Source organism: Olea europaea, chromosome 10 (genome assembly GCF_002742605.1).
Source record: "Olea europaea var. sylvestris chromosome 10, O_europaea_v1, whole genome shotgun sequence".
NCBI lineage: Eukaryota > Viridiplantae > Streptophyta > Magnoliopsida > Lamiales > Oleaceae > Olea > Olea europaea.
Window position 1 is genome coordinate 25,492,084 of NC_036246.1, and position 72,089 is coordinate 25,564,172.

Consider the following 72,089-nt stretch of genomic DNA (forward strand, 5'->3'; position numbering starts at 1 on the left):
TAGCTTTTGATAAAAATTAACGTACGAGTCGGAGCTAAGCAAGTATAATACCATAATTCACATTAGAAATTAAAAGTGCTATTAATCTAAACCTGGAAATTGATTACTTTCTTGAACCCGCAATAGTCATCAATGATTATTCGAATCTTCAGTAGTCTTTTTGGAAAATCAGGTCAACGCAAAATATTTGTCCCGCTCTAGATTCTAAATATAAGGAAGATTTTTGTTTTTAAACTAAACTATTTTTGTATAATCTCGGAATTAAATTAATCACATGAATTCACGTAACAATAAGTATTCAGAGTAATCAACACATTTGTCGCATAAAATTAAAAGCTTCAAGCACAACAAGAGATTTAAAGAATAAATATAAATCTTATCCGTTGAATTCTAATTTTTATTTAATATTACATACCAGTAAATGGGATAAGGATAAGCACAACGAAATTTAAACAATATTTCAATTCTCATCAAGGGTATATTTTGTGTTTGGACAGAAACTATGATAAGACTTATACCCTTAGTTAATCCTATGAAGAACAATTCTGATTAGCAATCCACAACTATTTAATTGTCTACTTTTCAATGAAAATTCACGGTTATGAATGAACGAATTATGGTTTCTCTTTCTTGTGCTAACAAGATAATAAATTGTGTTCTATATTTGTCAATCCTAATTACTTATTAATAGAAGTTCAAGTGAGCTTGGTCAATCACTCAAACTCAACCTGATATAGTGTTTAATTAATCTAACTAATTAAACTTGATCCATAAATTAATTAATCCAATTAATTCTCTTAGCCCATGAATAAGAAAACCAATTAATTTATTGTCTAACGTTTGTCAATTAATTAATTAGCATATTTCATAACTTTTAATTCTACTTTTGTGTGTGACCCATTAGGTTCTTAATCATTATACCTAACAATGTAAATTATTATTTTCATTCAATCAAAATCAATAAATTAAATTTTCTTTGGATTTATTATTAATTCACACTCGCCGTCCTTGATTGACATCTAACAATATGTAAGAGCAATATATATGATGAAAACATCACATGGTATGACAAAACTAAATTTATTTGTTTATCGTAAAACTGTAATCCATTCATCAATATGATTTGATCAATTACGAGATATAGATGTGTGTCAATCTCAATTATCACATCTTTCATCCAACTTTTAAGTTAATATTAGTAAAAAATTCTTTTTGACTTATGAACATACATTGGCGAAGGATTTCATTATCAACTCGATTGAATGAAATGTAGATTATAATCTCTTACTATTTAAGAGTAACAAATCATCTCTTGATCATTCACAACCTTTATATAATTCTTGACATACTTGAACAATGTCGTATTAGCGACTCTTGGTAAAGCAACATGCGATATCACCAAAGTATGACTGTCTTCATATAGCACACTATGATGATCTCAAGTTGACAGACCAATTCTACTATTGAACATTAGAAATTAACCATTGACGCTCACATAGTTATCCATGTTTAATCTCTTTGGCGAGCCTTCAATATTTTTTTCTTTAATAAAACATCAACATATTCGTTTAAATGTCACTACATTTTGACTTGTGAGATCAATTACTCACTTCAAAGGTAAGAAATACCACATATAATGGTCTAACCACAATAACGATATTCATGTTTAATTATTATCTATGATCACAGGTAATTCAAGATTCAGTCATATATAATTTGCCTCACAAATCATAGCTCTTTGTGATTAACAAGTTATTAAGACTTGAATCTTCGGATTCTATTAATTTAATAAATTAGAAAATTTATTCAATTAAATAATAAATCTTATCAAAATATAAAATGCATCTATTATATTAAAAGTATTTACAACATAAATCGATTGGACTTAGAACATAATACTTACAATAAGCACGAGCCATGAGAGGATAGAATGTTAAGAACAAGATGTTGGAGAAAGGGTGATCTGTGTTTAGATATTTATCAAAATAAATATAGCTTTAACATATATGTTTCAACTATAATCATAACCATAAGAATTCAATAGTAATATGAACATAGAATATAAGTAGAGAAGACTTAGAAAGAAAGCAAACGCTGGAAATCACGTCAAAGACGCTGTCTTAAAGTCGTGCTGCCTCCCCTTCATGCGAGTTCTTTCGGCACTATATGACTCCAAAATAAAACTCATGTGGCTCTTTTTCTATGGGTACGACCATAGGGAGATAAGTAAACGAATCTTTCATCTAGTTGCCAAAATATAAAAATATAGTATAAATTATATAGAATATTTTTCTTCTAAATTATTGTATTCTAATGCTCCTTTTCAATGAGATGTAACACCTTTCATAGGTGAAAATCAACCTTCACCATTAAGTCATTAAAATAGAGGTTATATAATGAATTATGATGTTTTAATTGTGTTAAAAGTGATTATTAAATAAATAAAACAGAAAATTAAATATGTTAAATATTGAAAGGTTAAAACTTAATTTTAAGTTACAACAATTCCCCACAAGTTTTAAGTTTTCAAAATAATTAAAACTATATAATAGTGGCAATATAATACTGTGTAATAGGTGTTTGTGTCTTTTAGACTTGAACCTCACTTAGTGATAACAATTTCTATTTAAGGGAGACATAATGGATTAAGATTTGAATTAGATCCCTTTAATCAAACTTCAATCTTCTCACACATAGTATCACTTTAGGCTCAGTTTATAGCAGGTAAGTTAATGGTCATGCCCTCAAATCTTGATTCTAGTAAGAGTCTCTGGGGAATAGCCCAATTCCATAGCCACGGCCTCATGGCAACTCTTACATAGGTAAGTCCTCCAAGGACGTGTGTGACTCACACCTTGCGAGAATTCTCACATCGGTACTCATTCAGGGTTAAACCCTTCCTAACATCACATTTTTATTAGCACAATCACTATAGGGATGAACACAAATAAAATAGTGATATTACAAGTCACGCAGTGCCGATTGTTTCTACCACATCGGACCTTATTCATGGGATTTCTAATCACAAATGTTGAATTACTATCGGAGATGACTCCCTTATGGGCTTAAACCCATCCACCTAGATGATTTATATATATGTCCATGGACTTCAATATATTTATGTCGCTCTTGGACAATGATTTGGTACCATAATATTTGCGAACTTTTATTTTTCGCTCTTGCACATCTGCAAAATCTTCTAAAATTTCCAAATTATCAATAACACATTTAATTATAATATGATAAATATACGAAATTTAGAACTTCTAGTAACATTTTTGCAGATGCATCCATTGAACTCTGGTATTCACTTGCAGATCTACAAATTTCATTTTTAATACTTACCAAAGTCAGTTTTTCCAACTAAAATAATAAAATATAAGATGTTTTATTTGGAACTCCCCCACATTTCAAAGATGTCTAACTCGAATTGAGTAAATATACGATCTTCAATATTACAATTTATCTCTTATACTAAAAAAATGCATTTCATAAGTCTAGCTAAATGAGATAGTGTTACTTTGTAGAGCTTCACATAAAATTTTAATTGTGGGTCAATTTCATTATAATTATGAATAATCATGGATGTTTAGCACATGTATACCCAAAACATTAATACCGTCTAACCTTTGAACTTATGAAATTATCATTTGAATTATAATATGGTTAACTGAGCCAAATATTTTGAAAATTCAATCATCCATTTAGCTATGAAAACATCATTGAGCTCAAAGGAAGTCTAGGGGAAGTCATTAAGACAGGCTCAAAACTATATCATAGCATTTCATACTTTCTACTTGGTTTCTGTGTCTTTATCCTTAATTTAAAATCGCTTATGTAACTTTAAAAAAATTCTTAATTGTTACTTTTGTGAAAACTAAAGTACTTCATTAAACAGACTTTTCCAACTCTTACATTAGGCACGAACCCAATTTAAACCATGACATTCTACTTGTGGAACTTCTATACCATATTCCAAAAGTAACGAAGTCCAATACGCCACAAGGACAGAAGTGTATAAAGGATATGCTAATATATAAGTTTTAACAGGCACCTTATTCTAGGTTTGATTCGACTTCAAGGCCAAAACATATCTCTTAGAAACTGCTCTTATACCAAGTTACCAGACCATGAACTTCATTATCTAGAACAAGATAATGTTCAAGCTTCCCAGAAACAATTCAACAAACAACTTTTACAAAATTAAGGCAATAAGATTTGTGCCTACCAGGTACATCCCCCTAAATGCCAGTAAGAATAGAGTGAATGACACAGATACAGTATATTGTGGTTTAGATGCAGTCATATATGATGGATTAAAATCATTGATTACGACAATATGAGGGCTTGTTTGGATTTCGATAAAATTTGATAGCTTGTTTGGATTTCAATAAAATTTTATTGAGGGTAGCATTATTAATACGATGGTTGTTATAATTTTCCCATTGCTATAATGTGGTTTAATGTTGACAACAACCTTCATAAAGAAATTCATATTTTCCTCTAAAATTATTGACAAAATTAATTTTCATGTTAAACTTTAAACTGATCACCAAATTATAGTGCACAGGTTGGCGGTTCATTGCTTCAAAATTAATGAAAATAAATTTTCATAACATATTATAACTAGCTTTTATTCGTAACATAAATTTCTCTTCTGACTTTCTATTATTTTGTTTTTTTCCTAGATTCACCCATCAGCCTCTTCTCCCCACTTCAAACATCCACCAATCTAAATGAATATGCTAGCTACACTTTTAATTACATACTAACAGTTTCTAGAATGAACAAAGTCGATTACTGCACCGACTTCACCACCTATAAATATAGGATTGAGTGTTGATATGATCTGGAAAAGTTTTATTTTGGTCCAATTTCTTATTCTTTGTAATTTAGATATTTTAGGACTCTATTTCCCATTTTAATAGATTTCTAGGTATTCTAGAATTCTATTCCATTTAAACTTTATTTTAGGTTTCAATATAAATAGGTTTATTTTTCTATATTGTAATACAAGATTTTGATAATGAAGTATTGAGATTTTCTCCTTTCAAACTTTATTCTTCAATGAACGGGTCGAACTTATCAAGGGATAAATTTCTTTGTGACGTTCAAAATTATCGGGTGCGATTTCATTATTGTGTAACTAAGAGGTCATTGGTTTAATATACCTTTGGTTGCTCAATTCACTATTTTGGAATTCAAATCCACAAATCCGGATGAGATTTCAAGATTGTGTGATTAAGAAGTCGTTCGTTTCATATACGTTCGGTTGCTTGGTTCACTTTTGCAAGTCAATTCCTAAACCTTGGTCGTATTTGGGTGTTCTTGGGATTCGGTGTCAATTCCTGTGGGTTCAATAGCGACCTTGCTAACCAGGTTCGCATCATTTGGTATCAGAGCTAAGGCACCAAGATCAAGGTGATATCCAATTTTTATTTTATTTTTGTTGAGTCCTTTTATTTTCCGCATTTTCTTTGTGTTATTGGTATTCTTGTAATTTTTAATTTTTGTCGAGTCTTTGATTTGTCGTCAAGTTTTCAAAAAAAAAAAAAATTTATTGTTCACATTCGTACAGTACCAGAAAAAAAAAATTTGAGTAAAAAAAAAGGGAAGAAAGAGTAAGAAAAAAGAGTTAAAAAAAAAAAGAGTAAGAAAAGTAGTAAAAAAAATGTCAAATTCACGTTAAAGTCAATTCCAAATATCGGAAAAGATGATACGGAGGTTTGAGATGATGATTGAGAATATGAAAAATAAGATAGATAGGATTGATTCGAAATTGGCTAAGTTGCATAGCGATCAACGTGATGAGATGCAAAATGTTAGGAGACAGGGGCCTACAATTAAAATGTGTGATGCACATGGATATGGTTGTGGTCTTAATGAGGTACGGGGATTGAGGAATAAATATGATAGGTTCGAAGGAAGAGATATGAGAGATCGGCGTGAATGGGAGTTTAGGGAGATGCCTAGAAAATATTATGGGGATTATTCAGTGGAGAAGAAAACATCTTTTGCTAAGTGTGCGGGTAGTACATCAAGTAAGAGTGTTGGGTTGGATTATAAACAGGAATTTTCCAAGATTCTCGAGATTCTTATGTCTCAAATTAATCATCCGAAGGAACGGAAGGAGCAAGAGAGTAAAAGATAAATTAGCGGAGTGGTTGATTGTGAGAAAAAAGAATATGAGCCACAAGAAAGTGAAAAGAAAATAGAAAGTGAAAGGGGCGAAGTGGTTAAAATAGAAGTGGAGTCATGGGATGAAAATGTAGTAGAGTCTTTGGAGATCGAAAAGGAGTTGGTAGTGAACTTGCATGAAGAAGAGGTTAAAATTGAGGAGGCGTTGGCGAACACTAACATTTCCCTCCCTATTTTAGATAAATTTGTTTTGCAGGTTCACGACGACTTGATTCCAAAGATTAATTCAATCAGAATCCCTTACAATCCGGGCATTAATTACCAAATGGTGGATACAATTCAACAACAACCACATCCTAGTTTGGACATCACTATATTACCCGAGATTGATTTTGTTATCCCTAAGGAGACGAAGGAATTTCAAAAGCAATGGAAGGAATTATTATGCAAGGAGTTGAGCTACAAAGTCGATATGTTGGGAAACATGCATCCAGTGGAAGTAATATTGTCAACATCACCTGAGCCGAGTAAAGCATGTAAAATGAACAGTGATTTATCAGTTGAAATTATCCTTGGAGCATCACAAAATGGCAAAAAGAAACCGTCAAGGCATACACACTTTGATCGGTGTAAGGGTGATTGGGTCTACATTCAAAAGAGGAGAGTTCGATGTCAAAAGAGGTCCAAATTGCATCCGAGAGGTGATGGGCCATTTCATGTGCTTGAGTTGATTGAAATAAAGGCTATAACTTGTATCAAGATTCGAGGACAAATCCTCTTGAAGAGGGAGACTCTGATGTGATCTGAAGAAATTTTATTTTAGTCCAATTTCTTATTTTGGTAATTTAGATATTTTAGGACTCTATTTCCGATTTTAATAGATTTCTAGCTATTCTACAATTTTTTAAAGTACACAACTCTCAAGCAAGCAAGCATGACATTGTGGTGATTGGCAGTCAATTAAAAGGTCAGGTCTCTTTGTTGCTAACAAAAGAAAAGGATGCTTTTCCGCAAAAGGCAGCAAAGAAAACCTACCAAGAACTTTCGACAACGATAATATAAATATGGAATCTTATAATATGATTTATGTAGCAGAACTGACCTTAATTTTTTTAATTGGTTTCTTGCACAACTCATTTTAGAAGGCCCTACAAAGAATCACAACAGTAAAAAGGCTAAAGAGAGAGCAGTCAATTATGAGGGCGACCAACAAGTTATCATCGACAATTCAATTCAACTGGCTGCCCAAGTAGGATATCTCAAGCTACTATAATTTAATATTTCCTTGAGTGATTGGTTCTTTGTTTCCTCTTTTAACTCAAATTGAGTTCTGATAAATTTGAGACTTAATAAACCATATATTAGAATAAATTGCATCCATACATTCAATTAACAAGAGGAAACCAACTAAACACAGTCCATGATCTGCAACAATTTTTGAAGTATGAAACTAAAATCTTAATTCTGTAAATTAAAATAACAACTTACCCAATTGACGACTGAAGAAGTTACAAACACAAATCACTTAACATGACTTTAGATTGTTGGAGAAATGGATGATTTGTGTGTGAATATTTATCATAATAAACATAACATTAACATATATGTTTCAACTATAATCATAACCATAAGAATTCAATAGTAGTATGAACATAGAATATAAGTAGAGAAGAGTTGGAAAGAAAGCAAGTATTCGAAGTCACGTCGAAGACGCTGTCCTAAAGTCGTGTTGCCTCTTCTTCGTGCGGGTTTTTTCGATACTACATGGCTCCAAAATAAAACCCATGTGACTCTCCTTCTATGGGCACGACCATAGGGAGATAAGTAAACGAGTCTCTCATTGAATTGCAAAATATAATAATATAGTATAAATTATATAGAATGTTTTTCTTATAAATTATTGTATTCTAATGCTCCTTTTCAATGAGATGTAATCACCTTTTACAGGTGAAAAACAACCCCCACAATTAAGTCATTAAAATAGATGTTATGTCATGAATTATGATGTTTTAATTGTGTTAAAAGTGATTATTAAATAAATAAAACAGAAAATTAAATATGTCAAATATTGAAAGATTAAAACTTAATTTTAAGTTACAACACAAGATACTCACGAAATTGAACTTAATTTAATTTTGAGACTCATCAATATCCATTTTCATATATATCCTCCAATTATTTTGGATATTCAATTTACTATCTAAAGTCTTTGTAATATCAGCTTCTTTGAAAGCGTCCTCGGCTAAATGCTTTCTAGGTGTTCTTTAAGTTACCAAAATTATGGTTTCATAAAAATAAGTGAAAGGTAAGTGGATAGTAGTTGTGAACCCTATAGAATGTATGAAAAATTAGTAGTGGATAAGTATGTAATATTTGTGAGTTCTTAAAAATGATTGGATAAAAAATGATCTTAGTATTTATAAATCGGTTATAAACATGAGCCAAACAGAGGCTTAGTGATTGATTTTGACGTTTAAGTTGTAAAGTGATTGTAATGAAACCCAAACCAGTGCCAAGTCACGATCAAATCAAATAGTTGTCGATTTGTCAACCAAGTCCTACAATGAATCATCTTCCCAATCGTAAATGTTTGATACACAATTGAATATAAAGGCCAAGCTTCGTAGAGCAACTCTTTTCCCAACACATAGCATAGCATGGAATCTTGATCCTCTCATTGAGCACCATTTCTTTTAGAAGGAAAGGTGTTCTCATCTATTGGATCAAGTCACAACCTAAGCTTTCTAGTATACTTATTATTGAGAGACTAAGCTCTATTTTAGATATTTGAGTCTCTTTCTTTAATTAGCTTAGACTAGTAAGAAGTTGTTCTCGAACCATGTTCCCTAGATCTATTCCTTGAATTGGTTTGCCATTTCCATGCCATCGATCACCTTTTCCACAAAGAAATCAATTCATTTCATTCCTTTACTCCAAAGTCCTTTTTTTCAAATAAAAAAGGAATAGGTATTGGGCTCATGAGCTGAAACGAAGAAAATGACGTTTAAATTTGTAAAAATCCTGGTAGATGCTGGGGATAAGGTGGGAAAGGGGAAAGGCGAGGTGGATTAGAACATTTTTCGTGGCCCTGCGCTATTGGTTTGCTCATTCCGGACGATTGTGAGAATAATAGGAGTTTGACTCATTTTTATAACTAATATTTTATTATTTAGAAAAGTTCCTCTCCGTCGAAGGATAAGAGAATTGCAGGAAGATGGGCTTAGGTGGCTCTTTTCAAATTGAAGAAAGAGGGTAAACTTATAAGTGCAAAGGGAGGGAGAATAAGATAAGGAGGCGAGCATAGGGATAGTTTATTAGATTATACTAACTAACATCACTTTTGAGCGTAATCACCTTTTTCTTTAAAAACACTACTCTAGAGGAAAAGGTTACAATATATATGTATGCTAAGAATATTATTAATAGAGACGAATCGAGAATTGAATTCTAGATCGGATTATAAAATTTCAAATCGAGCTACTACGTGGGAAAAATAATTTACACATAAAAAACTGGTTTTTTACCAAATAAACCATCCCTGATTATTAATAAAGCGGACATAGAAAGTATATGAGTTACAAAAGAAAATAGATCCTTGTTGTGGTGTTCCAGCAGGTGTCCCTTTTTGGTTACTACATCTCTTTAGTGTAGCTGAAGACCACGGAGTAGGCTAAGTATGAAATCCATAGGTTAGATGGGATAACTTTCTTCCATTTCATGTAAGTACTCGTGGGCAAGCTAGATGTGTAAGACTATTCTTTCAACGCATCCCATGAGCATGTAGCTAGAGAGAAGGAAGACATGGGGTATAATAGAGTAATTAGCACAAAACGTCTTTACCTTTCAATATTATTGTGCAAAACGTCTTTACTTTTCATTTTTTTGGCTTTTTTCACACCTATTTTCACCTTTCAAATGCAGAAAAGGTCATTTTCTCAATAAAAAAAAGTCAAATGTCAAAGATACCCTTCTATTTGAACAACACAAAGAAAAAGAAAAGAAAAAGAAAAAAATAAATTGCAATTATACACCCAAAATGTATGATGTCAAATATAACCCCCATGGAGTCGTAGAGGCTAGACATCGTCAGCAACCTGCAGCAAGGCAGGGGATTGGACAGTGGGACCGTTGGCTTCGGCCAAGGGACGGATTGAGATTCAATTTACACTTGTCGGCTGCAGTTAGCGGGTTTTTTTTTTTTTTTTTTTTTGCAATTGAAATTTGGGGATTGGCCGGATGGGTATGTGGGGCCATTAAAAAAAACAAAACAAAACATAAAATAGAGGCCCCATAATTAATAACAAAAGAGGCCCACAATCACAATTAAAAACTAAAAAAGGCCCAGTAATGATACATCATCTTCAACCTTAGAGCCTTTTTTGAGAATTTCTGACATCTGTGTCTCCCCTCCAGATGGTGACTCCAGTGGAGCCAACACGCGTGGTCGCGTCCCCTTATTAGGTATTGACTCCGCCTCTAGTTTTAATTGTTGTTGTTAAACTGGATTGAAGATAATTTATATTTCATCAAGTTTTGATAATTTATCTGTCATGCCTATATGAATTTTAGTTAGTTAGTTATTTATTTATTTATTAAAATGTTATATCTGTAGTGCTTGTCACTCCACGCAGAAAAATAAAATGGTAAAGAAATCACAGGTTTAAAATCCTTTCTTTTCTCTCGCATTTACTATTTTTATAATGGTACATATATATCCGTAATAGTAATCTACATTTTATTGTTTTTAACATTATCCTCAACCCAAATGCCTGCAATACAATTTCCTGGAAAGAGTCCATAGTTTCCTTCAATCGTCGATGTGAATACTCAGCTAATAATTTGATCAAAGAAAAGTATAAAATAGAATTAACAAAGTCTGTGGTCACAATTAGGGCCATGTTATTTGTATAAAGATAGGTTACGTGGTACACTTCGAACCTTAATATTTTCAGATTTCTAGGCCATCAGCTTGCAGTTTTTAATGTTTAAAGTCAACAAATTCCATCTAAAATAAAGGGTTGTATTCTGCATGGAAGAGCTCGTCCAATGTTCTCTTGGTCACATTATTTAAAATAATTGACAATTACATTGTGAAAAGTACTAATATTCAACTATCTATTTTATACATTTCAAGAATCTTAAACAAGTCTCGATTAAGAGATAATTAAGGAGGCACAAAGTTTGTTTTAATTTATATTTTTATATTGTGTGATTTTTATTATTATGAGTTAATTTATTCAATTTTAAAATTTTCATGAGGCACAAAGTTTGTTTTAATAGTTATTTTTATATTGTGTGATTTTTGTTATTAGGAGTTCATTTATTCATTTTTTAAATTTTCATAAATGATGGTGTTCAAGAAGAAATTGACAAATTTAAAGCGTTCAACGAAACAAAGATTGAAATCACCCCACAATTACAAACTTTAAACTGATAAAAGATTAAAATATTGATTTTTACAAAACTTTACTATGAGCATGTTTGAACCCCATTTTTTGTCTACAATATATTTTGGAATAGTATTTTGATGAATAATGTGTGGTTAAAAAATAAGGAAAAATTTTCGATTTCCGTAAAATATTATTTTATTAAATAATGCATGATTGAAAATAAGAGAAATGAAAATATATTCTAAAAATAATAGGATCTAAATAGAGGCCATTATTTACAGATTTGGTTCCGCTTTTATATTCATGTGAACTTATCCTCCCTTAAATCTACAAAAATTGATTTAATCTATTTATACATATGTATATAACTAACACTAAGCAGCCACATGAAAATAATTGATGAAATGATTACACTAATAAAGAAAAAATGAGTGAAGAACATTGTATTTCGAAACTATTGCTGCTATCAAGTGGGTAGCTGAAAATTTTAGAATGATAAATGAAGATATATATTGAATGGGTTGTCGATGAACTAGCTATGTTCATTTCCATTTTCATGCTTATTAAGGTTGTAACCAAGAGATAAATTGAGAAGAACAAGTACAATTTATTATTGTAAAGTTCCTATAAGATTTCAATGGTGAATGGTCCATTTGGTCCAATGGTAAAGATGAAATTGGTCCTGTTCAAGGTCCAATTAACTTTGTAACAATAATCCCTATGTAGTAATCATTTAGTTTAAAACATTCATACCTTTAAAATATATTTGTGAAAATTTGTGCATAAGCTCCCCACTTTTCAAAAATCTTTACAAAATCATCTATGTTTTATTCTATTGTATTTTGTTTATACACAGCAATACAAACTCCCTAAATATACCAATTCGATCACAGCATCTCAAACATAATTCTAATAACAATTCAACCACCAATTAAACAAAATTTCAACAAAAAATTAACCAACAAATATAACATAACAATTCAGGGGTAACTTTTCATTTCAAAAGTGCTAAATATCCACTGTGTAGCAAAGATATGTTCTGACTATACTAAATTCTATCCAATAGTTCAGAGACATAAAAACCAGGTTGTTAAGATACTACATTATATCCACTAACTTCATTACACTACTCGTACAATGAAGGAAAAAAAACAAAAGCTAAAAGAAATGTGCAGGAGAACTTGGTCGACAGAGGAATGCTAATTATGTGCTAGAGGTAGTGCCCATTTGCAGTCTCTCCTATTGTGTTCTAGTTCACCACATTTCGTACATGTCATTATTAGCTTCGATCTTTTTCGTTGACCAGCTAGTGTTCCTGAAGTTGCATGTGAAGTTTTCTTTGGCCTCCCAGTCTTTAAAAGGTTTAGGCTCGAAGTAGGCCATGAGTTCAGACCTGTGATGGGGAAAATTGATGGTGTATATGTCCTGATATATGCATCATTCTTGTAGACATCATCTACAAACTCCATCACATTAAGGCTTCTGGATACAACTGAGGTTGTCACATGGCGACAAGGAATTCCTAATAGCTACGAACCACGGTATGTACAAGTCCTTATCCTTAAATCTATAGCATTGTATTGAATTTGAAGCTTTTCATTGCCTGCTTATTCAGCCTACCCCATCCTTGCAAGCTTACTATTATTTTCCAGAATCTTCTGATTTCTAGGTTACTATTGTTGTCCGCCGATCAAAGGACTCCCTACGTGTAACACCTCAAAATCTATTTCTTTTTTTTTTTATTATTAAAATAGTCTTGAAGCGTTACCAAAAATCCTCTTTTCCTAATTTAAGCACAAATCCACTTTATTTCAAAATTTGAAATATGTTCGATAAGTCGATAATTATAAACTAACATCTTTACACATCAATTAAATCTTAAAGTACTTCGATACCAAATCATAGATTATCAAATGTTCGGGCACAAGAAAAAAAATATATTAAGTAATGTGCATAACAAATAACATAAATATGTTCTTCAAATGAAACTTTTGTAAATTATTATTTCTAAAAATTTTACTTAGCGACCCCATGAGTATCACTTGGTCAATCTGTCACGTGTCCACACGACCCGTTCTAATCTGAAACGTTGTTGTAAGGATGAGTATTTAAAAAACAAAATTCAGTAAGAAATACGTGTATATTCTTATTAACATGATATAAATATAAAATGATATGACATACCGATATTTTTTAGATTTAGAGCAAACTGGTTGTGACATCCAATAGCTCTAGAAATTTTATAAGAATTCCTATATTCTGTAAAATTTACATATTTGACCAAACGGTTCATCCCGTGGAATTTAACATTTTCGACCTAACAGTCAATTTCGAAGAGTTCCACATAAAGATCAACCAAAATGCCTTCGAGTATTTCATGCCAAAATCTATAAGAATACCAACAAAATAAGAATTTACCACTTGCACACTTCTTACCTCAAATTACACCAAAAAAATTCTGAAAATGACTTATGAAATAAAATGCTATTCCTTTTTAAAAGTATGTGTGTGTAGACGTGTGAATGCCAATCTTCTATGTGGGTAAAAGGAAAGTTTCTCAAATAGTTTATATATATATATATATATATATATATATCCCAAACAAATTCAATGGATTGATTAATTTTCAAATCACTCATGGTGGCTGTTTCAAATTAGTGATGGGACGGTTTGGTTGAGGGAGGGGTTAAAAATATTAATTAAACGAATGGCTTGTGGTTTTTCTTTTCAAATTCCTAGAAACGTAAGTCTTTGAATTGATTATATATATAGGATTTAGAATACTTTTCTTTCTATCAAAGTAACTCAAATTTGATCAGTTCAAAATTATCTCTTTTTGAGTCAATTTATATTATTTAGCACGAGCTACAAAATGAGTATAATATTGATATATCTTTTTATCAACTTTTAAATGCTTCAACATTTGACTCAAATAACTCACGATAAGTTTTAAACATAAACAAAATAAATCATTTATACAAATAAGTGAGTCACGTGTACCACTTCAACTTTTGAGACCTTAGTGTGATGACAAAGCTGGCATAGATTGTTTCATCTGCTAAATGACTAACATTATATTTAGCCCATATGAAAAATATAATTAAAATTAGGGGTGTTACATCCTTTCCCCTTAAAATAATTTCATCCTCGAAATTACCTTATTTAGTTGAAAACTCTGGATGCTTGGCTCTTATTTCATCTTCTTTCTCCTAAATAACCTCTTTGATTCCATGATTTTTCCATTGAACCTTAACCAAGACAATTTTTTATTCCTTAACGCATGTGTTTTCCTTTCGATAATCTCCAAAAGAGCCTCTTCATACGTTAGATATTTCTGTACCTCCGATAAATCATAGCTTATATCACATGCTTGGGATCATGTACATACTTTTTAAGCATTGATACGTGGAATGCATTATGTACTGTCGATAGTCTAGGAGGCAATGCTAGACGGTACGTTATATTCACAATTCTGTCTAAAATTTCGAAAAGATCTATAAATCGAGGTCTTAACTTTCCCTTTTTGCCAAATCTAAGAACTCCTTTTATTGGTACCACATTTAAAAACACTTTCTCACCAACTTCAAATTCTATCGATTCTCTCCGTTGATCTGCATAACTTTTTTGTCTATCTTGAGTAGATTCTATTCTTTCTCTAATTTTATCAATTACATGCACTGTTCTTGCAGTAATCTCTAGATCTAGAATCGTTTTTATCCGATTTCATTCCAATGAACTGGAGATCTACATCTTCTACCATGGAGAGCTTCATAAGGAGCCATGCCAATAGTAGCCTGAAAGCTATTATTGTATGCAAACTCCACTAATGATAGGTGTGATTCCCAACTACCACCCAAATCTAAGACACATGCTCGGAACATGTCTTTTAAGATCTGAATAGTCCTCTCAAACTGTCCATGAGATTGAGGATGATAGACAGTGTTGAAATTTAACTTTGTCCCCATAGCTCCCTGTATGCTCTTCCAAAATTTAGAAATAAACCTTGGGTCTTGATATGAGATGATGGATACTGGAACTCCATACAGCCTGACAATTTTCTTAACATATAATTGAGCAAATTGATCGATACTATAGGTTATTCTTTCTAGAAGAAAATTAGCTGACTTTATCAACATGTCCACATTACCTAGATGGCATCGTGTACTTTCGTTGACTTTGAAAAACCCACCACAAAATCCATGGCTATTTGCTCTTATTTTCACTCTAGAATTTTCAATGAATTTAATGGTCTTGATAGTCTTTGATGTTCTGCTATAACCTGCTGACATATAATGCACTTCTCAACAAAGAGACTAATCCCCCTTTTCATATTCCTCCACCAAAAGGTATCGCAGAGATCTCGATATGTTTTAGTACTATCGAGATGTGTAGCATATAGGGCATAGTGAGTTTCCTCTAATATTTCATTTCTTATACCTTCATGCTTTGTTACACATAATCTTCCTTCGAACATCAAAACATTGTCATCTGTTATTGCAAAATATTTTCTTTTACTTGTACCAACTTCCACCTTGATTTTCCTAAAAAATGGATCATTATCTTGAGCATCCTTATTCGATCCCTAAGGATAGATTGTATTTTCAATGCTACAATCATTGCAGTAACTTGAGTTGATGGAATGACAACTTCCAATATCAATTTATCACTCCTTTATCAACTGCACTTGAGTTGTGGGTAAGGCAGCTAGTTGTCCTACTCTCTTCCTACTAAGAGCATCTGCAACTAAATTAATCTTACCCGAATGGTAATAGATAGTGCAATTATAATCTTTAACTAACTCCAACCACTTTCTCTACCTCATATTCAAATTTTTTTGAGTGAAGAAGTATTTCAAACTCCTATGATCCGTATAAATATCGTACTTTCCCCCGTAAAGGTATCAAACTCTAGATCATGTGTATGGTAGTTTTGTTCATGTTGTTTTATTTGTCTTGAGGCATATGCGATCACCTTCCCAAACTGTATCAGTACACATCCCAAATCCTGTTTGGATATATCACTGTATATAACGAATCCATCTGAACCCTCTGGTATAGCTAAAATTGGAGCTGTAACCAATTTATGTTTCAGTTCTTGAAAACTCTCCTTACACTTCTTAGTCCATTGAAATTTTATGCCTTCCTAGTTAGTTGGGTTTTCGGCCCAACTATTTTGGAGAATCCCTCAATGAATCTCCAATAATAACTGGCTATTTTCAAGAAACTACGAACTTCGCCTAGATTCGTCGATTTGGACCAATTGGTTACCGTTTCAACTGTACTAAGGTCTACTTCAATTCTTTGTGCCGTAACCACATGACCAAGAAAATCTATACGATCAAAGCCCAAATTAACATATCTTGAATTTGGCGTATAATTTGTCCCTTCGTAGGGTTTTCAACTCTATCTTGAGTTATTTTTCATGTTGATTCTTATTCCTTGAATACACTAAAATGACAGATTTGAATATTAAAAAGGCATATGCATAAAAAATCAAATTTATTTGACTATTTGCATTGGTTCATTATTTAAATCATGGAAGCACGTTCTATTGCAATTTTATCTCCTATGCGGCACACCATAATTTATTTTATAAATAAAACAAAAATTAATTATATTAAAGATCTTTTTTTTGCTCTCTCAAACTACATGAAAATACAGTTCTTTGAAGAGAAACTGGCTGCAATTGGTTGGGGTAATAACCCGCGATCACATGGGAGTAGTTATTGTTGAGAGCAAAGTGTGAATAAATGTTCTTTATTTATTAGAGGATGCAGGGATCTTAGTTGTAATGGACTGCAAGTTCCACCATTGAGGTTCTAGGACACTCCAAGGTAGCCTTTTCCACACGTGGTCGGGAAGCTAAAATATGCAATATAAGTACAATATAAGGAAGTAGAAAGCTTGCCTTCATATCTATTTAAGGGACATCGTTAGTGCACTTCCAAGAATATAACAATAAACCACAATAAGCAATCTTGTCATGTCACATGTTCAGGGAATTCTCTAAATCCATGATTTAGTGCTCCGAAATGGCCTGATTTTCGTCAAAGTAAATGTAGTTGCTAAATGAGATGATGTCAAATATTATGTTTGTTTGGAAATTTTCTATATTAATAGATGAAGTTCTAATGAATGAAGTAGGCGTTGATTCTTGCCCTTTTATTCCACAACTAGGAGCTCGTTTGATTTTCATTTTTCTAAGAATGAGAATGAAAAATATAACCGTTACGGATTCACACAAGAGATAGAAAATCAAATATAGCGGTTTGATGTGATGGATAATGAATATACTTTTCATTTTTGTGGTCAAAGAATGTGAATCAAACGAGAGTTAGGAAATAAAGTGGCCCATGAGTTCAAATGAAAAGATGTCTCAGATTATAGATGATTGAGTCAGATCTAGATAAATAAATACGTCCACTTCTTATATTAATTTGTGCATGGCTTTGTTGTTAACTTCCACGAACCCTCGTCGAAATTCACAAGAAACAACAATCACAAAACCCAAACATCCACACCCACTTAGACACACAAAAATGTCAGTGGCTTCCTTTGCCATTTAACGAAAGTCCGGGGGCAAATTGCAAAACCTTATTACCCGCGCATTTGTTCCTTTGCGTCTCCACTCTCCACACCTCCCTCTTTGACCTATGAAAAAAAAAAAAAAATCCTCTGCAATTCACCTGAAAACAATCTCACATTTCTCAAAATTCAAATTCAACCTTCGAAAAATGGAATTGCAGAAAGGATTTCCTCTCTTAATCCAACAATACAAAGCTTTACTCTTCAAGAATCTTCTTCTATCGTGGCGCAACAAGAGATCCACATTTCTTCAGCTTTTCTCATCCCTCTTCTTCATCTTCATCATCTTCTGCATTCAAAAAGCAATTGAATCGAGATATGCTTCTTCGTCTTCTTTCAAAAGTATCAATAATCCTGAACCGTTGATCTTTCCGTCAATCCCACCTTGTGAGGAAAAATTCTACTCTAAATTGCCCTGCTTCGATTTTGTTTGGAGTGGGAATGACAGTGCTAGAATTGGAGAGATTGTTAGAAGGATTAGAGAGAATAATCCCGGACGGAGTATACCTTCCGACAAGGTTTAATTCTCTTTCGCTCTTGTTTTGTAAGTAAATGTGTTATCTGGAAGGGGTATCCCTTTAGTTGATTTTGATTACAAAAAATTGAAAAAAAAAAATAATAATAATAAGGATTATCTTTGTTTTGATGAAAAAACCCTTATAGTATGTTTGGTAGGAGGGTTAGATAGCACGCAGTAAGGAATAAAAAGAAACTCAAATCATGTTCATTACAATATTGGGTCCTTTTCGTTCATATTCTGTAGTCCTACCAAACTTGTACTTAGTTATGTATTATTGTGAGTAATGTATGAAGTAAAAGATGTAAATATAGCTTTACTGGGGAATTAAATCTCTTGTTTGTTCTTGATCTATTGAATTTTGAAGTCAACTGGTAGAATCATTATAAAATAATAAAAAAGTAATTAATGGGGGAATTTGTTTATGGAAAATGTTCTGTTTATTCTGTTATTTTTTCTGAAGTGAGTTTAAGTTACAGCATTCATGCTAGAGAAATAATTTGTATATGCAAGTATTTAAAATGAAGTTGTTGCTTCGACATCTTATATAATCCACATATCTAATAGGTACCTTGATTCGTACCATTATCCAAATTCATGTTTTAGTATCTCAAAACTAAATTGCTTAGTGAAGTTGTTAATGCTGATTCACTATTATGGACGGTAACTTGTCTAATTATTTTCATATGCTTTTGTTATAGATTTGTTCTCTGGTATGTAACTAAATATTTATATACGCCATTTTTCGTTGGATGTATGTACATGGGGGGTATTGTCTGATGGAAGGAAGAGACTGAAGTGTTCCACTTAAGGCTAGTTACGTTTTCCGGTTTGGATATATTAAAGTAAAATGATGCAATATACCTTTCCAATTTTTATTTTTATTTATTTATTTATTTAAATTATGGAGCAATCATAGTGGCAGAAAACAATGATCTGGAAATAAAAATTATAATCCGGGACTTGACTTTTTCTAAGGTAATTGTAGTTCTATGTGATAACGAATTTGGTTGTAGACTTTTTCGATTTGAGCTAAATCTGTAATTTTCAGATAGAGTTCATAAAGCAGTTAAGATTGATGTCATATCTGGGAAAAGTTTAGAACTTCAATTGTTCCACAGTCAATATGATATGTTTTCAGTTGAAATGCTGTTTAGGAAAATGTGCATTCCATGCATTTATTATATATTTAAAAATCCATTAATATAACAGTCCTGTATTGCTAAAGAATGAAAAATGATCATGCCTTGAGCAGGTTCAGTCGTTCAAAACACAAAATGAAGTTGATGATTGGCTTGCCAACAATCCTATGCATTGTCCTGGAGCTCTGCATTTTGTTGACAGAAATGCTGCCATAATTAGTTATGGATTACAGACTAATTCTACTCCAGTTTCTAAGCGAGGATCTTTTGAAGATCCTACGTTTAAATTTCAAATTCCACTTCAACTTGCTGCAGAGCGTGAAATCGCAAGATCTTTGATTGGAGGTATGACATCCGAAATGCTTCTCTTGGAGCTTGTTTGGCTTTGTATACAAAAAATTGAAGTTACTTTTTGGTCAAAACATGTTTTGACAATTTAGTTTTTTCTAAGTGAATTTTAATCTCATTCTGGCATTCTCTTATTTGATGGATCATAAAAGTATGATGAGAGTTTCCTTACTTTCCTGCCTATTATGCATCCTCATTTCTGTGGCTGCTTATGCTTCAGATGCAAGTTTTAGCTGGGTTGTCAGTCTCAAGGAATTTGCCCACCCTTCTCTTGAAATCTTTTCGGCTGTGCAAACAGTAGGGCCGACCTTTTTTCTGGCAATTGCCATGTTTGCTTTTGTCTTTCAAGTTGCTGCTTTGATCACGGAGAAAGAACTAAAACTTCGTCAGGTATAGAATAATCTGCATTTTGATTTGAAGACAAGTACTGCGGTTCAATCCTGAGTAACTCATTACTTCTTGTTTCATAACAGGCGATGACAATAATGGGTCTTTATGATACTGCCTATTGGTTATCGTGGCTCACTTGGGAGGGGATTATCACGTTTGTTTCATCACTTTTCACAGTTTTATTTGGAATGATGTTCCAGTTTGATTTTTTCTTGCACAACAGTTTTGGAGTCGTGTTCTTCTTGTTCTTTCTTTTTCAATTGAATATGGTAGGTTTCTTTAATCCAGTATAAAATGTACGCCAGAGTTAGTTTTCTCTTATAATGTTTTGAGTAATGGCGGGGTTGTTTTCTGCTTTGTGTTGTCAGACTGCATTTGCCTTTATGCTATCCGCCTTTATTAGCAAGTCTTCTTCGTCCACCACTGTTGGTTACTCTATCTTTATTGTCGGTTTCATGACTCAGGCAAGTTTCTTTGCTAAAACAATGTTTACTTACAAAGTACCGATTGCACTTATAATAATGGATTTCTTTTCATGCTTTTACAGCTCGTGACAGCATTTGGTTTTCCTTACAGTGACAACTTCTCAAACACGTACCGAATTGTGTGGTCGTTTTTTCCACCAAATCTTCTTGCTCAAGGTCTCCAATTGCTCTCTGATGCAACTACAACTCCTCAAGATCCTGGTGTCAGCTGGAATGGGAGGACAAAATGTTCACCAAATGATACCGAGTGCATCGTAACAATTGTAAACCAGCACAACTTCAATTCTTTTCCCTTTATATGCATCACAAGTTAAATAGTCGTAGAAATTAACTCAAAGCATGTCTGGCAACAGGATTGGACAGTTAGCGGACAAGATTTTAACTTCTTTTTTCTTTTTAAATACTGTTGAGTATTGTCTAATCAACTTATCTAACATGGCATCATTGTCTTGAAAAGTATTTAATGATTATTGCACAGTAATTGTCTCCATAACTACTTATGCTGATTGACAGAATGAGATTTACATATGGCTTTTAGCTACATCGTTTGTCTGGTTTGTTTTGGCCGTCTACTTTGACAATGTTATTCCAAATACATCTGGGGTGAGAAAGTCAATGTTTTATTTTCTGAGTCCTAGGTACTGGACAGGAAATGGTGGAAATAAGATAGAAGGTATTTAAATCTGATATCATAATTTTCTTTTATCTCATCCTTTCATTTGGTTGATACTAGCAATTGCTAAAATATTAGGCTTGCCTTTTCCCTTTCAGAAGGAAGCATATGCAGTTGCTTCAGTTCAGTTCCACTTGTGGAAAGCACTGTACCAGATGACGAGGATGTACTTGAAGAGGAAAACATAGTGAAACAGCAAGCCTCAGAAGGCAGTATAGATTCACGTGTCGCAGTTCAAATACGTGGTCTTGTGAAAACTTATGCTGGAGCAACAAAGATCAGTTGCTGCAAATGTACGAGGACCTCTCCCTACCATGCTCTTAAGGTAAAATAACCCTCGTGGAATATGACCGTTACAGTAGCTTTTGGGAAATGCATCTCCCAGTTAATATAGATCAATGCATATAATATGAATGTAAAAGCTCCACTCAAGCATTTTCTTTCTTAGAATTTCTTTAAAAAGGCAACCAGTTTCGCAATTGCTTCATGACGAGATTTGTGTACTGAATGGAATGCACACACAAATTTGTTGTGTTTGTTTGTGTCTAAGTAAGCACTAAAGCCCTTCTTTGACAAACAATTTACCCTTGTTTATTCCCATTCTTCTAAAAATTCATTTTTTCAAAACTCATTTTCAACCACTCATTCTTCAATAAAATAATATTACATGCAAATCCAAAATTTTTCTTTAATTTTTAACCACACATTCTCCATTAATCTACAATTCAAAATGCATTTTCCCCCCAAATTGGGGATCAAACAGGGGCTTAGTTTTACTACTTGAGTATTTTTTAGGTTATAATTGCCATGGGAAATTGCATGCTGAAGGTTACAAGGGATATTATACCTGCAGGGATTATGGGTGAACTTTCCCACTGATCAGCTATTTTGTCTTCTTGGACCCAATGGAGCAGGAAAAACTACTGCTATTAACTGTTTGACAGGGATTACACCAGTAACTGGTGGAGATGGTAAGACCTTGTGTTTCTGTTATTAAGTTCCCTTGCAATTATTTGGATGATGTTAACAGGAATCTAAAGTATGAAATATGTTTTAACAGCATTAATTTATGGATATTCTGTCCGAAGCTCCACTGGTATGTCAAACATTCGCAGGATGATTGGGGTTTGTCCCCAGGTAACTCCCGACTCCCTATCCCATCTTTGTATATTATAGTTGTTCTCGAATTTCAATTTCTTAATGGTAAGATATTGATGCTTAGTCAGAAAGTACAGTGCAAACTAAAGGGGAAAGGGGAGATTTGAAAATCTTTCGTGCACAATTGAATAATTTGGTCGGGTTTACACTCTACAGAGACTAACTCCTTTATGGTGATATTATAGTTTGATATTCTTTGGGATGGATTGTCTGGTCAAGAACACCTTTACTTGTTTGCTAGTGTCAAAGGTCTACCCCCTGCTTCCATTGAGGAGGTATGTGCTCTGTACTAACCTAAGTGATCTTTCACAAAATAATGACATGAAAACCTAAGATATAGGTTCTATCAAAATGACAGGTTGTACAAAAATTATTAGCAGAAGTAAAACTTACTGAGGCTGCCAAGACAAGAGCGGGTAGTTATAGTGGTGGAATGAGACGTCGGCTCAGTGTTGCTATTGCCCTTATTGGTGAACCAAAATTGGTCATTTTGGATGAGCCGGTGAGAGGACACAAAAATTCTCATTTCTCTTTATACATTTTCAATTGATTCTCCGCTTGCAATTTTATCAGTGAATTTTTATCTTTGAACCTATAGACAACTGGGATGGATCCAATAATCCGGAGACACGTGTGGGATGTGATCGAAGAGGCTAAAAAAGGGCGTGCCATTGTTTTAACTACTCATTCAATGGAAGAAGCTGACATCTTAAGTGACAGGATAGGAATTATGGCAAAGGGTAAGCTGCGTTGCATTGGAACTTCAATAAGGTTGAAGTCACGGTTTGGAACGGGTTTCATCGCTAATATAAGCTTTTTTGGGGATGCTAATGGTAACCCAAATAGAGGAGATACGTTTAATACCTCTCAACATGAAGCTGTTAAACAGTTCTTTAAAGTGGTGAGTCAAATGTTCGAAATTTTTAATGTTCTAGAAAGCATATAAACACTTTCTTATGTGCAATTTTATTTCTCAGAATTTGGATATCACACCTAAGGAGGAAAACAGGTCTTTCCTGACTTTTGTTATTCCTCATGAAAAGGAGAAGCATTTGACGGTAAAATCCTCACTTCGTCTACTATTCCATCTTGACTGATTTTTATGCACAATTGCATCTGAAATGATTATGTATCCTTATTTCAGTTATTAATGGCTGGTGAACATGTTAATGATCCAAATTGAAAACCCATCCATTGCAAATATGAACTTTCCTGGAGTTATTGTGATGAACCTAACATAATACACCCAATTCAGGGAGAGTAATTCAGTAAGAAAATAGATATTAACATGGCTTGATGCGGCTCCAAAAGATTTTATTTTATTGGACATTTCAATAGATGTAGTAATGGGTTGAACTGATGGGTAAAAAGAATTCATGGAGCCGAGTCCAAGTTTATTCAGAATAGGGTTTAAAGTCTTTTTTATGTCGTCATCCGGACATTTTGTCATGAAATAAGCCATTTTTACCTTTTGTCTGTGATTTTTATGAATATATTTGTTTCAAAGTTAATAATGAAATGATTCAAAAATAAAAAGAGAAACACGTAAAATTGATTGTAAGCACTTATCATATTAATGTACTTATTTGGATAAAAATTCTATCAGAAATTTTTTGAGGAGCTCCAAGAGAAAGTGAAAGAATATGGCATAGCAGACATCCAACTTGGTCTTACGACTCTGGAAGAAGTTTTTCTGAATATAGTAAAACAGGCAGAATTGGAAAGTGCTACAGCTGAGGGAAGCTACGCAACTCTGACTCTAAACTCTGGAGTTTCAGTTCAGGCAAGTATAATTGTGTTAGACACTTCATACTTGTGCATGCATGTCTGACTAAGCTTAAAAGTTAAGTAAATAAGTTTTAAATTAGATAATTTTCTTGTCGGTACAATTTCTTTTTACTGGGATTTCTTTCGAACGTTGGGTGAGGGTTTTTACGCTGACTCACCTAAGCCAAGTGGTGGGGCTTGGCATTCCCCACTACCCTAGTATATTGATAGAAAGGATTATTACTCGGAGAATTGAACTCCTGTGATTGGACAATCTTGAATCTCCCTTCTTTGTGCCTTTGGCGATTATTGACATCCTTAAACTTGGGAGACCCCATTTGTCTAGCTGCAAAAGTCCTTTGATTTGACATATTAGCTATAGGGGGTATAATGGCTTTACCTGCCTTTATTATTTGCAGTATTAGCCATCCAATCATAAACAACATTCTCCTCTCCAAATGTAACAAAATGAAACTGTCATTTTTTAATGCCGATATTGAATTTCCTCCAACTGGTATTGTACTCTCCACGGTTGTGAGATTTTGGCAAATTAAGTGAATAGAGGCCTTGGAATCAGCTTCTGCCTGAACATTTTCATAACGAAGTTGATGACAGTCTAATACCAGTACATAATTCTCCTATCTCTGCTTCCAAACACGTACAATTTCATAAAATTCATAGTATGTAAACAAAACATCCTCTTTACCATTCCTAGTCGCCCCTCCACCACACGGCTAGTTGAAGATCTAAAGCTTCCATCCGAATTGAGTTTAACAATTTCAATGCTAGATCTCTTCAAGTACACTATTGAAGGCCGTCTACTAATATTCTCTCCTTGTCTATGGTTGCCAATAATTAAGCCAGCTGTACCAAAAATTTGGATCAAGTAGTCTACACTTTTGATCACCCTTGAAGCCTTATTTTTTAAAAATTATTTTTCTCTAGCCATAATTATCACAATACAAACATGGGAATCATAGCTTGGTAATTACCAGGTTTGTATATTGGTCGTGCAAATCTCGAATACTGAAACATCATGATAGGAGAAACAACTCCATTTAATAGCACGTGTTCAACTGATTCAATCTCATGGCATGGCACCTGCAAGCTAGTCTAATTTCCATCTATTTTGCACCTCTTCATCTCGGGCTACCAGTTTTCCGATGTTTTCCATATGGAAAATGAACCTTCAAAGGGATAGACTTGTTCCATATACATTTGTGCGAGGATTGGATATTTCTCCTTAACCTCAGTACTTCCGAACATGATGTAGAGAAGGCTCCATCGATAATGAGTTTGCAGTAGATTAAGTTACAGCCTACAGTACAAGGAGGAATTTTTGTTCTATCTTGGACAATACGATCAGACAGTAAAGTATTTAGCTTTGCTCAATCCCAAGATGATCCTCTTTTCATCTCTTGAACAGTTATTAGTAAGTTATTTATTTTAAAAGTAACTTTTATTTTTCTGTGCAGGTACCTATAGGGGCGAGGTTTGTTGTCGTTCCGGGAACTGAATCTACAGAAAATCCAAGAGGAATTATGGTAGAGGTATATTGGGAACAAGATGATGCTGGAGCACTCTGCATTTCTGGTCACTCAAACGAGATGCCAATCCCCCCTCATGTACAACTAAGAGAGTCTTCTACTCCCACTTCTAGCATAAATATTTTGGGCCGACGACAGAAAATTCGTGGAATTGTAATTGACCCTGCCCAGATCACTAATTCAAGTTTGTGATCATTGTTAAAGTTCTCAAGTAAATACTCAGGGTATACAACTCTTTGTCTGTTATAATTAGAAATAGAAATTTTGTCAATAAACAATTTTTCTGGTATCTTTGTATATCGTCAGTTGCCAGCATTCTCATGCTTGTAATATTTACAAAGTTACATACCGGGAAATTGTTCAAAAATAAATAGAGGTTAAGATGTCCATTGTATTTCTCACTACAATATAATACTATAGAGTGAACATGCACTTATTGGTTACAATTGTATTGTTGGAAACAAATGTGTCCTATAAAAATAAGATACTCTAGTATTTTCTGCCTGATTTTTCTTTATTTTATTATATCTCAATATAAAGATTAATAAAATAAGAACTTGTGTTCTACATCAATAGATTAGTTTTATATCATATATATTGAGCCAGTAGCTAAACTAGCACTCGGCGAACTAGTGTGACCGCCCCTGCTGGCTTTACCTGAATCATTGAAGGAGGCAGCACTAGAGACTAGGAGTGCAAACTGTGAAGGCAGCTGGGTGAAGAGGATGAAGGTTGGTTAATGGTTTGGGCCTTTTTTTTATTGAATTAGCGTGCTTTTATTTTGGGCCTTAAGTAGAACCCTACCTTTAAAGTTTACATTTCAAAAATAGGGATTTGAATAGGGCTTGTCAAACGGGCTGAGCGGGGACCACTCGACTCGTGGGCGGCTTGACGAGCCCGAGCCCAAGCCGAACAGGGGGCTCAATCCCACGAGCCAAGGCTGCTCGGCTCGTCGGCACAGTCCACGAGCCCGTGGGCTTATCAAAAATATGAAAATAGGCTGAATTCTTTTTTCACGTGCACATATTTTGTTTAACGAATCGTTCAACATAAGTCAACCTCATCTAGACCACTGAGAGATGGGTGATCTCCTGCTTCACCCTATTTAAGCACCATTCGATGATGCTTACAAGTTCGATCTAAAACAGAAGGCTGCGAAGCACTGAATCAAGAAGCTTCAAGTGGAGATCAAAATCCAAGGAGATTAATATGAGCTTGGATTTGATTAATGAAGAGACGAGATTTGGTTGGAGAGTTTTGAAAACAACTCACTGCCTTGGAAATCCGAGAGGAAAGTGCCTTTGAAAGAATGCTGTGTTAACCAAAATGTGTTTAGTGCCAATAATTTTTTTTTCGTGAGAAACAACTTCTAATTTGCAAACAGACTTCGGTGGTTCTAACTAACTGCCGTAGCTCGCTAAGCATGATTAAGCCCTTGTTTGGAATGGATTAAAAAAAAAAAAAAAAAAAAAAAAAAAAAAAAAAAAAAAAAATCACGAGCTCGCGAGTGGCTCGACTCGTTTTTCACGAACCACGAGCCCGAGCCAAGCTCGTGGGTTAAAGGGCCAGGCCGAGCCGAGCCGAGCCGAGCTGGCTCGACCCATTGCCATCCTTGGATCTAAAGGTTTCTTTTCATAAATCAGATGTTAATAAGTTTTAATTAAGAATGATATATTTTTATTTCAGTTAATACAAAATTAAAATGAATTAATCATATAATAACCGTTTCTAATACGTATCTAAAAAGAATTCAAATCTATTCAAATAATAAATTATATAATCACTCTTTTTTATTTCTCTCTCCTCACACCCTCTCCTCTTACCTCCACAATAAATCTCTCTCTCTCTCTCTCTTTCTCTTTCTCTTTCTCTTTCCAGCCCATTTTCTCAAGCATGCCTTTCTCCAACCTCCACGTTAAATTACCCTAACCCACCATTATCACCACTGATAAGCCATGGCAATCTAGTCAATCTCAACACATGCGCAAGAAGACCTGCAGGTACGTGGAAGAGTGAAGATTGTGCGAAATGCATGTATGCAAGACCAAGTTCCAAGCAGTCACCTGATTTCCAGCAAAAGCAACGGCTGTCAGTTAATATGTAGTTTCTTTATTCAATTTTTTATTCAGTTTCCTTAATGTAAACGTGGGCTTTGAGGATGGGTATTCAGTTACCACTCATGGTTATATATATATATATATATATTTTGACTGCAATGTAATATATCAGAAAAAAATTGTTCTGTTTGTGGTTTAATTCTCACCCTAAGAGAATCTCAATTATAATTAAACTTTGATTGGGACCTATCATTGGTATCACAGCTGCGTTGTAATTATTTTTGACATTGTGTTGAATTCATGGCAACCAACAAAGAAAGGATCGAGAGTCTAGAAGCCGGACTACAGAAGATGGAACTAGATATGGCCAAGAAGCTGCAACACCTCCAGGAAACCATCAATTGCATGTCATAAGCTTTTTCCTTGAACAGAGAAGGGTCCAGCAACCATAACAACCAGCACACGAGCCATTCTTTTGCTAACCAAGAGGAAGACAAAGGAGACATAGAAGGTGGAAGGTGATCTTCTCATAAAAAATGGCTAAGCTAGAGTTTCCAAAATATTCAAGCAATGATCCGACGGAGTGGTTCAGCAAGGTCTACCAATTTTTTGCATACCAAAATACCCCGGAGGCCCAAAAAACTGTGTTGGCGTCATTCCACCTTGAAGGGGAAGCCAACCAATGGTGGCAATGGCTGCACAAAGCATACAAGGAGGAAAGAAGAACCGTGACATGGGCAGTCTTTGAGGAAGAGCTGTGGGCACGCTTCGAACCAACCGAATGTGAAGATTCCGATGAAGCACTATCATGGGTCCGACAAGTTGGATCCGCGTGACTATCAGCAGGAGTTCGAAAGATTGGGTAATCGGGTGCACGGATGGACTCAAAAGGTGCTTGTCGGGATATTTATGGGAGGTCTTAAGTTAGAAATTTCTGACGGGATTCGAATGTTCAAACCAAAGACTTTAAAGGAAGCTATCAGTCTTGCACGCATGCGAGCTAACCAACTCTTGCGCCAACGCAAGTTTACGCAACCAGTGCTTACCAATCGTTTGCCAAATGCCATGTTGGGTTCGACTCCAGTGAAGCGACTAACCTGGGATGAAATGCAGAAACGATGCACCCAGAGACTTTGTTTCAACTGCCCAGAAAAGTTCTCAGCTGGTCATAAGTGCAAAGGGCCACAATTGTTGTTGCTTGAAGGAAGCTCCAGTAGGGGGGATTTGGGTGTGAAGAAATCATTGATGAAGCAACTACAGAGACTACTATAATGGAGCAAACTGAGCCTGAAATTTCATTGCACGCGCTAACTGGGTGGATAGCTTCCAAAACTATGAGAGTCATGGCAATGATTGGACCTCATGAGTTTAGTGTACTTGTTGACAGTGGATCAACCCATAATTTCATCAGTGAAAAGGTGGCCAGCTTGCTTCGGTTACCATTCATTCCAAGTAGAGCTTTCACCGTACGAGTTGCTAATGGAAGCCAACTTCAATGTGAAGGACGGTTCGAACACGTCTATATTCTGCTGCAGGGTATCCCTTTTTCACTCACTTTCTATTCCTTAACATTAACTGGATTAGATTTGGTGTTGGGGGTACAATGGTTGGAATTGCTTGGCTCTGTTATATACAATTGGAAGGAGATGACAATGGACTTTGAATGGGAGAATTAAGCCTGCAGGTTCCAAAGGACGAACACCCCAACAATTCAGGCAGCATCACTCAGAGCCGTTTCCAAAGAGATGCGACAAGGAAGCATCGCATTTGCGATGTGTTTGCAGACAATGGAAGGGATGATTAGCCAGATTGTCCAACCAGATTTACTGAATCTACTAGATGAATTTGCTGAGATTTTCCAAGAACCCACTTAACTGCCCCCAATCAGAGAAGTGGATCATCATATACCACTGAAAGAAGGAGCACAACCTGTTAATGTGAGGCCATAGAGGTATGCCTACTTTAAAAAGCTGAAATTGAAAAGCAAGTTTATGATGTGCTTACATTGGGACTCATAAGACATAGTACTAGTCATTTTTCATCCCCGGTCCTCTTGGTTAAAAAGAAAGATGGTACATGATGATTTTGTACTAATTATAGGGCTCTTAATGATGTTACTATTAAAGATCATTTTCCCATACCTACTTTAGATGACATGCTAGATGAACTTCACTGTGTAGCGTATTTTACTAAATTAGACCTAAGGACTGGTTATCACCAAGTTCGAATACACCCCCTGACATTCCTAAGACAACTTTTTGTACCCCACAATGGACACTATAAATATCTAGTCATGCCATTGGACTTTGTAATGCACCTTCTACTTTTCAAGCCATTATGAACTCTATATTCCGTCCTTACCTTCGTAAATTCATCTTAGTCTTTTTTGATGATAGTTTGGTCTATCGTTCCAATTGGTCAGTACATTTTGAACATGTTAAGAAAGATTTTGAAATTTTAAGGCATCATAATTTTTTTATCAAAATCAGCAACTGTATTTTTGGGCAACAAGAGTTGGAGTACTTGGGCCACATCGTCACTTCACAAGGAGTTCAAGTAGACGAAAATAAAATTAAGGCAATGATGGATTGGTATCGACCTACTAATATTTCTGAGTTACGTGGTTTTTGTGGCTCACTGACTACAACAGGAAGGTTGTTCGTAACTATGGGGTGATGGCTTGACCACTAACTAATCTGCTAAAAAAGGGTCAGTTTGCTTGGAGTGAGGAAGCAGAGGTTGCGTTCCATACTCTCAAACAGGCCATGACAACAACACCTACACTTGCCATGCCGAACTTTAAAGAGCCATTTACCATGAAACCGATGCCTCAGGTAGTGGGATTGGTGCTGTCCTATCACAACATGAGAAGCCAATTGCCTTTATGAGTAGAGCTCTGGGAGTATTCAAACTATCTTGGTCCATTTATGCCAAGGAGATGCTGGCCATTATAGAAGCAATACGAACTTGGAGGCCATATTTGCTTGGAAGGAAATTTTTCATTCAAACGGATCAGCGAAGCCTTAAATATCTGTTAGAATAGCGGATAGTTACTCCAGAACAGCAAAAGTGGGTAGCAAAATTATTGGGCTATGATTATGAAATTTTATACCACCCCAGCAAAGAAAATTTGGCAGCAGATACGCTTTCGCGGGTGGCGGATAGTCCTATTCTACATGCTTTATCTAAACCGCAAGTTCAGATATGGGATGAAATTAAAACTATATCAGGTGACCATCCGTTTATGCAACGGGTTTGCCAGTTAGCAAAGTCCAACCCATGTGCTCCTTATATATGGTGTGATGGACTGGTATTTTATAAAAATCGAGTTGTAGTGCCTTCAAATTCATTTGTGGTGTCGAATCTGATGCAAGAGTTTAATGATTCACAAATTGGTGGCCATTCAGGAGTTCTAAAGACTTACAAACGCATTGCACAACAGTTCTACTGGCAATCACCGTACAAAATCGTAAATGAGTATGTGGCGGCTTGTGACATTTGTCAAAAGTCCAAGGTTGAAACGCTCTTCCTTGTAGGTCTTCTCCAACCACTACCCATTCCATGTCAAGTGTGGGAGGATATCACTTTGGATTTTATTGAAGGGTTACCTACATCACATGGTAAAGATACCATTCGGTAGTAGTGGACAGACTAAGTAAGTATGCTCACTTCCTTACTTTAGCTCACCCATTTACTACCAAAACAGTTGCTGGAAGATTTGTTGACATGGTAGTGAAACTTCATGGTATGCTAAGGTTTATAGTTAGTGATCGTGATCCGATTTTTCTTAGTAAATTTTGGCAAGAATTTTTTAAGCTTTCAGGAATCCAATTGAAAATGAGTACAGCATACCATCCCCAAATGGATGGCCAATCGGAAGTGACCAATATGTGTGTGGAACAATATTTACGCTGCTTTGTACACCAGTAACCTCGTAAATAGAGTGATCTCATCCCATGAGCTGAATTTTGGTACAACATTGCCTACCACGCATCTACAAGGATGACTTCTTTTCAAGCCCTCTATGGCCGGCTGCCTCATGCAATCCCATATTATCAGAAGAGAACAACTCTCGTCAATGAGGTCGATTAAAGTCTTTCCTCGTGGGATGCCTTACTCAATCAATTGAAAAAGAATTTGCTTGCCGCTAGTCATCGTATGAGGCAGGCAGCAGATAAGAAATGACGTGATATCAAGTTTCAAGTTGGTGACCTTGTCTATCTTAAGTTACATCCTTATCGCCAGCACTCGATTTTCAAAAGAGCTTATCACAAACTTGGTAGCCGATTTTATGGGCCTTATAAAGTGGAGCAACATGTGGAAAATGTGGCATACAAGCTACAGTTGTCGGAAGGAGCTCGTATTCACCCTGTTTTCATGTCTCCTTACTTAAAAAGAAGCTGGGTGTTCCTTGTGCTGTCAACAACGAACTACCACCCATTTCTGAGGATGGCATTGTTGTACTGAAACCCAAGTTAATCTTGGAGACGCAGACGCGCTGGGTTAAAAAGGGCATAAATTTGTTGAAGAAAGCCTAGTTAAGTGGCTTCGTCTTCCAGCAGATGAGGCTACCTGGGAAGATACACAGGAGCTGATTAACCAGTTCAAGGATGTGGACCTTGAGGACAAGAGTCCACTTCGACGGGGAGGTAATGATTAGCCATGGCAATCTAGGCAATCTCAACGCATGCGCGAGAAGACCCACAGGTACATGGAAGAGTGAAGATTGTGAGAAATGCATGCATGCAAGATCAAGTTCCAAGCAGTCATCTGATTTTCAGCAAAAGCAACGACTATCAGTTAATAAGTAGTTTCTTTAATATGTAATCAGTTTCTTTATTCAGTTTTTTATTCAGTTTCCTTAATGTAAACCTGGGCTTTTTGAATGGGTATTCAGTTACCACTCATGGCTATATATATGTGTAATTTGACTGCAATGTAATATATCGGGAAAAAAAAATGCTCTATTTGTGGTTTAATTCTCACCCTAAGAGAATCTCAATTACAATTAAACTCTGATTGGGACCTATCAACCGCTAAGTTTTCGCACAACATTAAATTGAAGAATCTCAATATAAATTTCTCTATGTAAGCAACATTTGCCATAAGTTATTGTCATTTTAAGAAAGTATTTAGTTACTCCATTTGTGCTGTTAAATGTTATCTATCATCGGTATTGTTGAACCCGCAATCGTTACCAAACAAAATTGAAAATGGTGTTAACGAGTATAGACCAAAAATCTTTTTCGAAGGATGGTCAATAAATTGGAAGAACATAAGATAAAAAATAAAAAATAAAATTCAAAGTACAGAAAGATGTTTGGGCAAATTTTTAAAAAAATTCCAATTCCAGGCGAAAACCTAATTTGAAGAAAGTAAATCAATTTTGTAGACTGTTGTCATTTGAGTTAATGGACAAGTTATATTTGAATTTTATTGGGTATATATAATTTTCATAATGTTAATTTATGAGTTCATAAATTCTATTCTGACTTTGTGAATTGACATTTGCTTCTACTGTGACTGCTTTTTCTGTGTTCTTATGAATACTGTCACATTTATATTTGTCTTTGTGACTTGTTTATTTGGTATGTCACGTTTATGTTTATGTTTGTGTTTGTGACCTATTTTGAAATATTGTTATTTGTGTTTGTCACTTGAGTGCCTATACAAGTGTTTGTAACCTGTTTGTATTGGTGACCTATTTGTGTTTGTGACATGTCTGAAACAGTATTATGTGTGTTTATGACCCGAATGCAAGTACCGACATCCGATATTGATGTATGTGAATTATTTCATAATCTGTTGAAGGAATGAAGTACATTAACCCTGATGACCTTTGGTTTTCAAAAGAAAATTACAACTAATGCGACAAAGAATGTTTTGACAAAATTTTCATTGAAATTCAATGATACACAAATGGAGATTCCAGTTGATGTCATTTGATGCCAGCAGGGTTATGATGAACATATCTTCTTTGCTGTTTAAACATCAACAAATCAGGGTTATGATCATAACCCTGGAGATTCGAGTTAATGTCATTTGATGCCAGCAGGGTTATGATGAATATATATTCTTTACGGTTTAAACATCAACAAATAAGGTGCACCTCAAAGTGAAGGAAGAAAAAAGGGAAATAAATTATTGATGTATTCATTTTTTTCCAGAATTTATTAGCTTGGCAGATAGGTAGTTTATGTACAATGTTTTAAAAATGTTCATTTTGTTGAACATCAGATTCAATGCATATGATTATTGGTTTGTTTTGTTTGGATCAATATAGTTCAACAAGTTTTTCATGTTGCTAGTGAATGGGTTCGTGAGGTTATTGTCATTTGAAGCAGGTCATTAGTTTCTCCATTTGTGGTATTAAGTCTGCCATAGGTCATAATTTACTGTACATAGGTTATAGTTTTAGCTAGACATAGGTCACTGGTCATATGTCATGTCACAAATCACATGTTATTGGTCACAGGTCACAATCTGACACATTTGATTACATCCCAGATTACTATTCTTAAAGCACATCACATGTCACAATTCATCGAACACAAGGTACAGAGCACATTCTATTGGCCTCAGGTCATTTGTTGCAAGTTATAGATCACATGTAATGTCACATATCACAATTAAACAAATCTGATTACAGCTCCAATATTATTGTTACCTGAGCACAAGTTACACCTTTCTAATACTATAGATGATGTTTGTTACGTTAATCGATGACATACTATTTTTATAATTGCTACTTAATTTAGATTAATTTTTTTATCAGATAAATTTGTGATAATACATTTGTCCTAACATGTCACATTAAACATATTACTCACGTTTAAGACAGACTTGATAACAGTGGGTCACACTTAACATATAAATGGACGCAAACTTTAACTATAAACATGTATTATCATAGACATTATTGTTAATGGATGTCTGCTTACACATCACTATTCACACATACTTGGTCACATACAGTTATGGTTAAGACAAACATTGTCACAGATAATCACAGGCAACACAAGCATGGTCACAAACAATAACAATTTATATAGATCTGGTCGCAAACAGTCTTTACTTAAAAGAACTCGGTGAAACACAATACAAAACACACAGCCAATAGGTCACAGTTATGCTGAAATTTTATAAAATACAAAAATCTATTCTAAAATTATGAATTTTTATGTCACAGATAAATTAAAAATTTCAGATCAAGAGAATTCTCATTTGAATATATCACTGCATTTCGTTAACTCTAAGTGGCTGGAAAAAAAACAACTGTATTGTGACTTCATTTATTGAGTGGCGATTTTCAAAAAATAGATTCGCCAATTTTATGCTCAATCGGTAATTTAGGAGTGATTTGTGATGATCTAGGAGATAACTTTTGGGAACCGTATTGAGAGAGAGAGAGAGAGAGAGAGAGAGAGAGAGAGAGAGAGAGAGAGGGAGAGAGAGAGAGAGAGAGAGAGAGAGAGAGAGAGAGAGAGAGAGAGTAGGAGATTGTAATAGAGGAGAGATGTTATATGGGAACTAGCTCAATTGAGGAGGGAAAGGTAAGAGAGAAGCCAGAGCAAAGAAAGGGAATGAGGAAGAAAAAGCCTCCATGAGCCACCAACGGTTAATTAATAATTGAAGTCAGCAACGGTGCCGTTTAGTTATAAAATAGATATGGCGTCGTTTTAGTTAAATAATAAATTGTAATAGGGAGAACAAGTTTTAGCCTCATTTATATGCTTTTGGAATCTGTTATAAGTAACAGCTTGGAGAGGGAGAAAAGGGGTGAATGATTGTGCGTGGAAAATCCTTTCTCTCTGCTTTTTGAACTCTCTCTAGACTCTTTCTTCTCTTTATCTATTTCTTATCTTCTTCTATTTTCAATAAATTGCTGTAATTGAACTCCATTATTGTAATTAATATATTGCGCCTTAGTTCTCGATTTCAATTTGTAGTTTCATATTATTGAATTGTTAGAATTGGGGTTGTGGTTGAAGCTCAATCATAACAAGGGAAAGTGTGTTGTAATATATGAAATAATAGATATTCTTATAGATATGTTAAATGATTATATATTGTCCTTATTTAGATTATATTTTATGTATATGTTATTTATATCTTATATAACACCTCATTTTTGAAACTTTTGCTTAAGTATGTTTGTTATGAAAATATATTCTTTAAATCTTGTAATTATATATTTTCCCCCCAAAAAAAAAAGAAAAAGAAAGAAAAGGATTAAAGCCCAAAATCCAAATACCCAATAGATTTGAGGCTTGTGGGTGTGGATTGTGGATTGTGAATCACTCACGACATCAATTTCCAAAAGTTCAAACCTTTCTCTTATTTGTCGCATCTGCGTCGTGGTCCCGTGGACTGGTCTAACTCTATGCTATGAGTCTTGTTAGTCGCCAATCCCTATCTATGACTTGTGAGTCTCTATTATTATTGTTATTATTTATTTATTTCACAATGATGGCTTGATGCTTTAGTTTAGTTTGATGCTATAATTTGATTGGTGATTTAGTATGTGAATTGTGATGATTTACGATTTATGAAAATTGGAGAATTTATGAATTTTGTGAATTTGTGATCGTGGATTGGGGATTTTATGATTTGTGATAAATATTCAATTGGTATTGAAAATTGGAAATCGATGATAATTTAAATTTAAGTTTAATTTATGTTAATTTTCATACAAATTATGGAATGTTTTTTTAATCGAAACATAAGTCCCAACCTAGTATTTCTAATGGTGCATCTAGTACCATCAGTGCTTCTAGTTGAGCACACAAGTAAGCTATTGATAACACAAAGAAGACTCAAGTTCAATTCAATATACATGCAGTCTTGCCATTGCATCTAGTCCCGCCAAAACCTTAGCTCACCAATAATCCTAGATCTGTCCTTGTATTGAGCTAGATATAAAATGATTTACTATCAAGATTAGCATTATCCAAATCTTGGTCTGACGTAAACCGAACTTAAAATGGAGTAACTATGACAGATTATATCATACAGGACAACATTTTTCATCCACCTTCCATCTATCTACTTCGAAATTATGGGTCACCATTGTTGTGTTGAATGACAGATGGCTAGCTCTAAATAAAATATTTCCTTGAAGACATGCCAAAATTATTGTAACGCCCTGACCTGCAAGGATCAAAACGTCGCTAGATTAATTGTACTTTTAGCCGTGAACTTAAAAAAATAGCGAAAACTTTTAGAGGAAATATATATATATATATATATTTTAATTTTAAAGGACAATTAATGACAACATAACTCAATATAAAAGAAATTAATTCCTAATGTCTTCAGGTGACATCCATGCATAAATACATTTTTGTTACGTGAAATTCTAGGCAAGAATTAAAAAAAAATAAATGTTGTTGTTTGATTTCCCATTTTTTGCGCAGTAAGTTTTAAAATAAACTTGTTTATATAGCAATCTAGGTTGAAACTTCACGAAACTTTAAGAGAAAGTAGGAAACTTCTCATAATATAACATATCCAAAATTCAGCTTTCGTCGACGACATATAAGACGTTAAAATAATTTTCAAATCCTCGTAGTGACTCGATTTGGGAAGTAACCCAGCGCAACATATTTAAGGTGGCATATAAAATTTCATAGATATTGGATTGACATGATTTTGAGTTTATTCAATAGCTAATCCATGAGGCTATTAAATCTCATTAGTTTGTCGAAAAATCTCAAGTAACGATTGAGTTACGAATTTTTAAGTTCAATGGCAGAAACTGGAATTTTCAGAAAACAACAACACTATGTTTACTTAAAGTGACCTATAATATTTTACCGTTATCGGATTGACATGATTTTAAATTTATTCAGTAGCTAACTTATGAGGCTATCAAACACCAATAGCTTTATTCAAAAATTTGAAGTAACAAATTAGTTATGAATTTTTAAAGTCTGAGCAGAAACTGAAATTTCTAAGAAAACAGTAACATTAACTAGTTGACATTTTTTTTTTTTTTTTTTTTGTAGACGGTGTTTAGTTCACATATATATATTTTTAAACATAACCTATTCATAAGAAAATGTTTTTAGAAATAGTTTCATAAACGATGTCCATAGAAAAGTAATTAATAGGAAACACAAATATTTCATAATCAATTTAAAGTTGTTAATTCACCGACTTTTTTATGTCAAATTACATCTTCAACCACCATCATCCGTGCCCCCAACAAAAGAACAAAATCAACTTGTAAGAAGGACTTTAACCCATGAGTTTGAAACTCAATAGATATTATCAATGCATTTCGTAATCAAATTAGAAAATTCGAACTATGGATTCATACCATCGTACGTAGATGGATTTCCGGCAAAATCCGATATCTATAGCATTTTCATAACACGTAGAGCCGGAGAATGATCATTCAAACTATAATAGTGCCGAAGCACCGTACCCGGAGGTACCATTTCATTTAACTTTTAACGCAAAATCAAATTTGAAAATGAAATAACAGTTGCACATTTACCTACCTTGAATTTTCTTGGATAGCAAAGAACAAATGTGTAGAAAGTCTTTCTTCTTCTCACACTTGTTATTCCCTTAGTTTAAATTGACATAAAATATATTTTTTTGAAAGAAAATAAGATGAAATTCGGATTTAAGGAAGTATGTAGTGAAAAAGTGACATTCCACTTCTTGTAATTTTTTTTTTTTTAATGAAAAACTAAATAGGGGGAGTTGTATTATCATAATGTTTGTTAAATTGGATTTTTAACTAAGAATTTGAAGAGTTTTTAAGCATAAAAAAATTCATAATTTTTTTTTATAAAAACATCTACATGGTGATTCGAACCTGGGTTGCTTATATGAAATACCATGTAGATGACCATTGGGGCAACCCAGTTTTTCATTAAATCTTTGTAATCAAATTTACTTAAATTTAATCTCTTAAATTATTGGGCTTTTAATTAATTTATGGCTTGGACTTTCAAAATCTTAAATGGTTTGAGCTTCCACAACTCGTTTCTTGAATGAGATAGGCTCGTGGTGTTAGATCATCACAACATAATAGCCTAATTTCATTTTATTTGTCGGGCTTCTATATCCCTTACACCTTAAACAAAATTTCGTCCTCGAAATTTACCTAATGGATTGGCAAAGAGTGTCGGATATTTGTCGTTGACTTCATCTTCTTCTTCTTCCCAAGTAGTTTCTTCGACTCCATGATTATTCCATTGCACCTTGACCAGTTGAATCTTCTTGTTTTGTAATTTATGTACCCTTCGATCCAGTATTCTAATTAGCAATTCCTCATAAGATAAATCTTTACGTATATCTAGGGATTGATAATTGACCACATGATCAGGATCATGCATATACTTCTTGATCATCGACATGTGAAATACGTTGTGAACTGTTGATAGTTTGGGCGGCAAAGCTAATCGATAAGCCACACTTCCAACCCTATCAATTATTTCAAAAGGTCCGATATAACAAGGTCGTAGCTTGCTTTTCTTGTCAAACCTAAGTACCCCTTTATTGGTGCCACTTTTAAAAAGACTTTATCTCCAACTTGAAACTCCAAGTCCTTTCGTCTGATATCTGCATTGCTCTTTTGTCTGTCTTACGCTGCCTTTATCCTAGTGCGGATCTTATCAATGGCTTTGACTGTCCTTTCAATGATCTTTAGCCCCAAAACTCTATTTTCTCCGACTTCATCCCAATGAACAGGTGATCTACATCTTCTACCATAGAAAGTTTCATACGATACCATTTCAATAGTTGCTTGGAAACTGTTATTATATACAAATTTTACCAAAGGTAAGTACGATTCCCAATTGCCTCCTAGATCCAAAATACAGGCTCTTAACATATCTTCCAAAGTTTGAATGGTTCTTTTAGATTGACCATCGGATTGAGGATGATATGCCGTACTGAAATTCAATTTCGTTCCCAAAGTCACCTGCAAGCTCTTCCAAAACTTAGATGTAAATCTTGGATCTCTATCATACACAATGGATACGGGGCTACTATGCAATCTTACGATCTCTTTAATGTACAACCGTTCCAACTGATCTAGACTGAATGTCATTTTCACTGGAAGAAAATTAGCGGACTTCGTTAGGCGGTCCATTATTACCCATTTAGCATTGTGCCCTCCTGCTGATCTCGGAAATCCTACCATAAAGTCCATTGCGATATTCTCCCACTTCCATTCTGGTATGTCCAATGGATGTAACAACCCTGCCGGTTTTTGATGTTTTACTTTAACTTGTTGACACACAATAGATTTTGCCACAAATAGACCTATCTCTCTTTTCATATTCCTCCACCAAAATGTATCTCGAAGGTTTCGATACATTTCTGTACCCCTAGGATGTGCCGTATATGGAGTGATATGAGCCTCCTCCAATATCTCATTCCTCAAAACGTCATCCTTAGGTACACAAATCATTCCTTTAAACATCAGAGTCCTATCCGAAGCTATTCTAAAGTCCTTTCTCTTATCAGTACCAATGTCGTTCTTGATCTTTTGCAAGAATGGGTCCTTACCTAGTGCCTCAATGATCCGATCTCTAAGAGTGGGTTGAACCACCAAAGTTGCTAAACGGGCGGTGACTTGCTCCGGTGTGGCAACCATTTCGATTCGTAAATTCTCCAAGTCCTTGATCAACTCCAACTGAGTAATAGGTAATGATGCCAATCGTCCCACTGAATTTTTACTTAGCGCATCAGCAACAACATTAGCCTTACCATGATGGTAATGGATAGTACCATCATAATCACTTACAAGTTCCAACCATCATCTCTGTCTCGTATTCAATTCCTTCTGTGTGAAGAAATATTTGAGACTTTTATGATCCGTGTAAATGTCACACTTTCCTCTATATAAGTAATGACGTCATATCTTTAAAGCATGCACTACTACAGCAAGTTCTAGATCATGCATCGGGTAGTTCATTTCATGTTGCTTCAATTGCCTTGATACATAGGCAATTACTTTTTCATGCTGCATCAGTACACATTCTAAACCTTGTTTTGATGCATCACTATATATAACAAATCCTTCCGAACCTTCGGGTATAGCTAACACAGGTGTTGAAATCAATCGTCGTTTTAGCTCCTGAAAGCTCTGCATACACTTATCTGTCCATTGAAACTTTACTCCCTTCCTTATCAATTGTGTCATTGGTCCGGCTATTTTGAAAAATCATTCTATAAATCTTCGATAGTACCCGGCCAATCCTAGAAAACTTCAAACTTTACCCACGTTAGTTGGTGTATTCCAATTAGTTACTGCTTCCATTTTTACTGGATCCACCTCAATTCCTTGGGCAGTAACTATGTGACTGAGGAATCCAACTTGTTCAAGCCAAAATTCACACTTTTTAAATTTGGCGTATAACCTTTCCTTACGCAGTGTTTCTAATGCCAAGATGTCATCAATTAAGACTATGATAAATTGATCCAAATACTGATGAAATACACGATTCATTAAATCCATGAACACTGTCAGAGTATTTGTTAACCCGAATGGCATAACTGTGAACTCGTAATGTCCATAACGAGTTCGAAAAGATGTCTTGGGATATCACTTGCCTTAACCTTCAACTGATGGTATCTAGATCGTAAGTCGATCTTGAAAAATACCTTAGCTCCTTTCAATCGGTCAAATAAATCTTCTATTCTGGGGAGAGGATATTTATTCTTGATGATCAAATTGTTCAACTCCCGATAGTCAATACACATCCTCATATTTCCATCTTTCTTCTTTACTAAACAATATTGGTGCGCTCCAAGGAGACACACTTGGTCGAATAAAGCCACAATCCAAAAATTCTTGTAATTGAAATTTTAACTCCTGAAGTTCCTTTGGAGCCATTCTGTATAGAGCTTTAGATACTGGTGTCGCTCCGGGAACCAGATCTATTGTGAACTCCACCTATCTATCTAGTGGAGTACTAGGTAGTTCTTCTGGAAACATATCTATAAACTCTGGTACGTCCTCAATCTTTATTGTCGTCTGTTTTTCTCTTGAGAAGTTAACTAGAAACCCTTGGTACGTTTCTTTTCTCATCATTTTCTCAGCTTGCAAGGCTGATACTAGTTGGAGATGGGGTTTGATCTTTATTCCGAGGAAAGAGAATTGTTCTTCTCCTAGTTTCTGAAAAGACACTTCCCTCTCTCTACAACGAATGGTTGCATAATTACATCCCAACCAATCCATGCCCAAAATCACATCAAAGTCTTTCTTCTCTATCAGATACAAATTAGCTTCTAATGTTTTTCCTTCGATTTCAAGATTTACTGACCTAGCTAACTGATCTGTATTTAATGTTCTACCTGAGGGGATGCTAACTTCTGGTGTACTTTCTTACTTCTCACAATTAATACTAGATTTAGCAATGAAAGACGTTGATACAAAAGAATGAGTAGCTCCCGAATTAAATAGTACATAAGCAGGTGTATTGAATATCAGTAAAATACCTGTTATTACGTTTGAGTTTTCCTCTGCATCCTTCTGAGTTAGTGCAAAGACTCGTGCTTTTCCCTTTTTGTTTTGATCACTGTTATCATCTTTCTTTTGAGTGAACATAGGATAATTCTTAGAAATATATCCTGACCTACCGTACCGAAAATATGCATTCTTCCCATACAAGTATTCACCACGATGAGGCTTACCACACTTCAGACAAGGCGCAACTGTAGCTACTATGGCCTTGCTAGCACTAGATCCGATGTTAGCCTTCTTATTTTACCATTTGCCCTTTCCTTTATCTTGACCATTCTACTTTCTCTTTCCAATATGCCCTCTATCTTGCTGGTTATACAATTGACAGTGTTGCTCCGCATTAGCCTTCTGATACCAAATAGCGTGAGCTCGTTCCAACATCTCACGATATGATGTGAAACGATTTGACATAAGGATCATGCTTAGGTCTGGGTTTAACCCTTGCTCGAACCTTCTAGTCTTCTTAATCTTCGTGTCAACCAGGTATGGAGCATATCTTGAGAGTTGATTGAACTTTCATTCATAATCAGTCAGGGACATATTACCCAGCTTGAGTTGAAGGAATTCGCTTTCCTTGAAATCTCTTAGAGACTGAGGAAAATACTTGTCCATTACTTCCTCTGTAAATTGGTCCCATATTAACGCTAATTACTGCTCCGGGGTTCTAGTCCGAGATATTGAATCCCACCAGTAACTTGCATCACCAATAAACATAAACTCTGCACACTGAACCTTTTGGGCGTCGGTGCAGTGTATGAGTCGAAAAATTCGCTCCAACTTACAAAGCCATTCCTCAACTACTAGTGGACCAGATGCTCCATCGAAGATAGGGGGCTTATGCCTTCGAAATAACTCAACCACCGAGGCATGAGTCGGGAGAGTAATAGGAGCTGGCAGTGTAGGTGGAGTTGGGTTCTGATTCAGCCTGCCAAGATCTTGAACCGCTTGTAGGAGATCCCTTATCAAATTGTTCTGGTTTGCACGAGACATTTCCCTAGAAATAAGATATAATATCTCACATTAACTTCTTTTTCCAAAACCAGGATTAAAATAGGGAAATATTTTCAGCTCGTACCATAATTGATTTTTTTTTGTATTATTAAAAGTACTCCTTGAAATCAGGATATACAATAGTTCGACGACCTCTACTTCCATAACATTAAGGAAAAGATAACACAAGGAAAAAAAATCTAATTTCTAATCCCTATGAATCTTGCGAATTTTATTTGGTGGAGCTTCATCTTCGAAGGAGTCTTCTGCCTCAGGCCCCAACTCTAGGTTCATCTCAACCTGTGGCTCATGCTCATGTTCATTCTCTAATTCCAACCCAAAGTCATTCTTATGCTCCCATTCGGGATCTTCCTCTAGGTCTAATTCAAATTGAGGTTCTGGCTCGAGCTCGGGCTCAGGCTCAATTACTATCTCCGGTTGAAGTTCTAAGCTCTCACTCCACCTGTCTAGAAGGATCTGACAATATATACCGAATTCAATTGCATTTGGGGTGCTCTGGAGTGTTACCTTCTTGCTCATCCCTAACCATGACTCCTATGTTTTCCCATTAAGGTGGAAGTGAGTGTATGAGGTTATTTACAAACCTCGATATGCGTGATCTCCAGTCCTGCATCTACCGCCGCCATACATCTCTCGTAAATGTCATATATGTGTTCAAAAAGCGGACGAGATGGGTCAGTCACGTAGTTCTTATAGGATTGAATGATAGACCTACGGTTCAACACTGCTCTACAAGCCGTAGCCTTTCTAGCTATCTGATAAATTCTAACCATGTCTGTCACATAAGTGTCCAATTATGTATTATCTCTGTTAGTGATATCAACTTATACATTATGCTTTTGGGGTTTCAATAAAATAGCTAATTATCATTTCTTCAGGTATATATAAACAAAATATAACTTGCATAACATATTTCATCCTAAATATCATTAGAATTTTCATAGATTCAAGTTTAAATGATTTATAAATCATGCTCGAAAAATAAAGTGGAACATAATATTTTATTCCATACTTGATGGATGCAAGATGTCATGGAATGCCTTAAATGTTTCACTTTCTCATCTTTTAATTATTAATTTTTTTATAAAAAAAAATACACTAAGTCTACAGAATCAACTAAACTCGTGCTCTGATATCACGATGTAACGTCCCGACCCGCAAGGACCGAAACGTCGCTAGATTAATTGTACTTTTGGCCGTAACCTTAAAAAAATAGCTAAAACTTTTAGAGGAAATTAAAAAGATTTAATTTAAGAATATTTTTTTTAAAAGAACAATAAATGACAACATAACTCAATACAAAAGAAACTAATTCCTAATGTCTTCAGGTGACATCCATGCATAAATACATTTTTGTTACGTGAAATTCTAGGCAAGAATTTAAAAAAAATAAATGTTGTTGTTTGACTTCCCATTTTTTGCATAATAAGTTTTAAAGTAAACTCGTTTACATAGCAATCTAGGTTGAAACTTCACGAAACTTTAAAGGAAAGTAGGGAACTTCTCATAATATAACATATCCAAAATTCAACTTTTGTCGGTGACATATAAGATGTTAAAATAATTTTCAAAATATCGCAGTGACTCGATTTGGGAAGTAACCCAGCACAGCATACTTAAGGTGGCATATAAAATTCCATAGATATTGGATTGACATGATTTTGAGTTTATTCAATAGCTAATCCATGAGGCTTTTAAATCTCACTGGTTTGTCCAAAAATCCCAAGTAACGATTGAGTTACGAATTTTTAAGTTCAATGGCAGAAACTTGAATTTCCAGAAAATAGCAACACTATGTTTACTTAAAGTGACCTATAAAATTTTACCGATATCGGATTGACATGATTCTAAGTTTATTCAGCAACTATCAAACACCATTAGCTTTATTCAAAAATTCTAAGTAACAAATTAGTTATAAAATTTTAAAGTCTGAGCAGAAACTGAAATTTCTAAGAAAACAATAACATTAACTATTTGACATTTTTTTAGACGGTGTTTCGTAAGTAAATTGTAGATCACATATATATATTTTTAAATATAACCTATTCATAAGAAAATATTCGTAGAAATAGTTTCATATTCGATGTCCATAGAAAAGTAATTAATAGGAAACTCAAATATTTCATAATCAATTTAAAGTTATTAATTCACCGACTTTTTCATGTCAAATTGCATCTTCAACCACCATCATCCGTGCCCCGAACAAAAGAATAAAATCAACCTGTAAGAAGGGATTTAACCAATGAGTTTGAAACTCAATAGATATCATCGGTGCATTTCGTAATCAAATTAGAAAATTCGAACCATGGATTCATACCGTCGCACGTAGATGAATTTTCGGCAAAATCCGATATCTATAGCATTATCATAACACGTAGAGCCGGAGAATGATCATTCAAACTATAGTAGTGTCGAAGCACCGTACCCGGAGATACCATTTCATTCAACTTTTAACGAAAAATCAAATTTGAAAACGAAATAACAGTTACACCTCTACCTACCTTGAATTTTCTTGGATATCAAAGAACAAATGTGTAGGAAGCCTTTCTTCTTCTCACCCTTGTTATTATTTTAGCTTAAATTGACTTAAAATATATTTTTTTAAGAGAAAATAAGATGAAATTCGGATTTAAGGAAGGATGTAGTGAAAAAGTGACCTTCAACTTCTCGTAACCTTTCTTTTTAATGAAAAACTAAATAGGGGGAGTTGTATTATCATAAAGTTTGTTAAATTGGATCTTTAACTAAAAATTTGAAGAATTTTTAAGCCTAAAAAAATTCATAATTTTTTTTAATAAAAATATCTACATGGTGATTCGAACCTGGGTTGCCTATATGAAAATACCATGTAGATGACCATTGGGGCAACCCAGTTATTCATTAAATTTTTGTAATCAAATTTACTTAAACTTAATCTCTTAAATTGTTGGGCTTTTAATTAATTTATGGTTTGAGCTTTCAAAATCTTAAATGGTTTGAGTTTCCGCAACTCGTTTCTTGAATGAGATAGGCTCATGGTGCTAGATCATCACAACATAATAGCATAATTTCATTTTATTTCTCAAGCTTCTACAATTACCAACTTATTTTAGACATAAAAGTAGAAAATATTTTATTTTCTCAATTATTTAGTATATTTAGAATTTTCTTGTATTTTTGCCAAGGAGCTTGAAACTATACGGTATCAGGGATAAGTGATAACGTGAGATTAGGGTATCATTCCATGTTGAAATCAATGAGAAGATTAAAGCGGAAGCGTACCTTGATCCACAAATTTCACTGTTTTGATCGGGTTTTGATCTTTCAATTGTTACATGATTTCTTGAATTTTCTTCTCTGTTGATGGGGATGCAAAGAACTGTAACACTCACGTGCAATTGGGGACCATGACCCCATAATAAAATACTACAATTGGCAGTTAACAATTTTGCGTTATTTCAAATTGGCCTCTCATCACTTCAAAGTAACGTTTCTAGTCTCTATACTTTATTCCCATGACATTGATACCCATTAGTCCACTATTAAACATAATGGATTACTTTAAGGACTAATACTTAAAATTAGCACCACACATTTCAATATATATACATGTGTGGCCCCATACGACGAATTTTTCAACAATCTTCCACTGGGCCATACATGTAATATTATAAATGTGCACAGACTTATGAGCTCAAAATTGTGCTATCATTTTTTTAAAGGGTATTTCCAGACAATCTCGTCTATCAGTTATATTGATGTAAAATCAAAGAGGTTTTTATCACATTTAGCGTGACTAAATCCATCAATGGTCATGTACACCCTATACAATCAAATGACATAGATCAATCATGGAGTGTAGCATGAAAAATACATGTTATGTGATTTGAACATGTTTATTTTCAACTGGTCCAACCTTATTCCTTAAGTGAGATCAATACAAAACATAATAACAGAGTGGAATGAACCGAATACTTCATTTCTGTACAGAAAAATATCCAAATACACAAATGTGTCCAAAAATAAACATAAAGCAACGAGAATACAAACTCCCACTAAAACATAATACCCTTAAGAAATACAACACCTATACGAGCAGTGTGCTCATGAAAGACCTTAGGTGACAATCCCTTAGTAAGTGGATCCGCAATCATGGAGTTTGTCCCAATGTGCTCTATAAAAATCTTTCCACTCTATACTTTTTTCTTCACAACCAGGAACTTAATGTCAATATTTTTTGACTTAGATGAGCTCCTGTTGTTGTTGGAATACAGAACTGATGAGTTATTGTCACAATATAACTTTAGCGGTCTTTCTATTCCATTCAAAATGCGCAGCCTAGTGACAAAATTTCGCAGCCATATTCTATGGTTAGATGCCTCATAACATGTTACAAACTCTATTGCCATGGTAGAGGAAGCTATGAATGTCTGTTTGGCACTCTTCCAAGATATAACTCTTCCAGCTTGCAGATAGATGTATCCTGATGTGGATCTCCTACTATCTTGGCATCTAGTGAAATCAGAATCGGAGTACCCTATGATCTCTAATTGATCCAATTTGCTATATGTGAGCATATAATCCTTTGTTCTCTTTAAATACCTCATAACCCTTTTGACTGCCTTCCAATGATCCATTCCAGGGTTGCTCAAATATCTGCCTAATATTCCAGCAATGAATGCTATGTCTGGATGTGTACATACTTGAGCATACATTAGTCTTTCAATAGCTAATGCATAGGGAATCTTTTGCATTTCCTTAGCTTCAAGGTCATTTTGCGGACACTGTTTGAGACTAAATTTGTCTCCCTTAGCGATAGGGAGTGTCACCTAGTTTACATTCTTTCATGTTAAACATCTAAAGTATTTTATCGATATAGCTCTTTTGTGACAATCCAAGAATACCACGAGAACGATCCCGATGTATCTGAATCTCTAATACAAAAAGGTATCACCAAAATCTTTCATCTCAAATTTCCTTGATAGAAATCTCTTGATTTCGTGTAGCATGCCTATATTGTTAGTGGCAAGCAGTATTGATCAACATAAAAAACCAGAAAAATATGCTTACTCCCACTAAACTTGTGATACATACAATCATCAACGACATTCATCTCAAAACCAAATGAGATAATGACTTGATGAAATTAATGAAGCCATTGACGGAAAGCTTGCTTGAGCCCATAAATGAATTTTTTTAATTTGCAAACCATATTATTCGAGTCTCCTGACGCAAAATTTTCTGGTTGCACTATATAAATTGTCTCATCAATGTCACCGTTGAGAAATGTTGTCTTAACATCCATCTGATGTAACTTAAGGTTAAAGTGCGCAACAAGTGCCATAATTGTCCAGAAAAAGTCTTTCGTTAAAATTGGAGAGAAAATCTCTTTGAAGTCGATGCCTTTCCTTTGGGTAAAGCGTTTAGCAACAAGAGGAGTCTTATATCATCCCATATTACCATTTGAATCCCTTTTGGTTTTAAAAATCCATTTGCAATCAATGGGTTTCACACCTTCGGGTAATGGGACAAGATCCCAAACTTTATTATCTTGCATAGACTTATATTCCTTATTCGTGGCATCAATCCACTTTAGAGAGTTAGAACCATGCATGGCTTGATGGAAATTGATTGGATCATTTTCCACCATTCCATTATTTTTCTCATGTTCTTAGAGAAATACTATAAAATCATCCGAAATAGCACTTTTCTTTTCTCTCGTGGATCTCCTTAATGGTATTGATTCTTGAGGTTGTTGAGTTTTTTCTTCTGGAATAAATACCTAATTTTGGATGAAGGTTCTTCAATATTGTCTTGTTGATGTTCTGGATATGCTTCTTCATCAATGATAGGTATAAGAACCTGTATATTGTCAAAAGCAAAAGTAGGAATCAAAATCGATCCTTCCTCAACTTCTTCATCAAAGACAATGTCTCTAACCTTATTTCTCTCCCTAAACTCAAAATCCTCAAAAAATGTTGGGGTTCCCATTTCAAAATTGACTTAAGTGTGGTATCATAAAATTTATAGCTCCAAGATAGCTCAAAATTATCAATAAAATAGTTGTTTATGATTTTGGAGTCCAATTTCTTTTTACGTGGCCTACAAGACCTTGCCTCAGCTGGACATCCCCAAATGTGAAAATGCTTTAGACTAGACTTTCTGCCTGTCCAAAGGTCATAAGGTGTTTTAGCAGCAGCCTTAGTTGGTACTCTATTCAGAAAATAAGTTGCAGTCTTTAATGGCTTTCCCCAGAGTGATTTTGGTAAGGTAAAATGACTAATCACACTCATTACCATGTCCTTAAGAGTCCTGTTTTGTCTTTCAGATATACCATTCATGCTAGGTGATCCTGGCATGGTATACTATGGGACAATTCTACATTCCTCTAGGTATTTAGCAAAAGGTCTTGGACATTATTCACCTGAACCATCATATCTATTGTAGTACTCACCACAACAGTCAGACTTAACACTTTTTATCCTTTTGTTGAGTTGGTTCTCAACCTCAGTTTTAAAAGTTTTGAACACGTCCAATGACTCAAACTTTTCATGGATGAGATATAGGTACCCATAATGTGAGTAATCGTCTATGAATTATATAAAATATTGTTGATCATTCCAAAAAGTCGTAGGAAATGACCCACAAATATCTGTGTGTATCAATTCTAAGACATCCAAAGTTCTATTGACACCTAATCTCTTTGTTTTGGTCTGTTTTTCCTTGATACAATCAAAACATACATCAAAATTTGTGAAGTCAAGGGAATACAAATATCATCTGACACAAGTTGTTCAACTCTAGCTTTCGAGATGTGACCTAAGTGCTTATACCATAATTTTGCTGAATTCTCTTTTATTTAATTTGCATTTAGTACCACATGCTTCGACATGTAATGTTTCATAATATGATGCAATAATATCAAGCAAATATAGATTATCATATGTAGATAATAAATCAGTACCAATAATATTGGAATTTAGTGAAACACTAAATTGATTATTTCCAAGTGAACAACAATATCCAGATTTGTCTAACGAAGAAACAGAAACCCAATTTCATCTGAAAGACGGTGTAATAAAAGTGTCTGTCAAATCCAAATAATAATCTAAAAGTGTCTATTGCATCAACTTCCTCCGATTTTCCATCACCCACATAGATGTATCTTTCACCATCACTTGGCTTTCGGTAGCTCAGACAGCCTTGCATAGAAACACTTATGTGAGTAGTAGCATCAGAATCTATCCATCAAGTGTTTCTAGGTACTGAAGCTAAATTATCCTCAAAACAGACCAAAGTAAGAATTATATCTTTCTTTACACGCCATGCGTGATATTCGATACAGTCTTTCATCACATGTCCAGTCTTATTGTAAAAGAAACAAGCCCCTTTATCTTCCTTTCGTTTCTTTTATGCTGGACCCTTAGGAGTAGCTTCATATTCCTTCTTCATTTCTTGCCCTTGTGTTTAGAAGTACTTGCCAAGTTAGCACTTTTAGTTCTTTTTTGCTTCAACCTTTCTTCCTCTAGTACACAATATGAAATGAGCTCATTTAGATACCATTTCTCCTTCTGGCGGTAATAACTGACCTTAAATTAACTAAACCATGTAGGAAGCGAGATCAATACCAAATGTACGAGCAAGTCATCAGACAGCTCAAGCTTTAGTCCTTTAAATTTTGAAGCAATGTGAGACATTTCCATGATATACTCCTTAATATTCTCCTTGCCTTTATATTTCATTGAAATCAAGCTTTACAAAAGCGTGTTTGTTTTAGCTTTATCGATTTTCGCAAAACGCTTCTCAATTTTGGTAAGGAACTTCTTGGCATTAGTTATCCCTTTAGAGACTACACCTTTAAAGGCTTCCGGAATGCCGTGCTAAATGATCATTAGACTCATGCGATTTGAGCAATCCCACTTTTCAAAGTTCCTTTTTTCATCAGGTGAACTTTCTTCTGTAGGATGAGTGGGTTCCTCAATCTGAAGTGCAAGGTTAAGATCCATCCAGCCAAGAACAATCAATATGTTTGCTTTCCAATCCTTGAAGTTTATCCCATTAAGTATAGGAATCGAGTTAACATTAGCAGATGTAGTAATAGCATATGAACTAATTGTACAGAGAACAAAAATAAATAAAAATCATACCCATATCCACATTTAATGAACAATAAATTCAAATATGGTAAGCCCTATCTCAAGATACCTATTGCAACATTAATATTAAGTCTTTGGACAGTAATATTAATTGCAAGTGATACTCTCGGTGTAATGATCAAATATTGACAACAACTCCTGTTAAATAATAAACCCATCTTTGGATTGATTTATTATTCACATGGAAAACCTTATAATTGTTATACGTTTATCACCATAGGCGTGTATATAATTCGACCAAGTATTAACCTTCCTTTGGGTTGGGTAATACTCGCATGAATAGACACACACACAACATCTAAACATCCCAAACAAACCAATCTACACAAAAGACGTCACTATGGTGACATATTGTTTCAATTAGTTTATTTAAAATGCTAGATAACCTTAATTTATTATGAATGATTTACCAAAATATTTGAATTTGATTGTCCCACATAATTAAACCTCAATTGTACCACTTAAAAGAGTCATTAGTACCAAGATTTGAGAAAGAAAATCATTAATTTTGCATCATTAGATGCCTTTAGAAACTTTAGGGACCTAAAGGTTAATAATTCAAAACTTTAGGGGTCAAAATTTGAAAAATTTAAAACTTTGGGTGCCAATTTCAATTAATTATAAACATTGAGGGCTTTAATTGCAAAACTCAAAACTTTAATGGCCCAAATTAAATAATCTTCAACTTTAAGGGCTAAATTATTAAACCCATAACCTTAAAGGTCCAACTTGGATGAACTTTAAACATTAGGGACTTAAATGTAAAATTATATTTTAAAATATAACTAACCCTAATTGCAAGCAGGGGCCTCAAGTTATTCAATTTACATGTAAAGCCCCCGCTCCCAAAATTCATCCAGAATCGTCTCCATCTCTTTCTCTTTGCCAGCAGCGCCGACCTGGGCTGCTCTCACACCATCGAGCGCTGCGCAACAGTAAGCGCAACGTTTGCTGCTGCAACGCCTGCTAGCCATAGCGGTTTTCAATTTTTTTTAACCTAAAATGAAAATTATAAACTGGAATTTCCAAAACCTTTTTATCCAGATCTTGAAAGAACGACTATGAACAGCATGCTAAAAATTTTCAAATTCAACACAACAAAATCCAAAATTGTCAAATCTGAAAATTCTCAGAAAATAGCAGCAAGTAAATTCCATGTAGCCATGTGATGGAAGATCAAAAATAACCCAAAATACAAAACTGTAACAACCCTAATTCTTGCAATTTCTCAAGGATTCAACAATGGAATGCTCTTATATCACTTGTAGGAATTTGAAAGGAACCAAAAAATTCACCAAATCCTTTCACATATTTTCATAAATGCTCCATGTTAAAATCAATGAGAAGATTAAAGCGGAAGCGTACATTGATCCATGGATTTCAGTGTTTTGATCAGGTTTTGATTTTCCAATTGTTACGTAATTTCTTGAATTTTCTTTTCTATTGATGGTGATGTAGAGAACTGTAAAACTTACGTGCAATTGGGGATCATGACCCCATAATAAAATAACTGCAATTGGCAGTTATCAATTTTGTGTATTTCAAATTGGCCCATCATCAATTCAAAATAACGTTTTCCAGTCTCTACACTTTATTCCCATGACATTTGATACCCATTAATCCAAAATTAAATATAATGGATCACTTTACGGACTAATTCTTAAAATTAGCACCACACATTTCAATATATATACATGTGCGGCTCCATAAGATGAAATATTTTTTTTCCAACAAGTACAATTATCAAGAAGATTTCATTTTGTCATTTTAGCGTTTGCGTTTTTGTTACATGATATTTCTAAATAGTGTAAACTATTAATTTTAGATATTCAGTTCTATTGCTTCATCATCTCTTCATTTTTTACCTGATTCTCTAATTCCCTTCCATTCTCTTATTTCGTTTATCTCCCTAGCTCAACATCAATCACCAAAAATTATAAAACAAAATTCTTGCACATTTATTGAAATTGAACTTGAGATAGAATTTGGCCCTAAATTTTAAAATTTTGATTTCTGAATTTTAGTTTTTTTTTTTTTAATAATTTTCCCTCCAAGATTAAGGTTTCACAAATCAAAATTACCAAGCCTTTCTGAAATCCTTAGAATTAATTTTCTGTAATGTATAAAGGTGGGTTATTAGGTTTGAATCAAGTAAACTTATTAGGATATGGGTTGACCTTATGAAAGTTTCTATGCATTAACTATAAGTCCCCGTTTGGCCTCCCTTTTTTGGAAATGAAAATGGGTGTAATAGTAATTTTTTGAAAAATGAGTGGTTGAAAAAGAATGAAATGTTTTCGGTTTATATGTAATATTATTTTATGGAAGATTGTGTAGATGAAAATAGGAGGTAGAAAAATGGAATGTAATTTAATGAGATTCAAACATGGGCTAAGAAAATAAAGGTATTGTCCATTGGGTGGTACCTATTGGATTAAGAATTTGGGAGTATTCTCCAATTAATTTTCCAATGGCATTAATTTTGATGGATACCTCTGCTTCAATGCATTTTCAAGGTCCCACCCAATTTACAAATTGAGGTTGGTCATCGAGCATATAGGCAGCATTGTGGGCGCTGCAGTCCTGATGTTCAAGCGCCAATTAGTGTTTTTGTTCTAACCACCCGAATATGGGGAAAAAAAAAAAGGAAAAATAAAGATAAGGATTGAGGAGCAATCAATTTAAAACGATGTTATTTAATGTTTCGTTTGGATTACTAATTTCTAACATAGATTAATTGAAACATGTCACCAAAGTATCCTCTGTTGTCTAAATTAATTTATTCGGAATATTAGGAAAGTCGTGTGTACGTAATTTATGAGGATATTCACTTAAAGGTGGTGATTTCTATTTCTATATTGAACAAATTTAGTTACTCTTGTTCAATTGAAAATAGTCAATTTGATCTTTTTTTAATTCAAATATTGTGAATACCAATTTTTATCATGTTACGATAACATATATCTACTTAACACGGTTTCCTCTTATAAAGAAATCTTACACATGAATTTATGTGGTATTAAACATAAATTAACCAATGAGAGTTTCGCTTCATTATGACACAAGCAATTAGGTTATATCTATCAAAAGAGAATGAAAATTCTTGTGTCAAAAGGAATTTTTGATCCCTTTAATTCTTCAGACTTAAGTGTTTATAGGCCGTAGGGACCTTTTGGTTATCATTAAAGCTTGGTTATTATCTGATAAATGCACTTATGGTACCGTCTTTTAGATGGAATTTGGTTTCTATTTGTATATTGAATAAATTTGGTTACTCTTGTTCAATTGAAATCTCTTTCTTTATTCAAATATTGTGGATACCACTTCTTTATCATGTTATGATAACCTATATCTGCTTAACACGATTGCCTCTTTAAAAAAACATTGCATGTGAATTCAGTTGTTATTATACATAAATTAATTAGTGCGAATTTTTCTTGTTATAGCACAAACAATTAGGTCATATCTTTCAAAAGAGAATGGAAATTCTTATGTCAAAAAAGAATTCTTGATTCCCTTAATTTTTTCGACTTACGTGTTTATGTTAATTACATTAAAGGTGAAAAAAAAAACAAACAAACATAAGAATATTATATATCAATAAGACTTTGGACATCTTAGAACTAATTTAAATGGATATGTGTAGGCTATTTCCTTTGGTTTCTTGGAATGGTCACCAATACCTTATTATGTTCATAGTCGATTTTTTCTCACTATGGCTACCTATATCTCATCTATGAGAAATCCTAAACATTGGACATGTTCAAGGCATACAATGTTGAGGTTGTAAATCAACTTAGCAAAAGAATAAAACACGTCAGATTTGATCGTGGTGGTGAATATTACGTCACATATGACAGATCAAGACTACAATGTCCAGTGCCTTTTGCTCAAATTTCTAGAGGAATGTGGAATCATCCCACAGTACAATATGCCAGGGTCTCCTAGCATGAATGGTGTTACTGAGAGACAAAACAAAACATTTAAGAACATGTTATATAGTATGATCAGTCATTTTACCTTACTAGAATCACTCTAGGACGAAGCACTAAAGACTAGAGCTTAAATCCTCAATAAGGTTCCTAGTAAAACAACTTTAAGGGGTTACAAATTTTTAAAAGATCCCACTATTAGGACAATTTTCAAAATGAAAAATGTCTAGTTCTTTGAGGATGTAGAATTCGTAGGGGAGATAAAGTTACAAGATTAAATATTTTGTCTTAGAGGAATAATATGTTAATCTTTCTTCTGTTGCAATTGACAATGATCAGGGCCAGGAACAAATTTTTGCTCTAAGTTTTGTTCAAGGATCAAATTTGGATCAATACAATATTATAAAAAAAAAAACCTATATACAATCAAAAGATTGCTCTAGAAGAACATATTCAACAACCTCAAGAACAAATGTCATTAAGGAGATCCACTAAAAAAGAAAGAAAGGCAATTCAAATAAATTTTGTAGTCTTTCTCTAAGAAAATAAGGATGATATTGTATTGGTGGAAGAAGATCTGATTAATCAACTTTCATCTGCAATACAAAGAAATAATTATCAAGAGTGGATTGATGCCATGAATGAATAGATAAAGTTAATGTATAACAATGACATTTGGGAACTCATCACATTGCCTGAAGGTGCACCTATTGGTTGTAAATGGATATTTAAAATCAAGAGGGATTTGAAGGATAATATGGAGAGATATAAGGCTCATCTTGTTGCAAATGACTTTATTCAAAGTAAGGTATTGACATTAAAGAAACTTTCTCTCGGTGTTTCTATGAAAGACTCTTTTAGGACTATTATGATACTTGTAACACACTGTCTTTGATAACTGTGTAAATTAGATCACAAAACATGGATAATTATTGGCAAATATGTCAAAATATGGCTTAATTTTATATAAATAATGTTTTGCAGGACAACATTGATGAATATGGTAGAATTTAGGAAAAACAAACGAAAGGACTAAAATGAAAGAAAACCAAAGTTTACAGACCAAAATGAAAATATTCGAGAGATCATCTGTAAGAAGAAATGAAGATGTGAAAAAGTCAAAGACCAATTTAACGAAGACATGAACTATTGGAAGAAGAAGAAACGAGAAAAAGAGTTAAGAAACGAGGAAACGAAGTTCAGGGACTAAAACGCAATTCTTGGAATTTAATTTATACTATGAGGTCACATAGTTTACCTCTCCATGTAGTCCTGTAGTGACCTTTAGATAGTTTCAGGGTCAAGTTCCATCGTACAATGCTATAGCCTTGATTTGTACTATGTTGTAGCATAGTACAATTTCGAAGAAAAATTTTTGGTTTCCTTATATGACTGAAATAGTTATGAAAACAAATTCTGGGATGCCTGTTAACGCCCTTGCGTTGCCAATAGGGAGGACGCTTCATAACAAATTCATATAGGTTTTAGAGCATAGATGGAGGCAAGAAACATGAAAATCGATTCCAAGATTCAAAAATTCAATTCAAGATTAAATTCGGTGATATTGTTTATTCAATATTTCTTTTGTTTTCTTCTTCCTAACATGTTAGGCTAGAGTTATTTGTGTTAGGAAAATGATAAACCATGTGATATTACATATCTGATAACAAAAACATGTTTTTAGATATTGAATGATTTATATGAATTTCTTTTCTCTATTATTATGATGCACGGCAATTGTGTGAACGTGGTGTCTTATTTTATAAATTTGAAATAACAAAAATAGACTAGACATGGTTTAAATCGTCATAGAGTCCGATAGGAGATAAAAATATGCCGCTATGCCTTACATGAATCTTTAAGTATTCATAAAAAATCATACTCTCTTGTATGTTCGCATCCGTCAAAGAAATATAATCGGGTCATATATAAGAATAAGTTTGACATTACACGAGAGAAATTGTTAAATAAAATGGGAACATTAATTCGTCAAAATTTAATCATGTTGTTAAGGTGTAGAATTATGGTTAAAAATGATTATTACATGAAAATTCGGGATCCAAGTGCGTATGTCATTCATTAAAACACATCAACTTTCATTTGGTATAATTTCTATTTAATTTAGTTAATTCATTTATAATTGCATAAGTAGCTTAATTTAGTTATAATTTCATCACAACGAACAAATATCTTATTGTCCTTGTTTCGATTAGGGTTACAATAATTAAAATCGAACTAAATCAATCTCTGTGGGATGATACTTGGACTCAAATCCACTTTATTACTTGTTAACAAATCGTACACTTGCAGTGTGTTTAATTTGAAAAATATTTTTGTGAACAATATTGAGCTACATATGATGGTTTACAAATAAAAGAAATTCATCTATGGGTTTAAGCAGGCTTCATGTCAATGATATCACAAATTTTATCAACTAATTATCTCGTTTGATTTTAAGATAAATATAGTTGATGATTATGTATATTACAAGTTCAGTTGGAGTGAGTATAATTTTTGCTATTGCATGTCGACAACATAATGCTTGTCTACAATGATCTAGACTTATTGCACGAATACCAAGAGATTTCTGTCATGGAATATTAAACTAAAAAATCTTGGTAACGCATCTTTTGTATCAAGGATACAGATAAATCGGGATCATGCTCTAGGTATTTTTGGATTATCACAAAAGAACTATATCAATAAGTTTTTAAAAGATTTGGGATGCAAGTATGTAATCAGATGATACCCCTATTACTAAAGGAGACAAATTTAGTCTCAATCAATACCCTAAGGATAAATTTAAATAAAATAAAATTCAGAAAATTACATTTGCTTCAGCAGTTGATTGTTTAATGTTTGCCTAGGTTCGCACACATTGGATATAACATTTATTATTGAAATGTTGGGCAGATATTTAAAGAACTTTGGGATGGATATTTGGAAAGCATCCAATTAGATTATTCGTTATCTAAAGAGAACTAAGAATTACATGATCGCATATAGAAAATCAGACCAATTGGAGATCATTGAATATTCTAATTTTGATCATGGAATATGATTGTGGACTTTTGTCACTTGGCTGCACATTTTAGATGGAATTAAAAGACCACTTAAGTTGTTCTATGACAGTAATAGTCTTGTATTCCAATATGAGCTTGACGATGTCAAAGTTTATAGACATTAAGTTCCTAATTGTTAAGGAAAGAATTTAGAGTGGTCAGGTTCTGTAAAGCATGTTAAGATAAATGCCACAGTTATGGGTCCATTTATTAAATGGCTGTCACCAAGCATAATGCTCACATGGGTGTCACATCTTTTGACGTAGTGGGAGTTTGTGTTATGATGTTGTCTGTTTTACACACATTTTTATCCATGGATATTCAGTTTAATTCAAAAATAAAATATTTAGTTCAGTTTCACTCTGATTAAAGTTTTTGTTTGATCTCATTAAAGAATAAGGTATGACGAGTTGGAATTAGATATGTTTAGATCACATTGCATATAATTTTCATGCTACATATCTATACTTGATCTATGTCATATGGTTGTATTAATATACATGATCATTGAGAGTTTTGTTATGATAATTGCAACGAAAATCACTTTGATTCTATATTTACATAATTGATAGACGAGATTGTTCGGATATACTTTTAGTTATAATAGCAAAGTTTTTTAGCTCATAAAGTTATACATATAAGGTAATATATGTAGCCCAAGTAGGAGATTGTTGGGAAATTATTTAATTTGCCATGTGAGCCGACGTGTATAAATAATTGTGTATAATGGATATTTTAAAATTAAGCCCAAAATTAAAGTGATCTAATAAAGAATTGAGTAATGGGCTTTGGACATCTAAATAAGGTATGGGCCGGATTTTATATATAGAGATCAAATTCCTTTACAATTGTATTTCATGATGGACGAAATAAATATGAAAACTATATATAGGATTACGGTCTCCAATTCATATACAATTTCTCATCCTTTGTGATATCTCATCAACGCAAGAATACATGAGAAATCATATTAAAGAGGAAAATCCAAAACTCACAATCAAAAAGAAGGATTAAAGAATTCAAGAGCCCAATATCAAAAATCAAGATTATGGATCAAAATCAAGAATCAAAAGAGTTAATATTTAAGATTTAATATCTAGAATCAAGATCAAATATTAAAGAAACATTCACAATGAATTAAGGTATATTCCGTACTTTATAATTGTCTTGATGATTTAATATGGAGGATCTTGACAATAAAATAATTAGGTTTTCATATTATTAAGATTTAAAGTTTAATAAAAATTCCAACAAGAATTTCACTATAAACCTTGAAATTTGTTTGACTTGATCTCGGTTGACAGATATGTCATGATATCAACAAAAGTTCGTAATTACACCATAATTAAATCTTTTACCTTTCTGCTTAAGAAATTAAAATAATAAGGCATGCTAAAGGAGCAAGAAATGAAAGTGAAAAAAGTTGCAAGGGGGTATGCATTGAAGGGACATAAAAATAAATTAGTCACGGAGTAGGAGGTTTCTTCGAGCATTTTCTGGACTTCCCAAATTCCTGTTTCTTGCAAAGAAGAATTATTAAACAGCCTTCAAACTTAGCTTTAGAGACCCTAAGTGTTTAGTAACACCCTATACTTTACTAGTTAAGGCAAGAAACAAGAAAACCAACACAAGAGTATGATAAAAAAAATTTGTTTAGAGATCAAAAAATAAAGATAAAAACTTACATCAATCTGGGCCGTTTTTTAATTATTTTACAATAGAGACATCATTATCATTGGCATCAAATTACATAGGAATATCCAAAGTTGTTACAAAAGTTGGTCATAAAAGTTGGTCATACATCAAAATAATAATAATAATAATAATAATAATAATAATAATAATAATAATAATAATAATAATAATAATAATAATTACTGGCAGTTATTCAAGTTTCCTTACCACCAGTCATTATCTATGTGCACAATTTATCTTCAGCTTACATCATCCCTTTGCCAGATAAATTTAGAAAAAGAAAAAATCCATGGGAAAATTGCTCCATGCTAAGAGTTTCACCTGGCTCTATTTTTGTAGTGAGATAAAAATTCAATGTAGTTTAGCATGCAAAAAACCAATGGACTGATATGATCTCATGATCCCTATTTGTCACCTGGAGAGTCAGAATTACTCTTGGAGGTGGGAAAGGGAAATGGATTAGAAAGAAACATCAAGCCGCCTGGTTGAGAACTAGACGAGGACGGCAATTTGTTCAATAAACTTGGAGCACATTTGTTTGCATTTGAGGGTGATGGAAAGCTGGAGAGAATAGGAAAATTAGGTTCTGTGCTGGATTTAATATTTTTGCTGGACTCATCACCTAAAGTTTGATTTCCTGCAGTACTAGCAGTAGCACCACCAGAACCAATAATTGATGTTAGAGCAGCTGCCAATGCAGATTGGAAACTTGGGTCTGAAGCAATTGCTTTTGTGGCAGCTGCAATACTATCTGGTGGAAGAGGCTGTTGTGTAGGGTTTAGAGTCTTTTGCAAGTAAGCTTGGTATAAGGTTTCTTGAGGATGAGATCCAAAGTATAAAGAACCAGTTTGGTTTTTATTGTATGGTGGATTTCCATAATTAAGGACCCCGTTACTCCAAGAAATTGGTAAAGCATTTGATTCCAAAGAACTAAAGTTGAGATTTGTGGTAGAATATCTAGGAGGGAAGTTACCTAGTCGAGCAGAGGAGGCTGAATTAGTGAGATCGAGAGTGATAGTCGGATAGGAAGGGGAGGATGAAAGCGATGAATTTGGTAGGTAAAATGGCTTTGAGCTTGAGTTATCAGAGAAATGGAAATTGAGTCCATTGAGATTCACAGAGTTTGTAGTGAGAGTGGATGATGAGGTTGCACCTGATGATCCCGAGATTGATGAGCCAGACATTAGCATGGAGGCAGCGGCCGAAGTGGTGGAGGCCATGGCGGTGGCCGAGACAGAAAGTGGATGGTTATGTGTGCCTTCGTATGTAGTTATCAATATGGACATGTCATCTGCACATCTTTGCACCTACAAGTTCAAAAACAAGAAAATAATGAGAATACGTTAGTACACTTCCACATTCAGTTGAAAACTAATAGCTTATTTGCTAAAATAGACTGTAATCTTACGTATTTGACATCATAGTTAAAAAGATCTTAATTTCATTTTTCTTTTAACTTATCAACCATGACAAGAGTATACCATGTTGTTTAACCTGAGGATCAAACAATTTTTATGGAGTATAATGTTACCTGCTTTCTGACAGGGCAGGATGGTGCAACAGTGCAACGATAATATGCTCGAGGGCATGGATTTCCTTTCGCAATCTTCTGCCCATATTTTCTCCATTGGCATCCATCATTCATCTATATATTGACACCAAAAATATATATCAGATTAGAATTCAGCTTATGTATTTAATTGAACAAGAAAACGAAACCAATTTCAAGATAATACAGATGTAATAATCTTACCGTTGGGGTGTCACATCTGACTCTAACCGAAACCCTAGCTTTTTTAGCAGGGTTCTGCTGTGAGAGTTCATCATCACCATTTCTAACAATATTCTTCAGCGTGTTATGGGGTGGAAAATTCTCTCCTGCAGTTTCTTCCTTAATTTCTTCTACACTGGTCTCAGGGCTACCAATCGGAGAAGGTTTGACTGGTGGCACTTCAAATTTGCAGTCCAGTCCTAGATCCAGGCTTCCCTGTTTCTCTGATTTTTCATCCACTTTTTCCTTTCTTGAAATCTTACAGGACCCATCTTTTTTTATAAATTGATCACTTGAACTCATTCCTAGGCTGAGGGATATAAGTTCTGCAGATTCTTCTTCTGAATCTCGAATTGGACTTGTTGATTTTTTAGCAGCTTCTTGTTGAACCACATCTTGGTATTGCAACTGAAGGGTCCGATAATCCTTCAGAATTTGATCTAAATACATCCTTAGCCTTTGATTTTCTTCAATTACTTCACCCATCTCAGCTTTCGCTAAATCAAGTTGATGATCATCCTGCAATTAATACAAGCAATATCAAAAATATCAATTCAAGTTCATGAAATATTCATCTTGATATATCTCTTATATAGATAGACAGAAATTTTGATCAAGATTTTCTCTTCTTATTCAAATTCGAGACATTATTTGATATATCCTTTTAAAAGAGAAAGATAAAGAGCTAACCTGATCCTTTTTGGCAGAAGAAGATGCCATTGAGTCGGGTTCAGCTGATGATCTCTTTATGTTTGTTAAAATAGGTCCCTGTCAAAATGTTTCTTGTTAGAAAATAATTTTGCTTTATTAAACGTTAGGATTGAAGGGTTCAACAAATATTTAATACATATAGTTGTGATTTGTGGCTTCCAAGATAAAAACTTTTCACCATCGATGTAACAAGAGAACCTTAGTTATGATTATCTAAAATGATCATCAATTCAGAGAATCATAATTAAGATTATCTTACCATGTCTGCAGTTGGAAGATTTTATCTAGCCCCCAATGGGCAGGAAAACAATTCAATTCATTCACATTTATGAAACGACGAAACTGATTGCCTATAATATAAAATGAATGAAAAGAAATAGTATTAATGGAGTGACCTATTCTAAATTATAACATATTAAATCAGCAGTATAAATTTGGACTTTCGAGGTCTGTAAGTAGTAACAAGTTGCATATGATGTTTGAAAATCATTAATTAATCTAGCTTGTTTAATTATTGGTCAATGGTTTAGAAGGGCTGCAAGGCTGCTGAATCGCATCTTTTATTGAATATGACTTTTAAACTCAATCCTGTAAACGATGTCTCTCCGAGGTTAATAGTCGTGTATTTTCTTCATTTCTTGTTCGCATATTAGATGTATATCTTTACATCACCACCTACATCCTGTCCTCTACTTTTCATCACTTTTTATCTCGAATTATCATATATATATATATATATATGAATGACAGTAACAAATCAAGAAATGAATCAAAATATCTAGTGCAATTTAAATTTATATTTTTCCTCACTTACATGCTTTGATATATTGTTCTGATCAATAGATGACTTCAAGCTGTCATTGCCACAATCCCCTTTTCCATTTCCCACCTAAGAGACAATATTAGGCTTAGGATAGTCAATCTCATTGACAAAATGAAAACTGAAGCCAAAATAGATTTCCCTAGATCTCGAAATTGCATGTGCCTAGATGGGGTGTGGTGGCCGTGCAACCCTTTATACCACTCAATACTTAAATGCAACTCATGCCTCAACGTTATAATCTTATCCCCTTGTTTAGTATGGATAAAATTCAGATTTTAACCTTAATCAAAGTCAATAATTAATTTCAATCACATATTCCACGAGACCCATAATTTTTCAGCCCCATATTTCATCTACTAAAAATCTGATTTAATGTTAATCAAAGTCAATAATTAATTTCAATCACATATTCCACGAGGCCCATAATTTTTCAACCCCATATTTCATCTGCTAAAAATCTGATTTTAATCCCAACTATGGCATATATCAAATTTAATTTATTTTTTGTTTGTGACAAGATCAATTTAGAACATGGCTTTATGAAAAATCTCACATACTTACAAGTGAAAATTAAACCAAGAACTATTACTTGTTTCTATATTTTTTTGATTCCGAAAATCATAGAATTGTATATCATAAATCAAAAACGCAAAGAAAGATAAAATATATACCTGAAGAGCAACATCTTCTTCACATCCTTTATCTTCAGAACTTGTTTCTGCTTTATTTTCTTCTTTGACTTCACCTTCATGATCTGATTTTTTCATAGTAGGCTCCATAAAAGCTATACACTCTCTCTCTCTCCCTCTCTAAGAATTTTTTCTCGTGTGATCTGTTAACAGCAGTGGTATTCTTATATAGAGATTAAGCCTGCACTATTTGACTTATTATTAAACAAACTCAATGGCTTCATCCAGCACACTTACACAAAATGTCAATCAACTTAAATATATAAACGCTCACACCAATATATAAATACATTCACTGTCATATTCATACATACATATAAAGAACAACTCGAAGAAGAAGGAAGAAGAAATAAACTTCAACGTTTAAGTCTTTGAGGCAACATGCCCTATATACACACATATATATATACAACATAGGTAGGTGCGTGGGTGGGCGGGCGTAGCCGCAATACTCGGTCCCCCACCACCGTGTAGGCTAATATATATTCGAGGAAGATAGAGTTGAAGTTTCGTACATGGCAAAAATCACATGGTAAGACCGGCTACTGGTCTAACTTGTCCATGAATCCAATGACGGGACGCACGAAGTTAGGGCTTCGTGGTCTTGCGACAAGTCCAAATACCGGTTCATCCGGTTGCATCTTGCCTATTCAGCTTTGACCTCAGTAGGGTTTTACTGAGATTTTTTATTTTATTTTTATTTTTTTTGTTTGTTGCTGACAATGGTATTTGATCTTTATAAATTATACTGCGCACTTGAAAATATTCAAATTCAAAGAGTACAGCCGTAAATTTAAAAGAGTAATTATTCTTTTAATTGAATAATATTAAAAAAGACATAATTAATAGTCTATTCAAACAAGCTACACCAGTGAAATAATATTTAAGGTTTCATTAGCAACCGTAACATCCGAGAGTCTTCGAATTATTCGTCCAATTACACGTTAATATTCGATTAGTTGGTATATAAGAGTGATTACATGTAAATATTCAATTAAAATTTGCATATCTGATTCTACAAAAGATTTTCACCTTATAGACTTCTAAGAGGTCGACGAATAGATCCTTTATGATGAATTACTATGTCATTCATTGCCTATAGCTAGCATTCATTTTTCTTTTGAGTATCGTATTAACACGAGTCTCCACATGGATTGACGATTGTGCAATACCATAAAATATTCGTCTCTCCCGTAACAAAGGGCCAAAACTTTCCACTTTCCAAGTTGAATTTTAAGATTTAACAGACGAATAATGTTATCTATCTAGACTATTCACGAAATTCAATATACAATTTCCGTCCAATAATGATGGACTTGTTTCTATATTTACACAAATTAAGAATATGTAATTAATATAGTTGAAAAAATAAATATATCTTAATATATATCTCTACATTAAATAATGACTTAAATATGATTAGTTTATATTTGTTAATAACAAGTTACATTAAATAGCGACATATTTAAAAAGTAAAGATATTTATACTTTCAATAACGAATGTGTCCTAAATTTTGAGCTTGATGAAAAAAGAAATAAAACCTATTTTTATGGAGTAATGCTATTCATAATCGTTCATTGCGGTAGTCGCCTTACGTGGCATCCTATATGACAGTTTGTGATTTGATGTATTAATATGATATTTTTTTTTGTAATATATCAAATCACTAACGGATACATGTATATCACATATAACGACTGCGATAATGAGTAACTGCAAATAGCATTATTCATTTTTTTGGAACAAAGGGAGTATATTAATTTCTCTTCCAAAGTAAATTTATACTTGAAAAGTCTCGCTTAGAACGCATGACATCGCTTGAAACTTTGCGGGACGCTGTGATTACCAATTCAAATTTTAATGTTACCAAGTTTACGTTCTAATCAATTTATTACTTTGACCTTACGTGCAGAATTGCACTAACCAAAGCAACAAGTCACTTTAATTAAGTTCTAAATGGTTAAACATACAATCCAATTAATTCTATGTTTAAATACTGTAGTTGTATAAATTGGAAAGCAATAAGTAACACAGTATTTGATTAGGGAGAAACCCAACGTAGGAAAAACTTCGTGATTAATGCAGTTGCTTCCACTAAAGGCAGTTCAGAGAATACACAGCAATTTCAAATCTTGTACCCACTAAGACCCGCTGCCACGATCTCACGATCTACTGATGTAGACACATCTAACCTGCTAGGCTGCCTGATCTACCTATTATAGCTTCCTACTATCGTAGATGTCTCTAGTCACCTACTAGACCTCCTGATCTACCTTTTCCAGCCTCTTGCTACCATAGATACCTTTAGTCTCCTGCTACACTTCATGATCTACTTCCTGCAACCCAATCTATTGTCTCCCACAGCTTCCTGGTCTTATGCTGAATGTCTCTCTAAGTGGAACATCAAGAACTGCATATTCTTGTACTTGTAATTGCGCTTCAATCTACATTTCTCAATCCTCCAATGAGAGAATCTCTTCCTCAATAGATTAAGGAAACACGGTGTTTTGGGTCATGAAGATTGATATTTTCCCAAAACCTAATTGCCGAATCACAAGATGTTATGTATGTGAATTACCGATGATTTTCGACTTGGATCTCTTGAAAAAAGATGTGTAGATGTTATACAATGAAAGAATAATATGGCAACTCTATTTCTCACGTCCCAAAATTTGGTATTTATACTTGAGGGTAATTAAGTGTCTTGGACCGTATAAAATTCTCTAAAATGCAGCTTAGAATTTGGTCGCATAACACTGTCGCTCGAGTGACAAGTCGACGAAAAGCGAGCGATGTGTTTACGCTTGAGCGATGTAGGGGCGAAGAGCGAGGAACAAGCTTTCTGCATTTTATGCTCAAGCGATGGTCAGTTGAGCAGCTAGCGAAATTTTAGCACATCTTCTACCTTGTTCCAAGTGCAAACCCTAGCCTAACCAACTATACAGAATTGCAACGTAAATCCCTGACTTTTACAACAATGTTCAATTAAGCTCATTTTATTCATAGAATCGTCAATTACAATATTAGACCTAACAATATTGTGGAGGGATGACTCCTAAATGTAGGTTAGAAGGCACGACTCCTAAATGTTATAATAAATATATTACAAATAATTAATATGTACAATTGGAGCTAGCAAGTTGAAGTGTGGACAGGGACTATATGATTAATTAATTGACCTAAGCCTTGAAACTTGATTAATTAGAGTATAATTAACGTAACAAACCCTAGTGTTAAGAGGTCAACTAAATATAATTTTCTCATTTCTAAATCGCACTTATAAACTAATTAATTAAAATATAATCAACTTGTAATTAAACGTGTGATTAACGAAGCACTTCCAACAATATTAATTTGACCTTGGGATCGAAAACGTTGACATCTGAGTATTGGTCTGAATCAAATTTCAAGAAACTTAAAAACAAAAGAAGATGCATATTCCGAATCTCAAAAATAAAATTCTTTAAGTAGTAATATAAAAGATCCGTCCCATTTATATAAGCTAACTTTTCATTATTTTCTTTTCTCAATTATATAATCGTGTTTCTTTATTGAAAATGTTTTATTTTATTTGTTTACTAATATACCTTATTTAATTTGTCTAGTTATAATCGATTTTTCCCATTCCATCTTGAAATTGTACATATATAAATAAGGGTAGAGCATAAAATTTTTTGACAAAAATTACTTTTTTTCCAATAATATTAAATAAGATTTCTTAATCCTTGTGAAGAATAAAACCAGCCTATATAAATGAGACAGATAAAGTATAATAATTCATATATCGATATTAATCTTCTTGAAAATAATGTATTCAGATCTAAGTGCAAATCTATTTCGTTTTAGGTGCAATGTGAAGTAATCATAACTTTTAGTTAATATCGATGTTCTTGTTAAGTTGAACTAGAAGATGCAAAACAGTAGGATTTTTCCATATTGCCTGGAGGCAAAATGTGGGATTTTGGGTCGATTTTTCTTATTACTTTTTTATCAATCTATAAAATTCGAACTTTGTTTACCAGTCCATAAATGAAGAAATCGACTTTTAATCATTATTTTATGACTTCTCTATGAGAGGCAAAGCAATATACATTTAGCCATCATTAAATGCTAAAAACAACCAATTTTGCAATCTTTTATTATTGCTAAGAGAAGTCACAAAATGTGACCTTTATAAGTCTCTGTCTTGAACCAAATAAGAAATATCTATTAAGACTTTTGCCCACGATCTATTGCCAAATATAAATGCATACCATGTTTTCTTATTTTTCCCGAGTTTAGTTACTTATTTTGACTTCTGGTCATCAGGCCCGGTGAGGCCTCTGCCTCAGTCGCAAGACCATTAGGGGCCTAATTTTGGCTTTATTTTTTGTTTTTTTATTTTTTTAAACAAGGTGAGCAGACCTAAAATAAGGTGAGTCGGCCCAAGACTAATTATTCAACAACAAAACAACATCCTTAAATCCCACAACAAAATAACATCCTTAATACGCCTTTGAATTTTGTCACTGAGGGGCCTAATTTTCATCATTCGCCTCAGGGCCCATCAAACACAGAACTGGCTCTGCTGGTCATCATATATTATTCATCTTTAGTTTCATGCATTTCAAAGATTAAGAAATAATTTTTTCGGGGAGCGTGATTTTGGGCGTTTAACCTTTAAATGCGAGGTCGTAAGTTCTCAACCTATGTAAAAACATGAATCTGGATCCAAATTTAATTGAAATCATCAATGTCATGTGCGATTTTATCGTCCACATTGACGGTTCCCATGACATAGTGACCTAGATTCATATGTTTAAATATGTTGAAAAATCAAAATCTCACTTTTAAAGGTTATGAACCAAAATTACACTAATTGAAAGGTTGTGAGTCCATCACTAATTTTCCATCTCAATTTTTTCTTATATATAGTATGAAAAATCAAATAAATGACCCTAGCAAAGGCCACACCGATCATGTCGCAGATGAACTTTTCTACACCATCAATTCCCATCTTGCACTATTCCGTGGTCTACACAACTATTCATGTGCCTTAGCCTCTGTTTGACAATCTTTAAAAATTGTTTGCTACAATATCATTTTCCATCACAATTCACATAATAAAACATTTTACACACAAATCAATAAAGTTTTCTTATTTTTTAATCACACATTCTTCAAAATACTATTCAAAACCTTTTAATTTTTCAAATAATGGGTGTGAAGTAGGGCCTTAAATACACAAGATCTCAATATATTGAGTTGTTAAAGGGAGAAGTGACAATCTTCAAGTAAAGCTATACTGAAGTATCTGTAACGTCTGAGAATCAAATTTCAAACTCTTATTTGTCCATCCTAATTCGTGATAAGCCTTTAGTCCGAAGCTTGGTTGTTGAGCTTGAAAGAAGGTTAAATTATTTGAGATTTATTCCCTCTTTCCTAGTGCCGAACAACATGCTATATTTAAATAAATAAAATAATTTTACTTGTAATAATTTAATTTAAATTATTAAATTAAAAAAAATATTTAAAACTTCAAGTACCCAAATATGAAATCAGTGAAAGATTGAAGTTTCTGTGAATAATGAGGACAATCTATTTGCGAAAATATTATCGATAAATTATAAATAAATAAATTTGTTTTTAATTGATATAAACGTAATGACAATATACACATAACTTTTCACAAATATTCAAATTCTTGATTAACAACGTCACTCAAATTAGAAAAAGTCCAATCAATTAGCAGATGTACAATACGACCCAAGAACCATGTATTCTATCAATGCCGCCATTAATTAATAATACATAGCCAAGATCCAAAACAAATTGTGTGATTGGATAGAAATTGGTGACTTGGCAACTTTCATTCAGATAAAGAGTTGAAAAGAGATGGCTGAAATGGTCAGCAAAGTCTTCATACGAAAATAAAACCAAAAGTTTTCCATTTGAAAATTGACAAATAAATCAAATTTCAACGTTTATGGCTATTTTATAATAACCAATTGATGATGATGAGTGACAGCATGAGGCCTTAATTTGAACTAATAAATTTATTTATTTAATATTTTCTAAATCTAAGACTTTAGTGTGGACAAGCAATGTAATAATCGTACAAATATTTTAACAACCTAGTCTGTATATTCTAGCCAAGGTTTGGTTCCTGATTATTTCCGTATATTTGACTTTTAATAACGACTGATTATGACTATATATTTTATCTAAGTGATAGTTAAATTAAATATTGTTGAATGTGTAGAAGCAAATTATACTATTCATTTTTTATCTTCGTCATGGAACAACCTTCACGAGGTTGGGTGAGAACACTGGAGCAAAATGTAAACATTATAGAGGTATATTGAATAAAAGAATTGATTTATTTAAGTATCAGTACTTAATTTATGTTGTAAGTGACTTGTTACATCAATTAATTAGTGAATTTTTTAATTCTTGAGATATATTATGAACTTATTAATCAATGTATCAAGTCACTGTGTGAAGCACTGATGTTTAGTAGATCATTTCTCATCCAATAAAAAATGATCTACTAAGCTCAGTGCTTAACGTATGCAAGTATCGATGGTGTTACTAATCAACTAAATGGTGGATCATTAATTCTCCTTTGTATTTCGCCTTATATAATGATACTGATGAAAGAATTTCTTGTGTGGAGAGGGGGAAAAAAGGCCATGAGTTTAGTAACACATTAAAATCCTCTTCAAGTTCGTTATACGGTAACTCTACAAAGACAAATTGATGTAGCTTTCCATTGAGAATATGAAACACTACTCTTGAAGTCGTATGATCTTTACTTGATTTTTGGTTTTGTTTCCTTAACAGAAGGTAACTTAGACCACACAATTACTGGAGCCAAGATGAAGCTAGACTATACTTACAATTATAGCAAAGATAAGTTTGATTTAGAAGTTTGAAAAGAGTTTTATTTCGGGTATATAATTTCAATCAAGAAATTTATAATGACGATCAATATTGGGAAAAAGGAAATAAAAAAAAAACATAAATCGAAATTTGCATATATTTAAATAATCTCCAATACTTCATGAATTGCTAAAAAAATGTCACGTGAGTGAAATAACATGTGTTCTAAAATTTTCTCAAAGAAATAAATAAACATTTTAAAGAGCTCCGTCTAAATTCAGAAGTTCTATTAGATAGAGTGACACTTATATTTCCTATGCATTATTACATAATTTTATAATTATTTTAAGAAAATAAAAAATACATAGATAGTAGCATTGGGTTGTAAATAAAATTCATTGGAAATCAATTTTGATATTGGTTGTCTGCTCATCAATGCATCTCCAATGCATTCTACGGATTGTTATTTAGGTGGCATGCAAGTTGGAAAAACTTCCATTATGTCTAATTAATAAACACTAAAATTTCTGAGACATGAAATTGAACTCCTTATAAGCGCAGTATACAAGCAGCTCTTATTCCCTGACCTGTTGAGGCACATCCCGCGATTTACCTCCCTCACAAAGTTCTAGGGGCGTAGCAGGGCGCGGGGGCCCATCATGATTGGGGTTCAACTTTTTTAATAAACACTAAAATTCAAAATTGGTCTATAAT

The 72,089-nt window shown here is 33.7% G+C and overlaps 2 protein-coding genes across 4 annotated transcripts; one reads left to right on the plus strand and one right to left on the minus strand.

Annotated features, from left to right (window-relative positions):
- The first annotated feature begins 18,144 nt into the window (after positions 1 to 18,144).
- On the plus strand, positions 18,145 to 26,639 carry LOC111401628 (ABC transporter A family member 2). Its single transcript, XM_023029452.1, has 16 exons — positions 18,145 to 18,630; positions 19,885 to 20,116; positions 20,340 to 20,509; positions 20,593 to 20,778; positions 20,878 to 20,973; positions 21,057 to 21,257; positions 21,508 to 21,667; positions 21,766 to 21,992; positions 22,521 to 22,638; positions 22,728 to 22,804; positions 23,011 to 23,100; positions 23,184 to 23,327; positions 23,424 to 23,726; positions 23,803 to 23,883; positions 24,432 to 24,608; positions 26,068 to 26,639. Exons 1-16 carry the CDS (start codon positions 18,181 to 18,183, stop codon positions 26,329 to 26,331), a joined length of 2,976 nt encoding a protein of 991 aa, XP_022885220.1. The 5' UTR covers positions 18,145 to 18,180; the 3' UTR covers positions 26,332 to 26,639.
- Positions 26,640 to 60,550: 33,911 nt separating this feature from the next.
- Positions 60,551 to 64,859, minus strand: LOC111401629 (probable WRKY transcription factor 72). Of its 3 annotated transcripts, XM_023029453.1 has the most exons (6): positions 64,496 to 64,859; positions 63,816 to 63,890; positions 62,981 to 63,058; positions 62,273 to 62,809; positions 62,051 to 62,164; positions 60,551 to 61,826 (listed from the first exon to the last, which is right to left on the minus strand). In XM_023029453.1, the coding sequence occupies exons 1-6, from the start codon at positions 64,601 to 64,603 to the stop codon at positions 60,924 to 60,926; spliced, it is 1,815 nt and encodes a 604-aa protein (XP_022885221.1). In that variant the 5' UTR covers positions 64,604 to 64,859; the 3' UTR covers positions 60,551 to 60,923. The 3 variants fall into 3 exon arrangements, with proteins under 3 accessions (XP_022885221.1, XP_022885222.1, XP_022885223.1); XM_023029454.1 differs by lacking the exon at positions 63,816 to 63,890 and having other exon boundaries at positions 64,496 to 64,858; XM_023029455.1 differs by lacking the exons at positions 63,816 to 63,890; positions 64,496 to 64,859 and adding an exon at positions 63,261 to 63,351.
- Positions 64,860 to 72,089: the final 7,230 nt, after the last annotated feature.

Excerpts from the sequence above, each read along its gene's own strand:
- LOC111401628 (XM_023029452.1), top strand. The coding sequence starts at position 18,181 with ATGAAAAAAAAAAAAAAATCCTCTGCAATTCACCTGAAAACAATCTCA. Across the intron at positions 18,631-19,884 it reads GGAGTATACCTTCCGACAAG|GTTCAGTCGTTCAAAACACA; the intron begins GTTTAATTCTCT and ends TGCCTTGAGCAG. Across the intron at positions 23,328-23,423 it reads TGGTCATTTTGGATGAGCCG|ACAACTGGGATGGATCCAAT; the intron begins GTGAGAGGACAC and ends TTGAACCTATAG.
- LOC111401629 (XM_023029453.1), bottom strand. The coding sequence starts at position 64,603 with ATGGAGCCTACTATGAAAAAATCAGATCATGAAGGTGAAGTCAAAGAA. Across the intron at positions 62,810-62,980 it reads CTTCTGCCAAAAAGGATCAG|GATGATCATCAACTTGATTT; the intron begins GTTAGCTCTTTA and ends TATTAATTGCAG. Across the intron at positions 61,827-62,050 it reads CCTGCCCTGTCAGAAAGCAG|GTGCAAAGATGTGCAGATGA; the intron begins GTAACATTATAC and ends TTGAACTTGTAG.